Below are 52640 nucleotides of genomic sequence, written 5' to 3' on the forward strand. Positions count from 1 at the left end.
GACATAGCCAAACACAGAAAGGTATTTGAGGAGGATTCATAACAGCAGGGGGCTCTGCTGAGTATAGTAACAATATATTGTAAATAAATTAATGACTAGAGCTCACAGATATCTATGACAATACCCTGCTTTTCTTCATAGAGCAAATAGTCAGCTGTTCAACTACTCCGTAAAAACAAAAATGTTTTCCTTACTGAATGCAAACAAGACAGTTCCTAGCTAGAAAACTTATTTACCATACAGTATTTTTCATGTTATTCTAATTTTTAACATATAACTTTTGTGTTCTGAAAATCCAAAACTATTTCTTTTACATAATTTCAGAGGCTTAATCCAGCACTGAGATAAAAACAAGAAATATAGTTTTAAGGGTACAGCTACTTTCTCTCTTAACAGAGTCGAGGCACTTTGCAAGACCAAGCCTCACTTAAGATGTGTTTTACACCAATTTAAAATTGAAAATAAGAAAATTATGCAATGTCTCTATCTTATGAAAAGCTACACATGAGTTTTTAAGTACCTGATAGCTCCTTTTCTTTGCTGTTGTCACCAAAGGCTCCAGCTGAACTGAATGGCCTGAGATGTTTCCACTGCCTGGAACATCAGCTGCCTGCACATGGCAGTATTTTGGTGTGCAACTATAATTTTACAAGGAAACAAAAATTCTAAAGTAGGAGCAAGTCACACACCCAATCCACCTTAGAGTGGGAGAGAGAAGCACTCCTGAGTTGTATTTCTGCTCAGCACTCCAGGCAATTTGGAAGTATCCTACTCTGCTGTAGTGTCCCCTAGGAGAGTTGACAGCCTTGGGCTCTTGTCAGCCCCAATGTGCTGACAAAACACAGCAAACTGAGAAATTAAATTCCTAAAGTGCTGTGCAACCTTGTGTGAAAAAGGTTATAAAACACATCCTGGTTAAGTAACAACTTCCTAATTAGTCAGCTATGGTCAGCAGGGGTTTTGTTCTTTCCACAGCCAAAGTACTATCTAGAGAATTCTTAAATTATATCTAAAATACAAGATTAGGATGCATGAGAGCAAAGTTACAACTAATAGGAAGAGTTAAATTATAATATTTGCAATGTTACCATGAAAGAATTGAAGTTGTAATGGGACAGTATTCAACTGGCAAGAAGAAAGTACTGTATAAAAAAATTCACTGGTTATACAGACAAGCTTCAATCCTATTTTCTTATTCTGATTTTGGTAATTTTGATAATAACAATAGTTTATAGTATTTAATAATGTTACTGTATCACCAGTAGATTTCAGGATAGCTATAATCTGAGTCCCCTCTGAGTCTTTTCATAGGCAGAGTCGTGCCTAGCAAGTCCTTTGAGATCCCATTACTCTGAATCTGGGCAAGACCAACATTTAAGTGGCACAAATGTTGGCTTTGTTCTCCAAGTACAGCTAAATATTGAGTATTTCTCAATTACAAAGCATTTTTCAATTCACAATGTTGTTAAGCATTGATGCCTCTCGGTGTTAGGAAGCCCAGGCTTAGGCTGGCTCCTGCCTCAGGCTCAGCTGAGCACATTAATGCTTGCCTGAGAAAAAAAAGGCCACAGCCTCAGATTTTAAAAAGAAGCTTTTCTTAAAATAGCAATACTTTAAACTATCTAATAGCAGTAGCACCTACTGTTCCCTTAGAAAAGGCTTCTAACATTTTATTCTCACATATTAGGCCTTTTTTGTGGGAAACTTTATAAAAATCCACATGGTGTTCAGTTTGGTTTCTACCAATGAATATAGTTTCACCAAAAGCTTACATTATTTTCATGGAGCATCTTTTCAGTTAGTTCTTGTGAAGAGAATTCAATAGATTAATTTACACATTCCATGTGACTTTGGTTTTTGGGTAGGAGGTTGGGCTTTTTTTTCTTCCTCCTTATCATGAGATAGTGAGTTGTTAAACATTAAGGTATGAAGTCACTTAACTTTTGCAGTGGACTGCACTGAACTTTACACCAAATCTTAAAGTTTTTGTTTAGTTTGGAGAATAGTAGAAACAGTCACTTGTCTGAAGATGCTCCTTATATTCTGAACTGCTATCATGAACAGTAGTCCACAGTAAAAAAAAAAAAAAAAACCAAAAAAAACACCCTCCTTACTTGTACAACACAGAATACAGAAAACCTTTCTCTTTTTGTCTGAATAAACATAATTTTCCTAATGTGGTTTCCATTTACTTAGTGTGCTCAAAGATTCTCAAATATCATTAAAAACACTTTGGCATTTTAAGCTATTGAGAGCAGTTTTCTATGCAGAGTCTTTCTTTCAATGAAACAGCAGCAGCAGAATGAATACTCAGTTACCACATGTCATTATTGTAATCATGGGGTTTAAACTATGCAACTATTCATGGCAAAGCAGCTTGTTGAAGGTCTGTCAGAATGGAAACATGTGACAGCAGCTGTTATTCTGTTTATAGCCCTTATTTCTCCACGTCTCCATCTCCCTTTCCATGTATTTATGCATTTGCTGCTGTTCTGTATCTCTAGTTTGGAACCAGCAACATGAAATTCATTATTTTAGCTTCTCATAACTGCAAGAAAAGCAACTTGTTTCTTTATGACTAGAGGTGGAACACAACATGGACATCAAAGAACCTTGGTAAGCAGCACTGTCCACTTCAATATCTGGTTTGTCTGAAACCTGTGTTCATATGATTTGCATATTCATTTAGGAACAATTTTGCCTCAACATTGCAAGTTCATCCTACACTATTTATTTTCAGGAAAGCATCTGTATTAAAGTAACCTTTGGAGATACATTTGCCACGTGTAAAGAGAGAGATACTTTTGTCTAAAACCACTTTATGCTGCATTTACAATGGAAAGGCTTTGTTTCATCCCATTTATTTCCTGTGTGCATTTCTAAGAAATTACCCAGACTATTGAATTCCAGTTTTGCATATATTTATTCCAATGTTCTACTAAAAACATTTTGGCTGGTGCCAAGTGCATTTGCAGGTGTTGAGCCTCAATCCAAGGCTGCCCTGTGTTACACACTAACCAGCAGCCTTACCGAATTTGCAAGCAAGGTTTCGGGGCTGCTTGGATTGTCACCAGTGCAGGGACAGAGATGTCAGGGGATCTGTGCCTTTACTTGTGGGGGATCAATGGGAGCCTCGGGGGCAGTGCTGCTGGACACTTTCTGCTGGCCAGCTCTTTCTGGGGGGCGGACTGGGGGTGGAACAGCAGCATGTGGACCATGAGCAAAGGTTAACTTGTGCTCTTCCCACAGCAAAATTAGTATTTCCCAATTACAATCCAAACTGTGATTTTTAATAGTCTGCATAGCATTTCAACCTTGAGTTCTAAGGAACCATGAAATACACTTGAATTAAGATACCTGGGAAGTCTACTTGTATCAACTGAATGCAATTATTAGAATTTAAAATAATTGGAACATTTCAGGTCATCTGATAAAAGCTTACTATAAAATCCAATATGGTTTTGTGATAAATCCAACCTTGACATGTCTTACCACAGCTTGAAAAATTTTCTTCTGAACTACTTTTTATCAAACCTAAAAAAAGGGACCATGACACTGTTAATTATTGAACTGCCAGACTGAGAGAGTACTAGGCTTTCCAGATACATGACTGATGACAACTTTAAAAGTAAAGTGTCAAAACCTACAGGCTCCAAAACATGACACTTCAAAAGTTAAAAAGGCTTAAAATATGAGAAAAAAATCAGATGTGATATCCTGGAACAGCTGCGGTGGCTTCAAGTAAACAAAAATGGACTTCTTGGAACTTGAATTTCCAACGGAGCACTCCATTGGGTCATTCTGTGGGCAGAATTTTGGAGGGAGGACAAGCAGGGCCAGAAACACTCAACGTGGCCTTCACAAACTGAACAGTAAACAAGCTCTTAGTAAAATCAGTACAATGACTGGAAACAAAAAACAAATGAGTTTTCTGCACCACCTCAAGAATGTTCCTTCAGCAGAAAAAAAAAATTCCATCTCTGTTATTTTGTTAACTATGAATTGACTAAAATCCTCAAGCAGGAATTATTTTTAAATTAGCACAAAGAAAGTGCTGCAAAATATTGCACTTAGAATAAGGACTGGAGCAAATTACTAGTGAAACTAAACATTACGGCAAGTAGACGCTTGTTAGAAAGAAGAAATAGTACAGATAGAAAGAAGGCTAAAGACATAATTGTATGACATGAAATAAAATCAGACACACCAAAAACAGCTTCCTTGCTTTTCATCAGCCGAGGAAAACACCAAAACAGAACAGAACCCAAGTCTCAAACCATCTAATTTAGGCATCTAAAATTAGGAATCTGGTTTGCCATATTCTGAGTGCAAAAGAGAAAGTAAAAAGGTTCTACAAAAACAATTCACAAATAAGGCTGATTTACAGCCCAGGCTCCTACTCAGAGAGGTAACGTTAGGTCATAGGAATATTCCTGTGTGAATGATCCCTTATTCCACTCTCTGAGCACAAACAAGGGGGCTCTTCTGGGCACCCAGGATGGGTAAAAAGGGCCTTCTTCTCCCCAGGGGCAGCAAGAAGGAGAGAGCATTTACCCCCTCTCTCCTGAATTCTACTGCTGTTGTATTTCATGGCAGACCTCCAGCCATTTGCTGTGAAAGCTGAACTGAACCCGGGAGATAAAAACATTTTCATCATCTGGAAACAATGAGGAAACTGTGAAAGAGGACCGGCTTGTTCCTGCGGGAGGCAAGGATCAGGAGCAAATGCTCCCCTGGCAGAGTGACAGGGTGAGGGACGGGGCTCTGGCGCTCCTTCAGCCTCGCTGCCTGCCCGACTCCAGAGCCGCTCTCCAGCAGCCCCGCAACAGGTACCGACCCCGGCCGCACAACCAGCGCCACGCCGGGCTGCGAGCCCAGCGCAGGCTTTTCCCCACGGACAGCGGAGAGCCAGCGTGGGCAACGCTGCGCTTCTCACACCCTGACAGAGAAGCACAGCCAGACAAAGGCAGCGCTCTGTGCGCGGCCAGGCGGCAGCACCGCGGGCTCCGAGCGGCAGCCAAGCGCTCCCTAGCACCGAGGACGCTTGGCTTTGCCATTCCCTTAGGAAAATCCCCAGGACTTGCCCTGACCCCGGTTCCCCCCGCATCCCCAGCAGCGGGAGCGCGCCCCGCCCTGCAGACAATGCGGGAGCGGCCCGGGGAGGCCTCTGGGTGCGGTAGTTCTCTGCCCATCACCTGATGCCGTGGGCAGGCGCAGCCGGGACTACAGCCCCCGCCAGGCAGCGCGCCCGCAGCCCGGCTGGTGCAATCACACCTTAGCACGCCCCGGGGCCGGGGCCAGCGCCGGCTGGGAAAAGGATGGGTTTGCCCGGGACTCTTCCAGAGCACTAGCGCGGGCACTTCTGTCGGGGCTGGGGGCTGCAGCGTTATTCGGATGCAATGGTGGTTTCTATTTCTATTTCTGCTCCTGTGGTGGCATCGCAACACTGCAAGATCAGTTGTATCCATTGCAGTTAAGTTTGCGGGATCTGGATATGAGAAGATCGAGCGTGTACGTGTAACTGTGCCAGCTCTTCGGCATTTCTCCTGACCGCACCTCCTGCTAGCTTGCATCTGACTAGCGCCCGGTTCCGACTACTAAATACACCGATCCCCAGCGCTTGTATCCTTCGTCTGGTTTTGGGAGCTACCCGAACGACCATGCATCGGTTTGTCTTGGTTGCCAGGCAAGCTGCGGCAGGGCTGCGCGGCCGCGGGCCGGGGGGCTGCCGGGGCGGAAGGACGGACGTGGCTCTGCGCGGCGCCGCTTCGCTGGCGGCCGGGCGGCAGCCGCGGGGTCCCCGGCTAGAGGGGTCGGTGCGCTGGAGCAGCGCTGCCAAGGCCTCCGCCGTGAAGATCAACGAGAAGGCGAGCAGGGAGAAGATCCTGACGCTGGAGTCCATGAACCCGCAGGTGAAGGCGGTGGAATACGCGGTGCGCGGCCCCATCGTTCTGAAAGCCGGGGAGATCGAGAAGGAGCTGCGGAAGGTGAGGCAGGGGCGGCGGGGCGGGGCAGGACAGGGCAGGGCGCGCTCCCCGAGCCGCACCGGCTCTGCCCCGGGCGCTGCTCCGCCGCCGCTCCCGGCTGGGGGTGTCGCGGGGCTCGGCGGGGACGTGACATCCCGCGGGGCTGAGACGTGACCCCGTGGAAGCCTCGGGAAAGCGGGAGGCACCACGAGTGCCGCTGCGGTGCCTCCTACCAAGTTAAAAACTCTCGGAGCACGGCAGCGTTTTCCCATCCCTCTGCTGCCCCGAGCCGTGGCCGGACGCGCTCTGCGCCTCATCCCCTGCCCGGGCCGGCTCCGGCCCCGGCCCCGCTCCGCTGCGGCGCCCCTGGCCCCGCGCCCCTTCCCACGGGAGGCGGGGAGGCGCAAACAAAGGAACCCGCCGGCCGGCTGCTGTTTATCTGGTGTCACTGGCTGCCTGAGGCAGATACGGGACACCCCATAAAGCAGTGTTTACATTTCTCCCGCCACTTTGACCCTTTGCTGCAATCCCGTGTGCTTTGTGTTATACAAGGGGGTGCGTGACCAGCTTTCATCATACTGATAGAGCCTTTAAGTCCTCCATGAGGATTTTAGAGACTGCCTTGGCCGGGGCAGGGAGGCACCGGGCTCCTGACAGGTGAGCTGGCCCGGCTTTCCCAGCCGCTGCTCTGCAGCCTCACCCAGCGCTGCTCTGGGTCGTCCAAGGAGATCATCCATAATGTGCTCCTTTTTTTTAGTTCATGTAAAGTGCTTTAAACAAAAACGTGCTAGAGGAATTCTAACCATGAGATTAATTCTTCACTCTTAATGTTACCTGGTTCCCCTTGTCTTAGCATGTTTTCAGCTCACTGCAGTATATGCATCAGCTATTTATGTCTAACTCAAACATACAAACGTATTATTACTATTTGTTTTTAGAATTTCAAATTAAAACTTCAGAGTAGTGATGGAGAATTAATTTTGGAACATCTGTTTTGATTTTTGCCTTAAAACTTGTTTATAAAGGTGTCATTGTGTTTATGCAACTAGGTTCTCTAGTGGATGCATTTTCCAGAGTATAAAATCTTCCAGTGTTCTCACTGAGTATGTTTGTTTTCAAGTTAACATCACAGAGCAGGAGATATTACTTGACAAAACAAATATAAAAGGCCTTTCACAAACTCCTCCCAGCTTCTCTGCTTATTCCAGTTACCAGCTGAATCACTGGCAGAAAGAATAATCTACTGTTCACTTTTGAAAAAATATAACAGCAAATCATTGGAAATTGCTTTATTAAAAGATTTTTATGTCAGTTTTGTGTTGTGCCTACTTATGTGGCATTTTCCATTTAATTTTTTTTTTTCCTGGAACCAGTCTCATGAAATAATGTTTGCCATTGATAATGGCTACCAACATTCCTAGAGGTGACTATGCTTTAACACAACCAAGGCAAACAAACCTCCCAGCTGGAAAGGAAAGAGGACTAAATTACTGCAAAAGTTGAGACAGTGTATCTACAGACAACAGTAATCAACTTCTGTAGAAATCCTTTACTTGCTTCTACACATCTCAAGTTACTCATTCCTCTTTGCTTTTCTGAGAAAAATACTGTTATTCATTCTCTTGTTTAATCAAGCTGTCTGCTAAAGTACACAGTGTTGAGTAATACCTAGGTTCCTTATAAGTAAAGTATTGTAGGTTATCTATTTGTCTCTTTTTTGCATGTGCATGTCTGAAATTTAATTCTGTGTGCTCACACATCAATAGTACTTCTTTGTTTCCTTTTTATTAAGTTGTAAAGTTTTTTCCATCCCTCTCAACCTTAGCTCACAGGGTTAGGCCAAACACTGCCAGCAGAATTAACACTGCTGGATAAAGGGAAGAGGCTGAAGTGGTTGCCACTTCAGAGAAGAGGAAGGAGATGCCCCACATCTCTAGATCCATGGCCACTCTTCACTAATAGCAAGAATTGCCCCATAACAACTTTTCTACATCTGATGGGGAAGGAGCTTTGCATAGGCAGGAGAGCACAAGCTCCCTGGTATGAGATGGAAGCACTGCAGTGGCTGGGGGTAACAAGAACAGGCAGGGGTGAAGCAATGGCAGTAAATCTGCATTTGTCCTGTTCTGCTCAGATGCCTTTAGGTAATTTGTTTCTCAACTAAAAGCACCCTAAATGCAGCCAATTGTCTAATCAGATGCGATAAAGGCTTTCCCTGTTTCGACTTGGTTCCATTTGGATACTCTTCATACTTTTTAATACTCATACAGCTGTTATGGAGACTACAAAACAGCTACTTGAAGCTGTTTGCACAGTGTAAGCTTTCATTTTCCTTGAGATTTGTTCTGCTGTCTCAGGTCCCAAAGAGCAGCTCCTCTGTTATTCTCTCTGGCACTTGCTGCTTCTCTGTATTAACTGCAAGTGATCCCAACAGGAGCTGTAACTCCACAATGCACACAGAAATAAGAACTAAAATGTCGCTCAAGAAGTCTCTGACTGGACAACTGAAGGGATATTCCTTAAAAGAACAAATAAAAGTGGGGCATTAGCTTTAGCTCTCGTGCCTGGGACTAAGCCAATGTGAATGACAAGTAAAATACTAAATTCAAGCAGATTAAGATTGATTGCCCAATACAGGTGGGGCATGCTGTACCTGGATTTCACAAGTTTTGTTGGCTTGTGTCCTGTATTCATCTAGGTGGAAAATCAGGGGTTTGATCTGCATTAAGTCTTTCAAGATGGAAATCTTAATGCAAAATCAGTGATTTAATTACTTTCCTAAGCCTTTTTTTCCTAATTTTGAAATTGTGTCATGCTTGGAAAGTGAAAACTCTTTTTCTTTTACTCTTTGCTATTGGTAGCAATCAACTGATTCTGACTTACTAAGATGACAGAAATAACTGATTCCAACCATTTTCCTTGGTGTTTCTGGTAACTTTTTAAAGCAAGCTAGAGCACAGGCATTTTTAAATAAATGATTACACTCTAAATAGAATCAATCAAACAAGACCTTTTTTCTACCACCTTTGTATAGACTTGGTAACAAATGGCCACTGTGTCAAGTACTGACTTTAGCTACATTTCAGACTAGAAATTTGCTCCTGAATACAAATTCAATGCAGGAATAAAGCAAGCTCTGAGGAGAGCCCCTCTCTTTACCTAATCAGTAATAACAAACTAACTTAAGTTTACACAGGTAAGACACATACCTGATTTCTTGCTTTGCATTCATGTGAATTTTAACTGCCCTTGCTATGGAAAATCCCTTTATATCTGTTATTCTGACATTTCACTTATACTCTCCTTTTCTCCCCAGTTCCTGATTGGGTTTTACACAATGCCAAGTTCTGTGTTAGGTTAAGTTGCCTTACATCTCCTTGCAAAGTGTGTGCATATTAACCAGCATTTCAGGATGTGCAGGTCAGCTCAGGTGACACTGGAAGCAGGGCCTGGCCCAGTGTAAGGCACGCAAGGTCCTTCCAAACTTTCAAGCTACTGAAAGAGAATTGTAGGGTGGAAAGGGGTAGAGGGATGGTGTGCAGGGATATATTGGTAGCATGTAGGAACTTCCTTCAGATAGCACAGGTGGGCAACACATCCCAACCCTGGGCCTGGAGCCATGGGCCTTCAGTGGCATTATACAGTTTCTATACACTGAAGCCCCTATTTTCTGTTGGCTTTACAGCAAAAGGGTTGTACATTCATCTCCTGTGCCCACACTTTTTATTTGCATAACTATTGCAAATAGGTTCCTGTTTCACGTTTATTCAAGCCACTTCTTCACTACCTACATTGTTATTTAGACAATAAAACTACCAAAATCCTTCTACTTAGGTAGCTGAAATCTCAGGCAGCTTCTGCTAAAGTATTTTGATTAAAATACTGTAGAGCTATTTTTTTCCCTCACTAATTCATCAGACTTTTAAATTTAATAGAAAAAATCTGACTTAGAATCCAGCCTTAATTGTAAATGCAAGTTGACTGTGTCCCTGCGAGTTTTGGAAAGATAAAGAACAATTTAGACAATGACATGCAGAAATATAATTTAACGTGCCAAGAAAAAGATACAAGATTGACTGGTACAGCCAGTAATGAAAGATGTTAAGCTTAAATTGCCATCCTATAATTTTCTGAATTCTGAATTTTTTGAATACGTGACTATGTGCACACGAAGGAAGTATCTTTCAGGCAAGAGCATCTGACCTCATTAAGACAGAACTGTTGTTCCTCAGCTGTCTGTACATGTTGCATACATAAGTGAATCTGTAGTAAAACCCATGGTTTTTAAGAGGCCAAAAACTACTGCAGATGAAGGTGAAAGAAAACTGGTTTCAAGAGCACAATTACCAAAATCATGTGTTCATTAGCTCACCACCCACAGAATCCAGTTTTTGATATTTTCTGGTTGAATACATTAGCAAAATTTATTCTTAAATAGACCTTTTCCGATAACTCTTCAAGTTAAGAGGGTCTTAATGTCTAATCACTTCCTAATGAACATTATTTTAATTCTGTCATTTAATTCAGTTATGAAATCTAGTGGTTTATCCATAAATTTTGGATGGCAAAAATTTTGAATGCAAATCCACTTCGATCAATGTGTCAGGCAAAAGTTACCTGAGGACAAGTCCTGTTTGTAATCTCAGAATCAGATCTGCCAATTAATGGTCAGCCCCACCAATTGTCTCATGTAATATGAGGGGGCATGCAAGTAATCACTGCCATTTTAAGTCAAAATCCAGAATTTGCCTTCTCCTTCATCCCCAAAACAGCCCATGTCAGCTTGAATTACACAAGCATAATACAAACTCCAAGCCTTACTCCGTGGTAAGCATGTCAGATTTATTTTTCTGCTGTGAGCTGTTTTAATAAAAAGATTGGAATGCTAATTCAAGTCTTCAGGTCCCTATTAGTTAAGGGCCTCTGGGCAGTGCTTTCTTGGCCTCTTGAGAGGAGGAGAGAAAAAAGCAAGCAAGTAACTTGGCTACTACAGTGTAGATCTCAGCTATGCTGAAATGTTTGGGTTTGCCAGCTCTGATTGTAGAGCTTGTTTATGCAAGTCACAGCAAAAGCAGTCTCAAGGAAATAGTACAGTGTTTCATAGTGTGATATTATTGCCTGATAACCATCAAGAGGAGCCACAAAGCAGTGGCGATGAAAATGAAACAACTGGGAGCAGCCAGGAGCAGGTAAATTCTGAAATTCAGAAATAGTTAGAATACCACTGCTCTCTTCTGGGATTAAAAGCAGCTCATTTTTTTTGTGGCCTCCTCAAGGGAACTCTTTTCAATTCTTTCCTATTGCCATTACCAAATCCACACATGCTCTCTCCAGAGTGATGGTTTTCCTTTGAAATTTGCTGAAGATTTAACAAAGACAGTGTCAGGTCAGTTTGTACCCTTATTTACTCTTTCTGGGCACGGTGGTATTTTGCAGTTTGCCAGCACTCTCAGTTGGTACCTTTGTAAATGGAACCTCCAGGTACACTAAAACTCCTAAGAGACAAAGCAGCTGCTGGCAGGGCATTGCCTCATTGTAGTTCTTTGGGGTGATATGTTCTGGCATCACATTGCTTCTTTGATCAAGCAATTCTGCCAACACTTCTTGCATCATGACTCTCTCCTTGAGAAACAGCCCATCATTTCATACTGTTCTCCTTTCCTGATGGGTTTCCTGAGATTCTGGGGATGTATAGGGAAGAGGAAACTTCCCCAAACCTGTTAACTGCATAAAGATTTCTGTTGACTTTGTGCCAATGAATTCCAGTTAATGTATAAAAATGCCTTCTCCCAACTTTGTGTGATATTTAGATACAGTTGTTAGAATAATTGTGTCTGGCTTGCTTCAGGTTTCATCAGGTTTGTTAAAAGATGCATTTCCTCTAAAAAGAGCAGAGAGACAGAAGTAACAGTTGAAGGAAGTAATTTTGAAAGAGCATATTCCAAATCCTGGAAGATTCTTTTATTCCATTAAGATTCCTTAATTATCCAGAAGATTGCTACTAGAAAACAGTACGTTTTTATATTATCTCTTTTCCATGTGGAAGTGAAAGATGGCTTCTACAGTTTTAAAAAAGGGCTACTATCATGAATCTGTTTGCTAAGACTGTCAGAGGAGTGGCAGGAGCCTGGCCTTGTTCCGAGCTGAAGCTGAATCATGTTGTGAGCACAGTGTGAGGTGCCGCCAAAGGCAGGAGGCTGGAACAGAGCTTGTTTTGTAGGGCTGGGCATTTCTTCTCCTCCTTGATGTGGTTTATACCCTCTTCACAAGGCAGGACAATCAGCCTGGAACTTAGGAGTTCCTGCTTACAAGTTTGTTAGAGCTCCTGTTATGCAATCTTCCCTTTTGCAAAGTTTTGCCTGCTGGAGCACACCTTGCAGGCCTGCCTGCGCTCAGAGAGAGGGAGGCCATAAGACACTGGCAAGTGTTGGGGTGCCCCTACAGGAGAGCAAACCAACTCCAGTGCCCAGTTCCTGGTCCCCCTGTGTGTTCCTTGGCTTGCAGGGACATAAATTGTCTCAGCTCAGGTGTGTTGGTGATGTGGTTGAAGACTGCTTAGCCTTCTGCAGTGAAATAAATCGATGACCTGTTGCAGCCCTTTTCCTGCTGCTCTGCAATTTGGTATTGAGGTTATCAACATCACATTCACATTTCCTGCTTTCATACAGATCTTTCCACAGACCTTCCAAAAAGTATTTGGCATAACCCTCCCCTTGGATACCCACACCCATCACCACAGGAGAAACCTTGACACAAGTAGCAGGTGACTGATTCTGCTGTGTCTGAAGGGTCTGAGCAGAATTCTGCTTTGGACCCATCTGCAGAGTCTCAGGCACTGTCTAGACTCCCCTTGATGCTGGCTTCTGATACCCTTGCTTTGAGACTTTGACCCATTAACATTTGGCACTTGTTCTTGCCTGTTGTTGTTTTCTGATCCTTCTTTTTGAAATGGTAAGATGGGACTTTTTGTTCTAAAAAACTTTTTTAGATTTTTTTTTTAAGAATCTGTTTAGAACTTTTTGTTCTAAACTAAATCTGAACAATCTCTGATACTCCTTTATTTTCCATAGAGAGACTGGAAATCAAGTAATAGAAAAATACTAAGTGGCCATAGCAATTTTTGTATAGATTTCACTAGGAGAGGATATAGCAAGTCTTGTGAAGACAGCTGTAAAGCTGATATTAACTCGTTGTCAGGGAAGGAAAAAGTTCCAGTTATTTAAAAGCATTTCTCTTTTGAAAGACAAAAAAGACAAAAGCTCTTGTAGCTGAGACCAAGAATTACAAATTAGTCAAGAGAACCATGTGTCTTTAAGTCCATGTGGGAACTGTGTGTACCACACAGAAAATGTAGTATTCTTTCTCTAACCAGATTTTATGGTGAGAGAACTATTTGTATGGTTTGCTATTTGTTCCAGATCCATCATTTGAGAAGCAAAGGGAGTTTGTGGAGTAGGTGATGATTCTATATTTGCAGTCATGGCAAAACTACTGAGTTTGGCCCTAGTAAAGATATAAATGGCATTAGTGCTAATAAGCTCCAACATTATTTAAGATAAATGTGGCATAGACACCAAAAAGGTCTGTTACCCTTGTTTTAAAGGCTGTACCACTATAAAAACTCCATAAGTACTTTATGAAATGCCACCTTTCAGCATTTCACTAATCAAAGAAGCAGCTTTTTTAAATTGCACAGCACAATAGTATTTGTGAGCAAAAAATGTAATTAGTCTAATGTAAGGTATTTCTATTATTAGTGAGTTGGTTTGTTTTGGGTTTAATCTAATAAATTGGAGTATTTCTATTTTATGTTGCTGTGATCTCAGACTGCCTAACTTTAGGCAAAGAAAGTGTCATCCATGTTCCTTAACAGATTTGTATTACTTTGAAAATCTAGTGAAACTAATTCAATTTGCTGTAAGGACCAAATGCAACCAAAATAAGTGGGAATTTTTCTTCATTTCAAGCAAATGGAATTTGTTCTTGCTCTGCATACACTTTTCCTACTTATTTGTAATTAGAATGAAACAGTGTTGTGCAGTCAGTGGACCCCAGGTAGCTTGAAAAGAAAACATTTTTGCTGTTTGAATTACTCATAAATTACTAAACTTCAGCTTAAGATAAATGTAATATCTATCTGGCATCCCTATTTCTAATTTTTTATTTAGAGCTGAAATGCAGCTCTTAATTTAGGGACTCACTTAGGTCAACAAACATAAAAGCAAATGACTTGATGGACTCAGTGTGTCACTTTCAATTATTTTAAGTGAACTTTTTTTCTCAATTGCTGCTAAATGTAAGGCCATATAAAATTGACCCTTTGAATCAGGATCATGTAAGCCCAATTGTCTGGTCCTAATGCCATTTCTAAACACATATTTAATTTTAAAAGAAAAAAACCTCCAAAGCCTCATCCATAAATGATGGACTGGATCCATCCAGTGAGGTACTGGGGATTGTGCAGCCTTAAACCTCCAAATCTTGGCATATCTGGGAATCTGTATCCCTGGTGACTACCTGCATTATTCTTATTTCCACATCTGGCTTCTGGTCTGTCATTGAAGTCCAATACCATAGTCCATGGTGAAAACCAGAAGTTAGTTAAGGCTTGCCAGCTACAAATTCTATATCCAAATCCAGGAACTGGCTGTAAATACATGGACCAAGAAGAGGCTTTCTGAGTCCATTCCCAGAGCAAGTTGCTATGGGTAATTTTCTACAGAAAACTAATCAGTCTGATATTGCAGTTCCTTAGTCCATGTGACAATTCTGTAACTGTTAGGATGCCTCCCTACTATCTCTGAAATATACATTAGAACAACTCTAAATTTATTATTGCTTCTCTCACTTATTCTTCTTGTAATATTGGCCTTTCAGTTAATCTTTTTTGTTTAAACCACTACTGTTTTTTTTAACCAGGCAGTGCCTTGCCTTTTTTATGTCCTTATTTTATTTTGCTTTTTAAAGAGATGTGATTGCTAATCAACATTCATTAGCTTCTTTCCCTGTGTTCTCATGATGTATTCAGCTTCTCACAGGAAAAATGGCTGTCTGTTCAGATTTTGGAGACTAGGAAGCTTTTAAATATTCATGGTGATTATTTAGCACTTCTGTTTATCATGCAGAGCCTCACTATAATATATTTTGTGAAACATCTCTACATGGAAAAGTGGGGTCATCATAAAAGAAATACTTAATCTAAGTATAAAATAAATAAGCAATAAGTATCTTTTCTATTTTTACTCTCAAAAAACTAAAGGTCTCGAGGTTTCTTTTGTTGGTGGTTTCTCAAATATCCTCAAGTCTTTTTAGCTTCTTGACTGATCCATCCCTCCCTTAGGTGTCTCAAAGAAGTTGCTCTAATATTGACAATTCAAAGTGCCTTTTTTCATCCTTTCCACTTCAATATGTAGTTTCCAGCCAAGCCAGTCTCCTACTTGCAGCTAGCAGAAAAATAAAAGCCAACCTATCATTTAAAAATATGTCACTGTCAACAAAATTTCTGTAAACCATTTAAGATTTACTGGCAGTATTCTATAAGAAATGCATTAAGCTTTACATTAAACACTGTATCAGTTCTGAGATCAGACACTGTTACAGCCACGTGACAGATGCTAAAAAAGAATCTTCTACTACACCCTAACAAAACATTCTGAATGATCTCTTTCTAGGGAATCAAGAAACCTTTTACTGAAGTGATTAAAGCCAACATTGGAGATGCACATGCAATGGGACAGAGACCAATCACCTTCCTCCGTCAGGTAAGACTACTATCAAATATTAGTATTCACTTTTTTTATTAGAATGCCTTAAAGCTGTCTGATATAGGTATTAGTATAATTGATTCCCTAAATGCAATTAGACTTAAAATAGTTTTTTGTAAAGAATTTAAAATGTTCATTTCTGAGCCAAAGTCCTATTGTTTGCTTGTTGTCCTCTTTTAACACAGTAGCTTTCCTTAGTTTCCATATCATTCCCCACCCATACTTTTTCCTGCCACTTCTGTGTTATCAGTCAGCACATTCATTATCAATAATGCTCTTCAAGAAAGGAAGTGGTTCTCTTTAAAGAAAAAAACAAAAGCCTTTCTTTATCTGAGAGAATACTTTGAAATCTGCACGTAGCTGGGTTCAGCTACTTGTACTGTGTCTGATTTTGTACATTTGACCTCTGGGCAAACTAATCGGTAGGGTAACTTTTAGGAAAATTATAACAGAATTAGTATTTGTATATTATTCCTAAAACACAAATAAGGTTAAAATTAATATTATCTTATTTACTGAGCCTCCCTCACACTCTCATGTAAACTCCTCTGTCTATAATAATGTAAAATCAGAGTTCCAGGACAAACTGAAGCCTTATCAAACTGAGGGTCCAGGTGATGAGATTGTAAAATCAAGCTATGCAGCAGACTAGGGAGACCTGAACTTCTTATAAATTACTCAAATGCATTACAAAATATTCCAATGATATTAAATAAAATGGGAAATCCTTTCTCCCCATGACTGTGTGCACATATGGACAACATTGTCGTTGTCCCACAAGATGACAACAGCCTATCCATATTACACCATTTAAGCATAAAAATGAGAGAGACTGAATAAATTAAGCTGATCTCAAGAGAGACATCTCAATTATTTGTGTCTTACATTCCTTCATTAACTTAATTCTGCTGGATTGTGTTTCTACTTTTTCTATGTTCTTTATGACCACTTCTGTTTTTAATTAAATATTTCCCATTAATTCAAATCAGTAAGAACTAGAAGTTATTTTGGGGAAGGATTATTAGAACATGACACTATGACTTCAAAATTTGATTGTATTTCCCAGTTCTGCTCCATATTTAAAGTCTTGATTTCTTGTCAATAAAAGTGGGCTAGTGGAGGCTAGAGTTGCTTAGAGATAACACAGGAATAATTAACTGTGCTTCACTGTGTTTGCACTATGCTTAGCTGACCTGGAATCTTCACTGTCTGTAATACAAATAGTTAATAATTCTAGAACTGTTTTTATCAGCTTAACTTGGAACCTGTAAGATTTTTTTCTCTTCTATGAGAACAACACTTAAAAAAACCAACTGCAAACTCTTCATCAATAACATGTGTTTTAAATTAGCCAGTACTTGTGATCTTCATTTCCATGGGAAGTTAACATAATATCATCAACTTAAAATAACCACTGCAAAGTGGCCAATTGACATGTTCTTGGCACTGCAGGTAGTGGCCCTGTGTACATACCCAAACCTGTTGGACAGCCCGAGCTTTCCGGAAGACGCCAAAAAGCGCGCCAGGCGGATCTTGCAGGGCTGTGGAGGAAACAGCTTAGGTAAGGCTCTGTCCTGGTGTTGGAAACAGCAAAGGGGGTTTCAATATCTGCAGCTGATGGGGGCAGCTTTGCACTGTGACCTGCAGGTGACCAATGGTGTGAATTTTTGGTGGGACTTGTTGCAGAGGAGAGGGTGAGGGTTATACATCTATGGAGCCCTTGCCACTGTAACATCTAGGCATAACTCTAAATGGAATGCTGAGGGGGTTTAGTACTAGGAAAGTGGCAGAGAGTACTAATGAGTCTCTGTTCTGTTGGTATGACATCTCTTAATCCAGGGTTCTTTGTCTCCTGCTAAGACTGGGTGGAGGGTTTTACAGTTTTACCTTCTCCAGTTCTTTCTCTGCCAGGGAGTCCACTGTCCCTGTAATGCTGGTGTCAACAAACAATGTCTGTCCATCTCAGCTGATCCAGTGCACACTTCTGGATCTTAATTTTCAGCCCTCAGTTTGTTTTCTGGGATATCAGAAAATCAGGTACCAAGGTAATAATCCTCTGCAAAAGGAAAGCTACACTGCTGAAAGTCTTTTACCTTGATGAGATAGTTTTAACTGAAGTGTCAAAGCTCTATTTCTTCAAGGTAAAATAACTCTTGAAATAGCTACAGAGCTCTGTTCTTCAAACACTGTTCCTACAAGTGTATACATGTCATATCCACAGAAGTACAAACTTTGCATATTCATTAGAAAGGAAATGGAAGAGACAATTTATTTCTCATCTAGTGACTGTGCTGCCTACCTGTACCTGACAAGTGCCATGAGAATTTCTACTCTGCAGATACTGCTACAGCTGCTGGGTGCAGCAAAGAATCTGGAACACTTTCTTTCAAGTAGGCAAACAGTGACATTTCAGAGGACTTATTACAGTAATTGGCATATTTCTTAATCTTTGTGATTGCAGTGCCTATTTTCATTGGTACATTTTAAGCGTAGGTGCTGTGAAACTTAATAAAATAAACCAGACATAATAAAATTAAACATAAACAGTGATTGCATTAGCAGTATTTCAAACTTGACAACACAGCCTAATACAGAATGTATTTTATCTTCACCTATTTTGTACTGGTTTGTCTTTTAATGTAGACCATTAAAAGCACATTATCGAAACTGAGAAAGTCCTCTAACTCAGTGGATCCATTTCCTGTCTTACTTTGGAACAATAAATCCACATGGTACTGTTGGCACATAGGAGTTACTGGGGTTACATTTGACTTTTGACTCAGTATTTCTTTGTAGTGAGTGACAAATTTAGGGATGTGGAAGGAATTCTCAGAATGGAGTCTTGGCCCCTTGGTGCTCCCTTCCCCTTAAGGGCATGGTGGCATGGGACACCACAGCTCCATGTTGTAAAGAATTCAGTATTGCATACTATTTCAGAAATACGTTCCTTTTTTTCAGAAGATCACACATTTCCCATAATTTCTGTTAGCTCAATAGATTCTGAAATAGACCTAAACAATTGCAGTATTCAAATAAGATGATAATTCTGAATACACACTGTTAATTTCAGTGGCTAAATTGAGGTTCTGTAAATAACTAGAGTCTAAATGTTTTTAATGTTGAAATTATTTATGCCAAGAGCAACTATACCTCTAAATTTCTGTCAACTAAAACCACTGTAGATTTTACTGATGTGCTGTACTGGTTTCTACCCCCTCTCCACCCTCCCTGGCTCCAATATGGTGTGTCAGCCCCTCCTCTTGGTCTCTGGAGCTCATCAGCCTCTGCTCAGCCTCCCAAAACACACAGCCAGAGGCACAGGGACATGCAGCTGAGTGGAAGTCACCCCTATCCCTTTGTTGGTAGTCTGACAACTTACTGCTGTTCTCTTCATGGCTGAGAAGGAGAAATTGCCTTTCTTGTGAAAAAGCAAAGATGAAAAACTCGCCCAGCTGTGTTGTGTTCAAAACCTTATTTTTCAACAAATTTGTCAATCCAACACAAAGGTAGAATCACTACATATGGTCAAAGTCATTGAAGTGTTGCAGCCATATCTATACCAGCCTATTTAAAGGTATTAATTGTGAAGTTAATATGAATATGAAATTCTCTCTGGAAGTGAACTAGAATGCCCTCACTTCCAATGAACATCCATTTGGCAAACCCCTACTCATGGTTTTGAGTCTTGCTACTCCCAGGCCATGTATGAAGGCTCAGATGTGTCCTCAACTTCTCTATGTCCAGACACTCTGGGATTCTACTGACACCACTTATTTTGCATGTGGGATAACTGGAATGTCTTTCCAGGCATTTGAGACATCCTGCTATATAAAAAAATATGTACTATATACAGCTTTTTGGTTTGGGTTTATTTGTTTGCATCTCACAGTGCAAACACAGGTTCTAGTCAAAGCCATCAACTGAGTACAAGTAAGTGTAGAAGTACAGTGCAATTAAATGTTCTGTATGTCCTGAGAGTGGTAGGACTCAGCACCCAGTGGAGCACAAGACAGAAGGACAGCTTAGGTTTGTTCTCCTCCTTTAACAACATCCTCCCAGCTGTGGTCAAACACCCATGTACAGACCCAGTATAACTTCTAGTCCTGTAAAAGTGAATGTTTAGGACATCAGGGAACTTTGTGCCCTGAATCACCATTTTGTCCCCTGCAATTTTGCAGTACTTGCAAAGGCTCTCTGTCTTTTTAAATCATGCTTTCACAGAAGTCCTACCAGGCAGACTACTAGCAGATAACTGAGTGATAAGAGTTAAGTCAGGCATAATTATTCCACTCCACCCAACAAGCAAGAAGATTCTGCAGCTTCCTGACAGTGTGCTAAAATAGATGAAGACTTGTCACTTCTTTGTCCATTCCAGCTTCATAGCTTGAATTCATTCCTCACCTTGACCTAGGCTTATTTTTACTCTTTGTTTGACCTAGGCTTATTTTTACTCTTTGTTTGTTGCACAGTCTCAGCAGTGATGCACACAGTCATCTAACATCTCATTTTATTTACAGTTATTAGTTGTGCTCTGTAAATTGCACATGATATTGGAGAGATTCTAGACATTTCTGCTGAAAAGTGGTTGTGGGAGATGCTGTGGGAGAAGGATAGAAGTAGTTTAGGATTTTTTTTTATTTCAGACTGTGGGAGAAAATTATACATTATTTTCATGTTGCAAATAAAACCTTTATATCAATCATGGATTAAAAGAAATTACTTTCTATTGCACATGCTACCTCTGTTCCTTGTTCCCATTACTTAAATAGGAGTTTGTTTACATACAGGAGTGCTTCCAACATAAAGAAAGCAACTGAAAGATAGTAAAAATGCCATCCCAGTTTGCAAAATAGGCTTGAAATCACTCTTTTTACCAATCCAGTATGTTATTTTTGTATTTAAGAGATGCTTATTGTATTTGTCTACTTCCAAGTTAATTCTTTTACTCTACAAACAAACTAGCTCCCTTTCCTACTCCATGGAAAAAAAAAAAGCAAACCCATCCTGGGGATCCAAATAAATATGGCTCATATATAGAAACTACTCCATACAATACTGGCTCAGGAGTTTTGCTAGTAACAGAAAATCTGATGTACATTGCACTCAATTCTCATCTCATTCTGTATTTTTCACAGGATCCTACACTGCCAGTCAAGGTATAAATTGCATTCGTGAAGATGTGGCTTCATATATTGAAAGAAGAGATGGAGGAGTTCCTGCAGATCCAGATAACATTTACCTCACCACTGGGGCAAGCGATGGCATTTCTGTAAGTGCTAAAATGAAACCTGTCCCTTCTTGGTACAAACTTGGTACAAATACAGATAGATCCCTGTTGAACCTCTGGTCTCACAAAGTCCTGTGAATTTGATCTGGCAGACATTGAAGCCACATTCAGTGAATATCCAATCCTGTGAACAAAGCAGTGAACCCCTTTCTGTAGAGGTAATATGAAATTAACTACAGGTGCCTAAATATGAATTTAGAAAATTCAGTGCATTCAGGCCAAATAATGGTTGTTCTCGGTGGTTAAGTACACATAAAGACTGAAGATTAGAGGCTATCAGTCAGTAGAAGAGGGAAGAGGGAGTGAACCTCAGAGGTGAGAACTCTCAGCTCTTCTTCCAAGTAAGCTCTGCTAGTGAAGATCAATGCCAGTGAAAATCCCAAAGATTTATTTCTCTTTGTGTATTTTACTTTGAGAAAAACTTCAGGTTTTGGGTTCAACCAAGGCTCAAAGATGGTCCTCAGTTAAGATGGGAATACCAGTGTGTGTCAGACTGCTCCTTTACACAGACACATTGACAGTACTGCAGCAGTTTGGCTCTTAGGAAGGCAGCCTTTGACAGTGTGTTGGTGAAAGTGGTTTTTTAAAGGACATCTAGTGGCAGAGTTCAGAGTGACAGCGATCTGGCAGGAGCAGCTCTCCAGAGGCCTGCAGTCAATTGGCTTTCCAGAGTTTCTGACACTGGCAGCTTGTCAGGAATGGCAGCGCAGCACATCTGATCTGCACCATGACGATTTGATTTCGCCACTGATGTAAAGCCAGCACTACAACAAGTTTCATTCTTTGGCTCTTCTAAAGATAAAATAACTATTGTTTCACACCTCAGGGGAGAGAGGGTGTTAAGGAGTTTTTCAATATGCATTTGGTCCTGATTATATGTTTTGGATGCTTGGTATTTTTAAACTAGTGGTGGGTACAAAATTATGTTGATTATAAATCATTAGCTTAGCAGCTGAATATGTGATGAGAGGCACAGAACAGCAGATTTGGTACTAGAACCACAAAGAAACGAAAGCATACTGCTGCTGAGAGAAAAGATATTTTTGGATTTAGATGCCAATTACATGCTGATAAGGATGCTTGCTTTGATTGCACCTGTACTTCAGAATTCTCCCGTGGTTATAAAGGCAAGAAATCTCTCTGTCTTCTGCGCCTTTTGTGCTGTTTTATTTAATTCGTATGTAAAAAGCCTTCACATTACACAGCCACTGGGCACAAGAAATTGTCTGGACTGACTTTAGCACAAACATTACCTTTTGCGTGGATCTTCTGGGCATAAGCTACATATGACTTTATTTCCATCCCAAGACATGCAGACTTTGGTCTATTCTGTTACTTGAAAATGAAAATGTAATTGCTCCTGATGTAAAACAACAGATTCTCCAAGGGAGAATCTGCACAGGCCCCAGTTCTAATTTCTAGTTTTATTTATTGGTCTTTTGTGGCTAATGAGATAAAATTAATGGAAAGCAATAAGCAAGAACTAGCTAAAGCTTCTTTGCTTACAATAGGGCACAGCAAAAAAATAATGATCTTGATATTCCAGTTTCCAACTTGCCCTTTAGCCTTGTGCTCAGAATGTTTTTCCTAAATTTTCCAGTTGATCAGGCATGATCTTTGGAAGTTCTGACATGAGAGGATTCCATTAAGCTTAGACCATCCTCACTCAGACAGTAACAACTTGAAATAACTCTTTTTGAGTATTTGCTTGTAGGAGAGAAATCCACCTTAACTCCACACTTTTTTAGGAAGTTTAATAACTTATTCCAGAGAATATTATTAATTCTGATGCGTCACTTTTTATTTTTTTAATTCCTGCTTTTTCCCCAGGCAATTTTAAAGATCCTGATCTCAGGAGGTGGCAAATCCCGAACAGGAGTGATGATTCCTATACCCCAGTATCCCTTATACTCAGCAGCCATCTCTGAACTGGATGCTATCCAGGTGAACTACTACTTGGATGAAGAAAATTGCTGGGCTCTAAATGTGAACGAACTTTGCCGTGCCTTGAATGAAGCTAAGGCATATTGCAATCCAAAAGTCCTCTGCATCATCAACCCTGGAAATCCCACAGGTCTGCAGGAATTTTGTTTAATGAAGGGGTTTTGAGACCATTTTCTTTCCTTTTTCATTCGACATTGCAGGCAAATCCTAAGTACATATCAAATACATCAAGCTGAATTCCAGAGGTCACTGCTTTAAGTAGGACAGTGTGCTTTACTTTTAGAAACACATTTTCAGTGTCCTGGAACTCCAGAAAGGAGGGAGCAGATTCACTTCACTGGATCCCATTTGAAGCCTCTGCTTCCACTGAAGTTTTCCAGACTTGTGGAATGACTTTCAGTCACTTTTGGTCTTTAGAAAAGATCTTGCCTCTGGCATGACCTGTAGCCTCTTGGCTTCTGAGAGGCAATGACTGTAATAACTCAGAGCTCAGTGGCAAGCCTCCCTCAGAATTTAGCTTTTCGAGTAATTGAGGTTGATTGGTGAGAGGCTAGCTCCCTTCTAACCATCATGCATGGGAGTATTTACAATGATTAGCTATCATCACAAAGAGTACTCTTAATAAGTCCTTGCTTGAGATGGACTAAGTTACCTTGTACCATAATGCTTCCAAAAATGCTCCTTAATTTCATACTTAGTCAACTGAATTCTAAAGGTCAATAGCACTTCTCTAAAGAAGAGGGATATCTTCTTGAAAAGTTGGTAATCTAAGTAGGTGTGGGTGAAAAGATTTGTATGTGTACACTCCACTAACTTTCTTCTTGCTTTAAAAATCAAACTACAGGACAGGTGCAAAACAGAAAGTGCATTGAAGATGTGATACACTTTGCTTGGGAAGAAAAACTTTTTCTTCTGGCTGATGAGGTAAAGAAATAATGTGTTCTCTCAAAAGCACTGCTAAGAGTACTCATATGAGGTATAATTTTGCTCCATGTGTGGTAGTGGTATTTTTAAGTACAGGGAACAGACTCTCTGTTATCATATTAAGACATGAAGAGACATACAAGATTCTTATTGTCAAAGGTTCAATATAACAGGTGGCTTGATCTGGGTTTGAACTAGAGAGAAAGTGTAGGGGACACAAGGAAGAACTTTGCTGGAACAGACCTAAAAACCTACATGGTGCTCAGAGCACTTCAAATGGAAGAAACAGAAGGAAAATCAATTTAAACATACAAGTGAAGGTTAAGTAATCCAAAGAAGCTCACTGTTCTCCAAAGGCCCAGCCTTTAAGTGGGGTGGCATCGGATAAAAAGTATCATTACAGTAACTATACTTAACAAAGAGCCTTGTGTCTTCTAACAGCTTTGAAGTTTTGAGTGTGAGGACTGTTTCTCCAGTCCAGATCTGCCTCTAAAAGGCCGTGTTTTATCCTTAGTTGGGGGAACAGAGCACATTAATGTCTTCTGACTGTTCAGGTTTACCAGGACAATGTGTACTCTGAAGGATGCCAGTTTCATTCTTTCAAAAAGATTCTGTATGAGATGGGACCCGAGTACTATAACAATGTTGAGCTGGCCTCTTTTCACTCCACCTCTAAGGGATACATGGGCGAGTAAGTCTGATTTAGTTTTTTTTTATTTCATCTTCCTCATTAATCTGGTGGGACAGCGCTTTCATATTACTGACCTGAAGGTAATCCACCATAATTAATCCTCTATTAATTTTAATTAAAGACTATTAAGAAAAGAAAAACAAGCACAGAGTAATGGATTAACTCAGTGGTTTTTAAAGTACCAAATAATTAGCGTATTCAGACACCTAATGCCTCAGTCCCACAAAGGTGAAATCCTACAGTCCCAATCTGGACCTGTGATAGAAGAAAATTGGCCTCCAGCATTCAAGGGAACAGCTCAATAATCACTGGGATATCACAAATGTTTGGGTTTGGTTGTTTTGGGGAGGAGGACATGGAAGAAAAAGAATTCTTGATTAACTGTATGCTGCTACAGCCATATGCTCTTGTTCTGAAGATAAAAGATCCGTGTTAATTGTTAACTTGCCTACCAGGGAAGCTGCATGTCCCCCTTTATCTCTGTATGGGATACTAGGACTTAATGACATGTCAGGCAGCTCCATCTTAAACCATTATCAGTGTGGCAGCTGTTTCAACAAGCTGTATCTTTCCTATTGTGATATTCTCATCTGTTGTATTTCCACTTCTGCAGTCATTTTCATTGTTTTGTTGTATTTATAGACTTGAAGTTAACCAATCTCTTCTGTTCACTTTGTCACAGATGTGGCTACAGAGGAGGTTACATGGAGGTCATAAACTTGCACCCAGAAATCAAAGGACAGCTCGTTAAGCTGCTTTCTGTTCGTCTTTGTCCTCCAGTCTCAGGACAAGCAGCCATGGATATTGTGGTGAATCCTCCAGTACCTGGAGAAGAATCTTATGCACAGTTTATAAAGGTCAGCAATAACATGCTGTGTTCTTTTGTGCATTTGCCAAACCTATCCTAAGTATTGAGAACTCAAATTTTGTACAGAGACCAAAGAGTCTTCTTTCGTTTCTCCTTGGAAAATCTGGTATAAACACCAATTTACAGAACTATGCAGTATATTGAAAATTAACTCAGTATGACATTTAAAAATACTAGGTAGGCATTATCAAATCAGCTTTCTTGCTGATAAATTCAACATTTTTCCTGTGTTTAATATGACAAAAGGTTTACTAAATAGGATTTGATGTTACTAAAATCTAAACAGACATATAAGTTTAAATAAAGTTATAAAATCAATCTTCTTCTTAAATATCCAGTGTCTCTATATACTGAACAACATGAAAATCAGTATTGAAGTATATATATAATTCCTCACTTGTAAAAGTGAAGCTGAGTCTGGCTTAAGATATTACATTATCAAGTCAAATCAAAGGTTCAAATAAGATTGTCTCTTAAAAATGCCAGGAGTGGATGCTGAGGAAGGAGACTGTAAGAACATGGCACACAGATAGAGAGTTCTGCAGGTTATTGTCTGTCTGCAACACTATAAGTGTACCCTGCTAAAACCTTTTTGCATTGCTGTTTTTAAGAGCCCAACTGGAATTTGGAACGTGGTCTGCTCTAACAGCTCAGCACAGCCGTACCAGTGTTTCATTTAGGGAAGGCCTTTTGAAACATTATCATTTCTCCTGGTGTTTTTATTGCCACTTGAAATGTGTCCAACTGAACACCTTCCTTTTAAACAGGAGAAGGAATCTGTTTTGAACAATCTTGCCAAAAAAGCCAAACTAACAGAAGACATGTTTAACAAGATCCCAGGAGTTCACTGTAACCCCCTTCAAGGAGCTATGTACGCTTTCCCTCGGATCTTTATTCCTTCCAAAGCCATTGAGGAAGCAAAGGTCAGTCAGTCATTCTTACCCCAATCCATTTTAACCTCCTCTCACCTGTGCCTGCCACTTCTAAAGATGAGCTTTGATTCCGGAGATGGAGTACAAAAGTAGTATTTCATGGGCTGTGTATGATCTTTAATTTAACACGGCCTTTATTTGAAGAGAGGAAAACAGAGCAGATCATTTCATCCCAGTGCTAAGGCTCCCAGGTTGAGTGTCCCCAAGGACATTGGTGTTTAAATCACACAAGGAGCTGACCCTGTGCAGTTCCAAATTGCTGCCCATGCCTGGGTTAAGCAGACCAGCATGTGTGAGTGGCAGTGTGCTACTGACCCTACAAGAGAAGCCCCATTAAGCCCCATTCACCAGGAATGGGAAAGAGAGCTGGAGGTTTCCTTACAGATTTCACCCTTTTGCTTTTGGGACAGTAACCTATGTTAATAAATTATAAGTCTTTCTGTTCCTAAGTAGAGCTCTGAAACCTAATTAGTAATATTCATTTTGTAAAGAGAATTTTATTAGCACAGCTGAGAACAAAAATAGGGCTGTTTTCCAGCTGCTTTTTTGATTAGGTATATAACCTGCACATATTTAAGAACGTCTCATAGTTATTAATCAGGGGACTTCCTAGGGAGCAGATTATTCTGGGGGGAAAAAAATAGTAACTGCCAACAGAACTGGAACACACAGTTCTCAAATTAATTTAATCTTATCAAATGTCAGTGCCTTAGATTTTTCCAAGTACAACTTTCAGACTTCTGAGAAAAGTTACAAGCAAGTCAAGGGGAATAACAAAATTACCTAAACCCTTTCTTTTGAAGTGAGTTTTTGTGTAAGTTCTTCAGCCCTGTTCTTCCATGAAGTACTGTTACTTAATTCAGTGTGAACTGCCCCATTAAATAATTAAATTCTATATATTAGGAATATTTTGACTTCAATAATTCCAAGGCATCCATTCCCTTAGGCTCATAAAATGGCACCTGATATGTTCTATTGCATGAAACTTCTGGAAGAGACTGGAATATGCGTTGTACCTGGAAGTGGATTTGGCCAGAGAGAAGGGACCTACCATTTCAGGTACAGTTTCTGTTTGTTTAAAAGCAAATTAGCAGCAGTAAACAAAGTATCATCCCAGTTCTATCTCTTCTGATTAAATACAAGGATTTTTATTTAAGTTTGTCTCAGTTTCCACTGGACAGTTTCTGTGAACTGACAGCAAGGTCAAAGACCTGGTCTGCTAGATGAGATATATAAGTTTTCATGGTGTTTTCACAGCTTGCTGGCATAATTTTATTCTATTTTTACATACTGGCATTGGAAATGACTTCTCCAGGAATACAAACAATAATAATAGTTTAGACTTTAATTTTAAAGTTGGTTCTGGAATTACACAAATTGCCCTGAATTCTTTTGGGGGGAGGAGGGGGTTAAACTGTGTTTCCATATGGCGAAACTACATTAAAAATAAAGTATCTTCCCTATAAATCTGTTCCTTAAACACTCTGTATAACTTTACCAAAACAAGATGATGAACTAAATATTCTAATACCAAAACTGTTGCTTTTGCTTCGAATAAACAGAACTTTGCTCCAGCCAAACCACTGATAGCTAGAATTTATCATGGAATTTAGTCTTCATCACCCTCTGCTGTGCTGTTTCTGTGTGTGAAACAACACAGCAGAGGGTATCTTTAGCCTTGGCAGTTGTGCAGCACAGCCAGCTGGGTCAGATCCCTGGGTACATACAGCTCCAGGAAAAACCTAGAGTCCATTCCTGCACCAGTGTGGGAAAGCCGTTGTGTTCTGTGGGTCCTGCAAACAGCCTGGCATCCACACCCTGTGAGATTTTCAGGGTATGCAGAAGAAGGGAAAAGGGGGACTAAAACCTGCAGAATTGGATGTTGGATTGTTTTAATGCTTCTGGACTCAGTTTTCAATTAAAGAAAAAATGTACATTTACTCATAACTGACAACTCTTAAAGCTCAAAAAACTGGGTATAATTAGGCATAAATGCCCAACGGTGGAAACTGAGTTGGTGTTATTTCTTACTGCTAGTCTTCTACAGCACTCAACAGAAAATAACAGTTCTTGAATTCCTGTATTCTAACCAGTAGAAACAAATTGCTCTAGTTTAATAGATGTTAAACTTAACATGTTAGTTGCTGTGCCTTGAAATTAATCAAGATCTGTGCAAAGATCACAGTTTAGTTGGTTCTGAAGATAATATGGATCTTTTTTTTATTTTTATTTCTTTAAATATTATTTTTCAGAATGACCATTCTTCCTCCAGTAGAGAAGCTGAAGATCCTACTGGAGAAAGTGAAAGATTTCCACATAAAGTTTCTTGAGAAATATGCATGAAACTACTGTGGCTTTTCCCCCCTCATCCCCTCTCCTTCAAGGCGAATGCAGACAATGAACAATGATGTGCTGAGAATGTGCTGTTTATCTAATTTAACTAAATTCAAAATAGATAGAACCAGACTCAGATACTGCTACAACTTACTGGACTATTAAAGTTATGTCTAGTGTAGAAGACATTGTTACACCAAGTTTTTTTTTAAGGGGAAGGGGAAGAATGTAAGAAATCGTGAGAAGAAAGAGTCAGTAAATGCTTTTGTGCCTTGATTGAAAGTTACATTTGTGAACTTTTGACTCAATAGGTTGAGGAAGGGAATTGCTCATTAAAATTACTACTGTCATGTGGGTTTTTTTACAAAACAGAAATGCCAAGTTCAATTGTTTAGATAGGAATTTGTTTCACATCTTAAAATTCTACTAAACAAAAATCAAACCTCCTACATTATAGGTATTGCTTGATTTAATTTTTGTTGTTTTCATTGTTAAGTGTGAATTGTTCTCCAAACCTGATCAATCATAGAGGGACAGCGTGCTTATTTAAAAAAATCTTTAGAAGATGTGTGCAGATACCTTTGAAATTCTGCTGAAAAGAAATCCTGCCTGAAATCCATTTCCTGAAATGGAATATACAGTTTTGATCAGAGGAATGAACGTGGTGTCTGCCTGAACCATATTTTTATGAAACTGAAACATAATAAGGAATACAATCTTCTTCTTCCTGTGCTATTTAACACATGATCCCAGGATCCCAGCATAAGAACACTGAACACTTCCTGCTATAACAACTCCAGGAGTCTCCTATTAACTCACATCTTTTATACACATGGAACAAAGTTAGTGTCTCAAAGCAGATGTGAGTACAGTCAATCCTTTCAAGCAGGGTAAAACACAGCCCTTTCAGAACCGCTCTGTCTGTGGGGAGCATTTGTTTGCAAACATCACACAGCCCCTCGAGCTGGCCAAAATCCAGCTGGAACTTGCAAAGACTGACACGTTATTACCAGGAGAAATGTGGGGCTGATTTCTAACGAAGAGGAAGGTATTTAAAGGAAAAAGTCTTGTACCAAGCATAAAGGATAATGATAGTACAGCTGACACTTAAATCTTCCACAGCCCTGCTGCTGTCTGAACGATCCTGAGTGTTTCTCAAAGCCCAGCTGAACAAGGTGGCTATCTAGGAGTCCAGCTGAGTGACTCCACTAATCCCTGCCAGTTTCCCTGCAAAACAAAGGACAGCTTCTGTTTCGCTAGAGCTGGAAGCTGGACACCTTCTGCTAGCTCTGATAAAGGGCTAAAGGAACAGAGCTTTCAGTATTCAGATGTGACAGCATTAGCATTTGTCAGGCTTAGGCTCATCTGTTACAGTTTATTCATCAAGAATATCACATTGAATCTAGCCATTTATTATTTAGAAGTAAAGTCATTTTCATGTCTTCTGGCACTTTGTGAGGCTGCTGTTGTAGCTGGTCCAACACCCTGTGCTGATCCAGCTTACTAAAGCCAAGGGCTAGAGAAACAGCATCCAGATAAACCTGTGCCAATTTCTCATGTGAGGAAGAGGGGATGCTGCCAGTAATTGTCCTTGCCACAGCAGTCCCTGTCTATGACCCAGCACTAGCAGTGGTTGAACTTCTCACAGCTCCTTACTGAGGCCTGTGAGAAGAATTTATTCCTCTCAATCACCTGCCAGGGGTCACAGGTTATGGATGAAAATGGCATGGCTGCTACGCAAAGCTACAGTGGAGGATTGGAGAAAAAATGACATTTTTCTCCTCAGAGCTTCTGGGAGAGCACAGTGAGAGCACTTAAGCTGCTACCATCCATTGAAAAACAACCTGCCAGCACTCACCACTTGGCATCCTTAATATGCACTAATAAATAAAAGAAACCCAGGAAGCAAAATCATGGGAGGAGGTCAGAATAATGATGTGAAGATAAGACAAACAGCACTTTCCTACCCTAGGAGTGTGTCCAAATCAGATCTGGTTTTGGACTCTTAATGCAGTGTAGATTGAAACTAAGATCTAACAATGGGAGTTAGAATATTTTTTATATTTTTGTAACTACAGCTTTTTCATGGGGTAGTATTTGTAATCTAATAAGTCAATAGATTTTATATTTGCCTTGCATTTGCACCTGATACTTCTGGAAAAAAATGTAAAGGTTTACAAGTTTATAATGATAATTTACAGGTGTGAAAGGCTTTTTGTTTTAAGTCGGGGCAGTAATTCTTACACTTTTGAATCAAAATATAATGGCATAAACTGAGTTTTTTCTAAACATTCTATTATGGTGCCTTTTCTGTTTCTGACATTATAAGGGATAACAATATATTCTTGATGCATCTCATATGGAAGGGTGGTGATTTCTATTGTCCATCCACAATATTTGTATGTATTGTGATAAGGTTAGTGTGCATTTTTGTGGAACAATCCTGTAAACCTAAGACAAAAAGGCTTGTTTTCCATGTCTTTGAAATATTTCATTAATAACAGACAATTCTTCTTTTCAAATGCATGCTTCTAGGTTTGATCTTCCTCCAGGTGCTCCTTATAACTTCAGATGTATGAGACTTCCAAATAATAAAGCACATGTTAAAAAAATTGTAATATTTCTCTATTTTCTATGTCACTGGAGCAACACCAGCTGGATTGCACTATGACACATTTAATCCCATGTTCAAACCAATATTTACTAATATTTAATACCCATGTTCCAGATCATTAATTTCTGCATCACTCCAACTTATTACCACAAAACTATTCCCTACAAGTGCAGGAATGTAAATAGAGATGGTCTTAGGCAAGTTTATGCTCATAATTAATTCTATAAGTAAGGAGTTGTAACCAGGAGTCAAGCAAGCCAGACTTCTTTCTTCACAGAGAGGATCAGCCAGGCAGCTGAGGCTGATAACTGTGTCCTGAAAGCTTTGGTGAGGTGTTGTCAGTTCCCTTTTTAAAAAACTTCTTACATGGCTTGTAGGAGATTAAATTTACAGAGCAACACTATCTGGACTTTTTGCAGTGACACCTCAGAATTACTTTAGTGGTGTTTGTTTGATAATTTCAAAGAAAACAAAATGTAGGGAAACTAGTCCTGCTTCTGTAAACATACATGGATATGCCAGAACTACTAAAAGCAGGAAATTATTTTCTTTATATCAGGATTTTGAGTGTTTTCTGGAACAGAAACACTTACCTTTTTGTCTGGAAGAGTTTTTTTGGGTGATGTGGGAAGTGGAGTATGTTGTTTGTTTTATAAACAAGAACATGGTCTGATATAAAATGCTTATATTATGAATTGTCAATCAGATTTTTTACAGCTCTTTATGAGTGACTTAGTCTGTCCCATCTGGCTCAGGAGATATGCCAGATGCATATGATACAGAAAAAGCTACTCATTTCAGAGAGCTTGCAGCATCCATATAAGCAATGTGTTTTAGTGTTTTAAAGCATTATCTAAATGGCTTTTTGCACACAGTCCCTTGCTCCAATTTGTATGAAAACCAAGATACTCATACCTCTGGGATTTTTTTTTTTTTAAATTTAGATACATGCAAGATAAGTTTCTTCAATGAATTCTATTTTTAATGATATGGATTTGAACATTTTTATATATTCAATTCTTGATGTAGCCATGCCTTTCTAATTCCCTGTTACGACGTGTTTATTAATTCCTGTCTTCACCTGATCAGAATTTGCACAAGCTGTGACCATTTGCACTGGACAGAGCAGGTTATTCCCTTGGTTAGCTCTGAAAGCCTGCATGCTCTGCACACTGAACAGCGGTATTTCAGCTCAACCCAAAGCTGAGCTCTGAGACAGGGAGACTCCGAGGGAGCACGGAGGCTTCCCAGCAGCACAGGCACCGCCTGGCCAGCCCTGGGCACCCCGGCCCCGGTGACAGCCCCGGGATGGAAACGCTCACCTGCTCCAGGCAGCTCCAAACTGGGAACAAAACAGCAATTCACGTGTGTCCAGCTCCTGCCAGGGCGTAAGGATCATTAAATTGTACAATCATGGAATATTGAGGGGTTGGAATGGACCTTAAAGGTCAGCTTGTAATTATTGTCTCTTCAGACTTTAAATACATTTCCTAAGTGCACACGTAACAGTACTTTCCAGACTAGTCACCAACTAATTCTATACCCTGTGTTACACAGATCAATCTACTTGAACAGGAGTGCTCAGCGAGCCTCTGCTGGGTAACAGCACTGCTGATCTGCTTAAAATACAGGGCAGGCAAAGCAAACCTTTTCATGAAAGCCATCAGGTTCCCAGGTTTTCTCCCGCAGCCCCGGGCACACCTCTGCCCGCATCCCGAGCACAGGGCCGCGCACTCTCACCGAGCACATCTTCCCTTTTCATCCCCCCCGCCTGGGCACGGACAGCTCCCACACGTTGCTCAAGGCTTTATCCAGCCTGGCCTTGAGCACTGCCAGGGTTGTGGCATCCACAACCTCCCTGGAGCCCAGTGTCTTACCACCCTCAGAGTAAATAATTCCTCTCGATTATCTAACCTCAGTTTCCCCCCTTTCAATCTGTACCCGTTCCTCCTCGTCCTGTCACAGGTGGCAGCGCCTGAGGCACCTCCGAGACGGGGCAGTCCCACCCCGCTCCCCTCAGGCGTTCGCGCCATTCAGGCAGAGCCCGGGACCGCGGGCTCGGCTCTTCGTCCCCCGTCCCTCGTCCCCCGTCCCCCGTCCCCCGTCCCCCGCCCCGGGGCGTGTCCGGCCGGCCCCGCTCCGGCGGCTGCGGGCAGGGCAGGCGCGGCTGTCGGCCATGGCCCCGGGGAAGGGCCCGTGCCGGCGGCGCAGCAGCGACTCGGGCGTGGAGCCGGACCGCGGGGCGCTGCCCCGGGACAGGGAGCAGCGCACCGCGCTCTCCCAGAAGAAGAGGGACCAGCGCATCGCGCTCTTCCTCAGCGACTTCGACCAGCAGGGTAGGGCCGGGGCTGCCCGGGCTGGGAGGGAACGGCGGCCCGGGCCGGCAGCGCCCCGGCCGGGGTCGCGCCCTCGGGCAGGGCCGCTGCCCCGCGCCCCAGGTTGGCGGCTGATGGAGGCTCCAGGCGCTCCGACTCCCCGCTCCATTTCTGCGGATAAATAATCGCTGTTTTAACTTTCTTTATAGCGCGGTCTTGCAGTGCTTATACTTGGAAACATGTAACACGCACGGCAATAAAAGCGCGTTTTGTTTTAAAGCCAAGGAGCACATCCAGGAGATGAAGAAAGAGCTGGATTCGTTTTTGCAGACAGCGGAGAAGGCGTTTGCCGTGGAGCTGCTGACGATGCCGGCTGCCGTCAGGAAGATGAAAAGGAAAGATGTGCTCGGTGAGAGTGCGCGGCCCTGTGCTCGGGATGCGGGCAGAGGTGTGCCCGGGGCTGCGGGAGAAAACCTGGGAACCTGATGGCTTTCATGAAAAAGTTTGCTTTGCCTGCCCTGTATTTTAAGCAGATCAGCAGTGCTGTTACCCAGCAGAGGCTCGCTGAGCACTCCTGTTCAAGTAGATTGATCTGTGTAACACAGGGTATAGAATTAGTGACTAATCTGGAAAGTACTGTTACGTGTGCACTTAGGTAATCTTACTTAAAGTCTGAAGAGACAAGAAATAATTACAAAACCAGTGTTTTCTGTGTGTAAAACCAACCATTTTTGTTCATCTGAATCTGTTCATCCTTAGCCACTGAGATTACTTTCTCTTTGTCAGTTTGAACTCTCCTGAGCCATTCTAATCTAATCATATACCTGTGATGATAAGCAAACAAGTTTAATTTTAACTCCCATTGATGCAGAAGTTTAAGATGTGTACGCTCAGCATCAGATGTATATTCTGGTGAGAACTGATGTATCTGGAATCTACCTTGCAGCTGGAAATTGTAGGGGCCATACAGAGATCAAACCTGAACTTCTTGAAGAACTTGAGTTTACTGTAAGCCTGATTATGTATTTTGGTGTCCTTCTGGAGAATCTCCTGCCTAAGACCATTAGCTGTCTGCAGTGCAATGTGTGCATGTGGTGGTTCTTTGAATGTGGGGGATACTCTGTGACTACACTCAAGATTCTTTCAAGGATTAAACACTGAAATGGCCTCAGATTTTCATTGTTGTTTTGTAGGAGTGACTGTCCTACAAGACTGGAATCTTGTTCAAATGTAACACATATGCTGACCTAAGGATACTGTAATCCTGAACTACTAGTTTGGCTTCTGAGCCCATAAGAATCTGAAGATAAAAGTTATGCCAGTAATAGTGTCTAAATAAGTTATCATTTCTTGAGTTACAGATTTGCAAGGACGGGAGGAAGTGGCTCTTGCTGCTGCAGTGGTAAGTGTGTGTTTTCAAATCTTATCATATTTTACTGAATAGATTTCTTCTCTCCCTGCTGTAAATACTTCAGACAAATTATTTTGTTTGGCTGTGTGTTTAAATAGAAGATGATATGAAAAGACTAGGCAGCCAGCCACGGTGCAGTTATGAACATTACCTAAAGTTTTAGGGTCACCTGCTGGCAGAAACTCAGATGTTTCCAAAAAAAACCAACTGATGTTTTGCCAGTCCCACTTTCTGTCAGTTGCTTTCATGCCCTTTTAGTTCACTGCCTTTTGTAATATAATATGCATCTACTAGGAAAAATCTGACGACCTTCCCTTGTTGGATAAACATTTTTTTTTAGACTGACTGCTCTGTAGAAGACATACCAAATCCCAAACTGGTGAGGACCAACAGCAAAAAAGGCAGGTCAACTCATTAACATATATCCTGTGATTCTTGCTTTTTTTTTTTTTTTTTTTTTTTTTAACTGGTTTGAACTGAGTATTTGTAAAATGAATGTTAAGCCTGAAGAATACAAGAGTGAAAAGTGCATAACAGACCCCCTAGCATTCAGTGTGGAGGATCATGAGCTGTGTTGCTGTAGAGGTACTTTAAAGAATGAGATAAGAGCTTCTGTCCTTTGTATTTCTCGGGGGAAATGGTGAGAAGAGACAGATTTAAGGTTTTACAGTACAGCAGGAGAGCTAGGAAAGTCACTCCTCTTTTCTTTGATTTTCCTTAATTCTGCCCATTAAGCTTTGTAAGAAAAATACCATTTTTCTTCATATCCCCAAATATCAATAAGGAGGATACTACCACTGGGGTGTAATTCTGTTTTGTCTGTGGGCTGAGGGATTATCTGGGGTCTTTTAGCTGTCCTGTGTGTCCCAGTGCCTGTGATGAACACACAGAGTTTGCTTTGGCCTGTGTCCCAAGTGAATGACATAAACAGCAGAAGGGCCAAAGCTGTCCACAGGGGAAAATAGGCTTCAAACACGAGGCTGAAGTGGTGTTTTGTGCTCTTCATGAGATCTTTATTTTCCTTGTCTTCTAATACATTTATAGTTAAGGTAACTACAATTGTTGAATATGAAGATACCAAGCACAGTTCTGCAAAGAAAATAACTAAAAAAGTAAGTTTATTCTGTTTTTATTCAAAAAACATAAGGACTTAATCAGTTTTGAGCGGCCACAAGCCCCGCTAGATCCATGACAAGGCAGGCCAGTACTCTGCTGTCTGTTGGAAAAGTCAGTTATTTTAAATATAACATCTTTGAAATTAAGCAAGGCTAACTGTAAATTATTTTCATAATGAAATATGATGTCTGCACTTCTAATGACTAATTCACACTAGCTGGCAAGTACTGGCATAGTCATTCTCTCTTGACTTGCAAGTAAGTCTTGATGGTTTGAGGAACCATATTTTGTTGAAACTTTATTTTTTAAATCAACCTCATGTTTAATTCATGCTTTTCTATAACTGAGTAGTGCGTTCTTGTCTCTAAACCAAATAATGTGTTTTAGTTTTGCCACCTCAGTCTGTCTGGGCAGTGTAGCTCCTCAGCCAGACACTGATGTAGCAAGATGACAACAAATACAAAAAAGATTCTTCAGTAGGAATAAGTATGTTTTGTCATTATGAAACTGTTTTTACAATGTATATTTGGTATTTAATATATATAAAAGGCAGCACATGGGGATTAGCTACCCTTTTTCAACAAGAAATTTTTACAGTATTGTTTCCTGCAAATACCTATAATTTTGCTTTCAAATGCCATCTCTTTTAACTGCAGTTTTATATATAAATTTTTAGATTTCCAAAACCAGGTCACTGGTTTCACTGGCCTCTGGTTTAAGTGGCAAACTGAACTCTCATCCTAGGTAAGACTGATCTTTGATAGCTTATTTAACTCACCTGAATTTTTGAGTGCCGAACACAATTATTTTCAAATATAGTAGCTGAGATTTGAGCCCAATGGAAATACATCTGATAAGGATTCTTCCATAACCTAAGATGCACTGTGGTGATGTGAACCTGAACAAAAAAGCACCTGTAGCAGATGAAGGCATAATGGTGCACAGTTCTGAACTTAGGGGAGCAGTACAGATTCTCAAACAATACTAATGGAAGAGAGCATGTAAGGAAAGCATCTTTGGTCTGCTGGTACTACTGAATTGTTCTGTAATAAACACCTAATGTGGGTATTGCAGCCCTCCCTTGCTCAGTAACATAAATTATTATTGTGTTCTTGTACGGTTTTAGATCCCACTATGTCACGTTTACCTCAGGAGAGCTTTTTCACACTAGATCCCTGTCACGGGGCACTTCAGATTCTCCACTTCTGTCTACTTTCATCCTAGCTAAAACTTTACAGTAGAAGTAGATGAGGAGGAAATAAATAAAAATAGTAAACCAACAAAATAAAACCCTCAACAAAACACAAAGCCAATAACTACTTTTTTTAGTGTTTACTGCTAGTGTAGCTTGCAGAAGGATGCCAAGTCTCTTTGTTTTCATTGCAGTGCCACAAATCTCAAAGCCACTCCAAATGTAGCTAAAAGGTAAGTGGTTTTCAGTATGCTTTTAATAAATAATTTTGTTCAATACCAAGACACTATATATTATTATCAGTCTAGATGTAGCAGATCTTTGTGGTCTGCCACTAAATGTGACAGCAGGGGTGCCAAACAAGTTACACCTCCTGCTTTGAGTGTGGGTGTTAACTCACATTATCATGGAGGCACAGGATTTGATGGCCTAAGTCAGTTTAAAAAAAAAAAGTATTTAGAGTATAAATGCTATTCTCACTCACTGTTTACAGACTTACATCTCAAACTTGTTCTCAGAGCCCAGCCTTGATTAAAATGTCACCAATACTTTGTTAAAAGAAAAATAAACCAATCCTCACAAACCCCTCAATGAAATACACTGATAATCAGTTATTGGCATCTTGAATAGTCAAGATTTTTAGTTAGCATCATTCTGCATACACTACACTTTTGGCAAAAGCTGAAGTGAGGGGGTGAGCAACTTAAATGGGCCCTGAAACCAGTAAGTGGTTCAGTTTCACCTTGGCCTGCTAGAAATATCAGAGGCTTGTTTCTATGCAAACACACCCAAATCTTACATTTTTAAAGTAAAATAATAACTGTCGTAAAATGAAAACTTAGGAATTCTGCATGGCATATGGTACACCCTGTGTCTCTGAGAGGGAGCAGCTTTGGTATTTATTGATATGTCCCTCTGTAGTAGACAGATACAGCACATGTCTTATCTTAAGCCCTGAGCCACGAAGTTTCCTCTTTCCAAAACGGTAAACATTCACTGCTGATATTGGAGAGTGGATATTCTTATTACTGAGTAGCCAAAATGTCATCTTGTGTCACAGGCTTACAAGGTTACTGCAGTGGCAGGGTCGTAACATTACCCAGCAGTGCCTGTAAGTGCTGCTCATGCTTAGATTTCGGTAGTCTCCTGGCAGAACTGGAAAAATTTAAACATGCCTGCCTCTCTCCTAGGTGTATTTCCTACTACTGGCATTTGCTTCATGCTTGAAAATTTCCAGCAGAGCATAGAAAGTTAACCTCTGAGTAACACTTTCTTTGTATTCTAGTGCTGGATTACAACAGACTGTCTCAAGAACTTTACCTGCAAGTGGAAGAGTTCAAGGCATGTTAAAAAGAAGTAAATCGGTACCCCAACACAAAAGTGTTCCATTTGTCAATATCCCCCTGGCTGATGGACAGGTATCTTTTTTTTTTTTAAACAAACATTTTCAACTTACAGTAGTTGATCAGTGCAAATAGTCTGATAGTGATAGCTCTTGTTTTCCTCAATGAGATGCTGCTAAACAGAAGGAAAAATGGTTGCCAAAGTTTTGCAATGTACAGGGGAACACATAAGTTTCAGAGAAGCTGGGCATGCAAGAAAAATCTTTTAACCTTATAATTGCTTCTCTTCGCAGACACTCTGTACAGCTGGTGGAGACCTCCGTAATATTGATGTGCAGCTCCTAAATCAGGATACAGTACAGCACATCCATAATCTGGTGGTAAGCTTGAACTAGGAGACTTAACAGATCTGTGTATTCAGACACCTGGTCCCAGGGTTTCATGTCAGATCCTGTCATGAATGCAAATTCCAACTCTTTGGAGTTTAAGCCTAAACTGGTTGGCATCAGTTGGAGGGAGGGGAGAACTGCTGCACAAGGAGCACGTGTATAAGTAACTACACTTAAATAAGCACGTGCAGTTTGGTGACAGGCTGGAGGGGCACAAGAGCATAAACTCTTCCTTCTGCAGTGCTCTGGTGGCTGTCCTGCCATGTGAGCAAACTGCCATTCTCTTATCTCTCATTCACAAAGCTACAGCTCAGTCTTGAGTCTTCTTACAATCCATTATTCTGTCTCCCTTGCTGAGTTAAGTCAGCTGTTAGGTCTCTGCTGCAGTTGAACAGGAACTGCCTTAATGGTTGTGAAGCAAAATTAAGTGGAACAGAACTTCATAGCACATACTGCCCAACCCTCCTGAAGATGAGGGTACCTGGGCTATTGTTGGAAATCTATCCAGACATATTAACCAGTTTGCAGTTGTGCAGGTATAGAGACCAGTGCAGCTGAGCCTAGCTAAAGGTCTGGGAGCTGTTCTGTGGTTTCTGTTACGGCTCTGCCTCTGTAGGCAGACAGTGGGGAGTCAGCGCTCACTGCTTGCTTTAAGAGTAGAGACTTTTCGTCCAAGTTCTTTTGGGTTGCTTGAGCTAAAATGAATTTTCCCCCCCTCAGAGTGAGCTGACTGTACTGTGTGGAAAGGTAACACCTAAACCAAGTTAATGGAACTGTCTTGTGACCACAGAACATTGGTGACTGCTCTTGCCTGCTGCCTCCAAACTGTTGAAATCACGTCTATTATGTCTTAATAAAGCTTTATACTGCCCAGTAAATATTTTTATAAGCTTTTATATCATGTGATGTGTCTTAGAAATTCCTGTTATGCAGGATACCAAAGCAGAAGAAAATGCTACTTTTTCTTTATAAAAGGCTTAGGTTGGATTTTAACTAAGTTCACAGCAAAATGAACAGTAAGAGACTGCATGTAGGAAATAAGTTTCTCTAATATCAACTCACAAACTGAAATACAAGGCACTAAATTTTTGAACAGACTTAAGACACTTTAATAACTTTAGATATGTGCTAGCATATATGAATCTAACACGGGAATAAAATTTATTTCCACTCTTGTGTGTGACATGTGCAAGATGACAGGTAAAATTAGAATTTGTTATCAGGTGCTGCTGGCAGGAGCCCAAATTAATGCCAGCTGAGGACTGAAGCAGAACTACCCTACAGTGATCAGTTCTTCCTCCACCCCTTCACTTCAGCTATCTGAAAAGTTACTGTGAATCCCTTCCTCTCTTCCCCTTCAAAACAAGAATCTGAATGGGGATTAAAGGTTTAGAGCATTACTCTGTTTTGCAAGGACTTACAAGCAGAAGACAGGCATTGTAATTATTTAAGCATTGCAGGTTACAAGGACTAACTCCTTTGTGACATCAGTCAGGACAAAGGATCAGCATGTAACCATGGCTTCACAAAAAAGCAACCCCAAGTGTTAATAAATGAAAATAAAAGACTCACTAGAGAATGCCACATCATAAGTCAGTACTGAAATACAGATCAAACAGTATTTATTTTTGCTTCATTTTTAGAGTCTATAACAAGGATGTTCAGCAACATTCAAATGCCAATGCCTACCCAAGCACATTGAAATCCTTGGAGTTTGTCCCTCCAACCTCATCAATAAAGTGTCAACAACTATCAGAAAAATAACTAAACAAGTCACACTTCAGATTTGTAAAGAAAAGTAGAGCTTCAACTTTCTCACTTAAACAGGAGAGAAACTTTGCTATAGAGGCAGCTTACCAACCCAACACTGTTCATGCACAACAGTTCCTTAGTTAAGGTCACATTTTTGCTTTGCTCTGGCATTTTTGCCAATTAATAGTAAATAGAACTGCAGCTGGAGATTTTTATATCTTCATACTTAAACCAAAGTGCAAACTACTAGAAAAGTAACAAAACCATCTACATTTCTTATGTTTCCAGGTTAAACAATTCTTTTTTTAACCTGGAAACATTTCTCTAGGAAGTGAGGCTGAATCAGACCTTGAACAGAATTCAAAGGCTAAGAGAAAGACACCATTATTTCAAAATTTAATCATTCCCCATTTAAGGGGTTTGTTTTCTTTAGACTGAATTCAGATATCCTTGTGTAATCTTCACACAAAGGGGACATGGCTGCAGCCTTCCCTGTGCCCATTTAGTCATCTCTCATTTCACTAAGAGACTTGAATCTGGCACGCAATTGTTATCTCACCTTCACCTAGTCTTAAGGCAGCTTCAGCCTCCCTGTTTATAAAATATCTATCACCTACATAGTCTCTTCATACACAGACTAGTTAAAGCCACTGGAAAAGTAAGAGTTTCAAGGCAAAAGAAATATATTATACACCAACTGCTTTTATTTCATTTCAGAAACCGTTCACAAGATGGTAGAAAAAAAAACTTACAACCACTTCTAATTTAGTCTTTCATTGTTCCCAGTCAGCTCTAAACCCATTATGTGCAAAGCCCAATTACCATGCATCTAGATGATAGATACAGGCTATGAAATTCTTGATTCTACTTGTAGCAGCTTATGCAGGTGCAGCCAAATACCAAGCCTCAGGACAAATTGTACACAAACTTTACAATGTAGAATTTGAATTTAAAATATGAAACTTAAAATCTACACAAAACTGGTAAAAATCAAGCACAGATACGAGGACAAACTTAAAACCCATGTGAAAAGGAGTCTTGTCTTCCTTTCAAGTGCTTTATTCTGCTACACAGTCAAAATGAAGATGTAAGCTTGTGGTTAGTTTAAATTACACTCTGTAGATACTATAGACCAATTTAAAAGTTACACATACAGCAATAGATGTCCATTGGTTCATCTGGATTACTTATACAATCCAGCTGGATTGTTGAAAACAAGTCAGGCAAAATTTGAAAGAAAATCCTTGTGCAACTTTTTAGACAAATGTTTACTGGTGGGCACACTGTACCCCAGGTCCATGATGGCTGCTTTCTTCATCAGAACTATCATTATAAGCTTCACGTCTCTGGCCACCACCTGAACCACGAGTGGTATCAAATTCTTGAAGATCTACCTCTTCTGCATCACCAATTACATTGGGAAATTCTGGTCTAGCTGGCAGAAGATCTTCAAGTTCCTGCCCCAAAAAAAGAAATGCATTCAGTATTGCATCTAGAAGACCTAAATAAAGTGACTGGTTTCCCATAACTAAGTTTATGCTGATGAAAGCCCTGAACAGCAAAGTCATTTAGAAGTATTTGTATCAATTAGAAGACACCACTTCAAGAAAACCAACAGCTCTGCATATCATCAACCAAAAGTGCAATCAGTAAATACAGGTGCACTCCATAAACTTATCACACAGCAACAGAAAGATTCTCCTCCTGCCCTCTCTGTGTACCATCTGCACAGTGCTTAATACAGCTTCACATTTCAAGGGGTATTTCCAAGTATCACATGGCCCATAAAAAAGGTTAAAAGAACTTCACTTGTATCTGAATTTAAGCACTGAGAGTAAGCCCATGAAGTACAACATAGGCTCTTTTGTACACTCTGTCAAGCAAAACACCACATTTATGCTTGAACAACTACTTACTGAAAGCTTCTCTGGGCTAATCCAGTTATTTTCAGGAAACTGAACATCAAATTTAATATAGAGATCCCCTTTCTCGAAAGGATTGCGATACTGTGGCATTCCTTCACCTCTGACTACACGAACACAACCTGGAATTCAAAGAGAAGCACAGTAATCAGCAAAGTGCTATTGCAGAGTCATTCTCTCTCCATACAGCTCTGTTTTCCCAGCCTAGGTTCAGTTAACAGAAGAACAAGGGTGGGATTAAGTGCTGAAGAATCACAAAAGCATAATCAAAGAAATCCTTCTCAGGTCAAGCCTACCTGGTTCAATTACTTTTCCAGGAGGATATTTAACCACAATCTGACGTCCATCAAGGTGCTTAAATGTGAACTGAAATCCACACAGTGCTTCAACAAGTCCAATCTTGTGTGTCATATGCAAGTCATTCACATCCCGCTGGAACATCTGGGAAACAAAGGAGATATCCTTTCTAGTACTAGAATCACAACTCCACCAGACTCATTATTGAGAGTTCATTATTATTTATCCTTCAAATTCAATGTCAGAACAAAAGCCTTTCTATGAAGTGAACCTGATTCTATTAATTCAGATGCTTGGTATGTTTGTACCTGACCAAGTGTCATCTAAAATAAGCCAAGGTAAGATTCAAATGAAACCAGGCCTGTACAGCAGCCCCAACATCTTCCACATGATCAACCTATAAACAAAACTGACAACAGTTTGACACAGTTTCACCTGCACTGGAGTATATAAACCACATCTTTGTTTTTCAACTCTTGACCTACAGCAGGACTTCAATCACTTAGTCCACAGCTGTCAGAAGAGATCTTTAGGCCACATAACTCAGGATTCTTAACCAGAGTAAATCTTAAAATTTGTCCACCGGCAGACCCATGGGTCTCAAGAGAAATTTTAAGAACAAAGGCTATCTAGTTTTACTGACTAGGACAGACTGGCAGATTAGCAGTCTGTTACCTAATTAGCAGATAACCAACATTACATCCTTAATATATGACTGTAGTTTAAAGTTGTACCCCATGCTACTCTGTCACAACAGAAAACTACTCCTCGAGTGAAACACATGAACTATTCCTTATTTCATTCTAGCTATTGGAATTAAAGAAGGAGCAGTCACCTCAACTCTGCCCCACATGAGTTTTAACAGGAGAAGATAAATTGCAGTATTTACTTCCAATGTGCAGTTTATATAGTCCAGAATACACTAAACATAAGTCTTACCGAACTAATATAAAATAATGTTTATTTTGTTAAGTGAATCAGCAACATCACTGATTTGTGTCATTTCCAGAACCACAGCAGCACACACAGAAAGTACCATCTGGGAGTTCCCTGCCATGTCACAAGACATGGAAAAAAGCCACACATAGAATTCTGTATAGTGTCACGAGCAAAGCAGATTAAAGTTAACATCCTGAATGGCTCTTCACTGCATCTGCTGCACTGAAGTCAATTGGCGCTTATATGAGAAACTACCTCTTGCTGGCATTAGGAGGCACCACAAAGCTGCCTGTCCCCTGGCTAAGACCTTGCCCAGTTTTTTCTGGCTCAGGATGAAAGCTGTGTTACACATATAAATCTATTAAAAGCTATTCCCCATCTCTCCCAGAGCTGCAACTGTATCAATTACTTTAAATGAATGGTCATCCATATAACTTAAATATTAACAACTGGAATAAAAGGCATTTAAAAGATAAACTCAAAAGCATTACCTCATTCTCCTTCTCTTGGAGTAAAAGAACAATATCGCCTGGTTCCACGCCGGGAGCCTGATCTGCTTCTCCACTGAATGTAATTCTTTGCCCATGTTTCATGCCTTTATCTACATGGACTTCAAGTATTTTTACCTCTTTGATCACCTTCTTCCCTTCACATTTTTTACAGCGGTCTTTTTCATTAATTACTTCACCTAAATAAAGACAGATTTTGAGTTCAGAGATTTTGACACAGTCACATCCAATTCCTAGGAAAAACTATTTGAAAGCAAGCCGAAGAATTTCTGCAACACAAGTAGTGACTGCAATGTTGCTTTATGAATTCCTCGCAAGAGGAAATCCAGGCTTCATTTACTCTAGCTGAGACACGGGGAAGGAAGAAAAATAAAAAAGTTCCCTGACTGCCTCATCTCCCAGAATATCCCCACAAGATAGTCCTAAGTAAATGCCAGGAGATCTATAGATGCTTGCATACAAAAATGGGGAAGAGAGCCTGTCACATCAGATTCACCCCTACAAAGGTAATTACTGTTTCCAGCAAACTGAAGGGTGACAATCCAAAATGGCTTCTATGTTCTGTTCTACCTCACCTTTGTTTTTCCAGTGAGCTCTTGTCTCTATACACAGTAACCAAAGAACTAGGGCACATGGACTGTAAGATTTCAGTACTAAGTGCCACGAGCAGATGCAAAGGGCTTAAAATATTAAGCTTCTCACCTTAAACCACCTTTCTGTGAAAGAAAGCATAACAATATGATGAAGTTGAAACTACAAAATATGTAGGTTAGGCATATGAACTGTTAAAGACAACATCATTTATTAAATGTTTTGACAAGTCACAAACTACAACTCTTTGTAGCTTGAGTGTTGTGACAAGTAAAATCATTCACAAGGTGATGTTATTACTCTGCCAACTGCAGAATACATAAAAAGAAATCATGTGAAGTGCTGAACTTGCTACCCCTAAACAGGCAAAGATATCATCTTAATCTGAAGAAGTTAAAAATTCAACTTGAGGTTCCCATTTTAACCTACGACTGTCCTTGGATATCAGGAGGTGCAAAAAGACAAATAGCTCCTAAAACAGCAACATCTCAGGTTTTTACTTTAACAGAAGAGTAACAGCAGTAAGTAATATTCACATCTAAGTGTTCTTAAAGGTAATCAATCCCTACTGCTTGAACTTCTAGGCTGCTTTTCAGTACATTAAACACTGTAAATGTCGCTGCTGTTCTGAGTGAAATCATTTCTCCATGCTGCCACCAGAGTGAGATGCAGCTGACTGGGTAAGGGCAGAAGTGTCCTGGATAAGTTCCTCCTGAGATTTGAGCGGGAGGCTGGGTGCAAGCAAGCACATTTAGTAACAGAACAGAGCCTGGCCTACCTTCTCCATTGCAGTCGGAGCACACGGACTGCATCTGCTGCACCATCCCCGGGGCCAGCTGCCGGATCATGATGCGCACGCCCCGGCCCCGGCAGGCGTTGCACTTCTGAACGGAGCCAGCCTTCCCTCCCTGCCTGCAGCACAAAGCACCAGTTGCATGAAAAGGAAGTTCTTAAAAAGAACCCAGAAACCCCCTCCAGCAGTAGGTTAGCATGCCTACATGCCCAAATGCACTACCAATTACAGTTAGGTTCTCTGCTCTCCCACCCTTCCCCCACACAAAGCCCTTGAATAGTTCCAGCTCCATCAACAGCATCATTCAAGTTCAACAATTTGCTGGTCTGAAAGCAGGCTCCAGTAAGTCAAATACTGATAAAGATCTGACACAGGAGATCCTTCATTACACTGTCTGCCGACAAAGCAACCAGAGAACTCAAAAATACAAACATACTTACCCGTTACATGCACTACAAAGGACATTCTTGCTAAGTTGTAGTTTAGTTGTCTTTCCATTATAGAGATCTTCTAAAGAGACTCTATAAAATAAAGTATTTCTCCTGGGTTATCATTTAACAACTTAATTTCCCATGCAATTAAAATACTTGCCCAGGGCAAATAAAAAAATAAAAACAACCTAACTAGTTATTCCTAACAAGACTAAATCTGCTATCAAAATAAGATTTTAAGCACCATTTTGGCTTCCCCAAAGAGTTACTGAAAAAAATTTCATACATATCAATATACACTTGTAAATATGAACATAGTTTAAGAGAAAAGCTGTAATTTAATCAGAATAAACCAGATAGGATTGGTTATGTTTCTCAATAGGAAACAAGGTTATCTAGAATTTTGTGCTATTATACAGTCATAATTAATTAGTAATTTTAATTCTACCGAGCAGGTGAGAAACAAGCCTCTGTAAACACTCCAAACAATTATGTTGTCTATTGCATAAACACATAAGAACACATATAGAGTACTTACTAGTGTATTGGGTTTTCTACACAAGAGAGTTTACTGGGGAGGGGTTAGCATGTCCCCAAGGCCACTTAACTTTTTAGTGTTTCTCCTAAAAGGGCTTGTTAGTGGATAGAAATTTCAACTCAGTGTATTGAGTTATACTGAGAACAGGTTGCCTGGCACCAGTATTTACAAAAAACAATAAAATCAAAGCTCATTAATAATACACCATAGAGTATTAGCTACTAAACAAGCAAGCATGTGAAGCTAAATAGACTTCACCAAGCACAGTTTGCCAGCCACAGGAAAGATGTTGCTTAACTGAAGTTCTTAGAAGAGACCTGCTCAGCAGGCAAAAAGCCAGCCATGACTGCAAGAAGAGATCTCTAAAATACAGATGTGATATTCAAGAATAGTTTTTAATAAATAAACAAAACCAAAACCAAAGCCACCACACACACTTTTCCATTAATTATAAGGTTCAACCATAGTTCCAGCTGGCACTGCCCTATGAATTCAAGTCTTTCCAGAGCACCTCCACAGACCAGAATCTGCCTGGTGAGTAATACTTGGCTGTTGAAGGCTTTTCCAGATTAGAACTACCAAACATAATTAAGGAGCAAAACAAAGAAAATAAAGCTAACAAAGTACATAATTCAAATAACCTGGCAGAGTATGTGGTAGTTTCTAGATTAACCAACCAAGGAAAGTAACTCCAGATGACTGGCCCCTGCTCAACATACAACATGCAGCTCTGAAGAGTAGTGTGCACACTTCAGAGGATCTCAGCTGAGAAGTGTATCAAGAACAGAAACCAGCAGTTTCTATGGTCAGGAAAGCTTCAAAGTACAAGCTACAAAGCACAAAGTTCAAGGTACTCACTTGAGTGGATGCACCATATCTTCTCCTCTTCTTCTACCATTGCGACTTCTACTCTGGCCACCCATGAAATTGAACAATCCACCACCAAAGATATGGGAGAAAATATCGTCCATGCCACTGCTTCCACTCCCTTCCCGGAGCCCCTGCTCTCCATATCTATCATACAGCTCACGTTTCTCAGGATTTGACAATACTTCATAGGCAAAGCTTATTTCTTTGAACTAGAAAAGGAAACAGAGGCAAAACAATGCATGATAATTTAGAACTTCAAGGCAGCATTTTATAAGTTTCTCCCCCTGCATGAAGACCTATCAATTAAGGTACACAATGAAATACTTTTCCATCCTCATTTTAACATAGCAATACTTTAGACTTGGTTTTGTTACATCCTACCATAAAATAAGACATTTTACTGCAAAACTTGGTTGGCTTTGTTCTTTACTAGCATAATACAGATTTATTACAAATAAAAAAAATCCAACTGAAAAAAATCCCAAGTACACAATATTGCAGAAGTCAAAAGGCAGGATACCCAACAGTTACATACTAAAAGCAAAGACTTCAAGATGCTGGGCCCTTAAAATACACAAACAATTAAGTAGCTTACTGAAAGGCATATTAATATATTTAGCATCTTTTCACAGTCATCTCTGCTCACCTCTAAGCAGCCATCAAACTTCAATTTGGTTAAAGAGAACCAGCTGAGTCAACTTAATTGATGATTTTTAAATTACTTTTAGCATAACAAATCTAATTCAATCTTCCCACATAAGCAATTTGTTTTATGCTGCAGCAGGTTTAAGAATCTCCACACATATGTTTTTCTATGTTGGAAAAACTTGAAAAATTTACAATCTTTTTCAAATTCCTACACAGATGCCAATGCCAGCTGACATTATGTCAGCAAATGAGAAGCAATTTTTCCCTCAGCATTACCTTCTCAACCAATTTGAGCCAACTGCTGCATTTTGTCATGAGGTACACTGGCACATTTTGACATGGGGGAGAAGTTGACCAGACAATACTCCCTTTCACAGTATTGATTAACAACTTAAACAGCAAGCCCCCAACACCTGTATTCAGTTCCTTAGGTGCTACTATAAAAGCAAGCATAAGGTATTTAAAAAAAAAAAAAAAAGATGAGTCTTTCTTACTTTGTCCCCTGCATTTGGATTCTTATCAGGATGGTATTCCTTGGCCAGTTTTCTGTATGCCTAGTTGAAAGAAGCAGAAAATTATTTAAAATTGCCATTAATCAGTTCTTTTCTAAGAAACTCAAATAATGTCCCCAGAAAGAAAGAAAATCCTAATAAAGCAAAGTGGAAATATTGTAGTGTTTCAAAGTCATTAATACATTGATATGACCTAAAAAAATTGTAACATTGCTACATGCATACATTAACCAGACTTGCATTCACACACAGCTGTGGCACACAATAGCTAGAACTAGTTTTCCCGCTTATCTTCATTAACTTAGAGGGAGAATCCCATTTGACTTTCATTAAAATGACTTACTCTTTAGAACCCACTCAAACCCTACACACCACAAGAGCAAATTTGAACCCGTTTGTCTTTGCCCTCAACCACAGCAGTACAGCAACAACAAAATGGCTGCCTCAGCTTCCCATTCAACCCTACAACCACTCCTCACAACAATAATTTTCCTTCTTCCCTACCTGTCACTAATGGAAGAGTTCACCTCACCTTAAGCTCAGCATATGAGTTACATCTACAGAAATGTACACAGCACTGCTTTTATTTAAGTTAATTGTTGTAAATCAGTAGGAGTACAGCCAAATCCCCAGAAGGGACTTTCCAAACTGCTTTTTTTCTGACCAGCACTTTGACACTCTGGACCATCACTGGTTCTTCAGCAGCCCTTCATCTGTTCTGTTTATTCTCGAGAGAATCGAAGCAAGCAACACAGCAGGCAGAGACTTCTCCCACTGGAGCTAATGACAGTGAAAACTTCAACCCTTCCTCTACTCCACCTCAACACCCCTCAGAAGCAATCAGGGGACAGATATTAACAAGTTACATTGTATATAGTTTTTTATTTTTGAAATTGCACCTACTGAAAGAACTACAGTGATGCAACAGCAAAAAATTGAAGTATTAATTCTTGGAGAGGATTATTCAAACACTTTATTTCTGAGTAACTGAGCACCTAAACTAACTCTCTAGAAATACAATGTTAAAGAGTTTTACGCACAAAGCTTTACAGAAATCACAACTTCTCAAGTAACGAATTTCCCTTTTTTATATCCATACAGTTATTTCTCATTACTGATTTTACCTTGAAACACTCTGTTTTTATTTCCCTAGTTCTTTATCATGTCTTGGTTGCATGCAGTGTACAATGTTGATGTTACAAGCCTAATATTCTAAAGCACAATAAGTGTAAAAAGCAAAACTCATGCATCTTACTGGACAAATCACCCATCAGGAACAAAGTGTAATGTTCCACAGACCTGTGCATTCTATGCTATAATGGATGTTCCCCATATATTTTAAGTACTACAACCAAGAAAAAAACCAAAACACCACTAACCAATAACCTAAGTAACATTATCTAATCAGGAAAAAAGGAGCTTGTAATGGTGATCTTTAAAAAGAGAAAGCCCCACCCATCTTTTCCTAGAGCAACTCTTACAATTAGCCATGGCCCTAAAAGAAGACATCACTATTGTATCTGAACCAAATCCATAATCAAAGTCTACACTGGGAATATATATAACTTCAGTAAAAGTTAATTTAGCCACTGTAAAAGCCTGTTCTCTCAGCCCCTTGAGACCAAGATTTATTTTCAGTTTTTCTATACTGCTATACATGTTAAAATAGCAGATTTCAATGGACCAATGAAACCTCTCAATGACAATAAGATATACAGGAACTCCTTGGTGTTGCAGACAGTTGGAAAATTTACATTCCATGATTAGTCTAATATGTGGTAATTAATACTGGGCGGTGCAGGCTATCCCAGCAGAAAACTGCTCTGATTTGCATTCTTAGAGGACACACATAGCTTTAAGCGAGCTTTGTAATAAAATAAAATATTCTGGTGGACAGTGCTGTATACGAAACACAACCTTCTCACCGCCTGCCCTCCATCTCCAGCACAATTTCAACACTGCAATTGCCTATCCCTGCACAAATTAGGCTGCCGCGTGCATGACGGGTAAGGCGCAGTTGTTGGTGCCAGCACCACCCACCCGCGGAAGCCTCTGCTAGTGAACCGTCTGGTTCATTCTCCTCCCTCACGTGTAAACGGTCATTAAGGCCTCCACACACAAAAAAAAAAAAAAAAGAAAAAAAAAAAAAAAAAGAAAAAAAAGGTGCTTTATACACTGCAAGATTGCTATAGCGATGACCCGGCTCCAAGTTTTCACCTCCCCTCTTTGTTTACCTCGCCTTGCCGCTTTCGGCCTGGGAGGAAGCGCATCTATGAGCGAAACCGAGTCCTCCCAAGGCCTGCACGTGGGGCAGACAATGGCACCGGCGAGGATCGACCCGCAGGGATTCCCAGCCCCAAAAAGCCCCGGCGGCCGCGCACGGCGCGGTGCCGCGGGGGCGGGACGAGCCGCGTCCCGCCCGCGCCCGGAGCCCACGCGGGACGCGCCGGGACAGGAGGCAGCGAGCGCGGCCGGGCCCCGCCGCCGCCTCCTCCGCCGGGCCCGTGCCCTGCCCGCGGCCTCCTCCGGCCGCTCGGCCCCGGGCGCGGCCTACCGGGCACCGCGCCGCAGCCTCGGCCCCGCCGCCCGCGGGCCGCCCCCGCGCCCCGTTCGGCCCCGCTGCCCTCGCCGCCCGCCCGCGGGGCCCTGCCCGGCCGGGCCCACCTCCCCCCGCCGCCCGGCCTCCGCCCCTCCGCCGCACCTTCTTGAGTTCATTGTCGGAGGCGCCGGGCGGCACGCCCAGGATGTCGTAGAGCTTCGTGTCGGCCACGTTGGCCATGGCGGGGCGGCGGCGGGACCGAGCGGGGCCGGGCGGGCCGAGGGCGGCGCGGGCAGGGCCGAGACCGGCGGCAGGACACGGACACGGACCGGCCGCGACGTCACCGCGCACGCGCTGCGTCACCGCGCCGCGCCGCGCGAGGCGCGCGGCCCCGCCCCCGCGGCGCCGCTGACCCAGTTCCGGCGCGGCGCGGCAGGGGGCGCTGCCGGGCGGGAGCGGGGCGGGAGCGCCGTCCTCCGCCCCCCGCCTGTCCCTGCGCAGGGTCTGCGGGCCTGCAGAAACCTCCGGCATCGTGCGGTCCAAGCATGACTGAACCCTTCCATGTCAACCAGACTGAGTGCCCGTCCAGTCTTTTCTTAAACACCCCCGGGGACGGTGACTCCAACACCTCCCTGGGCAGCACGTTCCAATATCTAACCACTCCTTCTGTGAAAAAATTACTACCTTATGTCCAACCTGACCGTCTCTCAGTGCAGCTTAAGACTATTCTCTCATCCTGTCACTTACTGCCTGGGAAAAGAGCCCGAGCCCCACCTGGCTGCACCCTCCTTTCAGCGAGTTGTTGAGTGTTAAGTTCACTCCCGAGCTTCCTTTCTCCAGGCTGAGCCCCCCAGCTCCCTCAGCTGCTCCTCATCAGACCTGTACCCCAGATTCTTCCCCAGCTCCATTTTCTCTTCTCTGGACTCGCTTCAGCCCCTCAATGTCCTTCCAGAATCGAGTGGCCCAGACCTGGACACAACCCTTGAGGTTTGGCCTCACCAGTGCCCAGTGCGCTGGGACAATCCCTGTCCTGCTCCTGCTGGCCACACTACTCCTGATACAGGCCAGGGGCCATTGGCATTCCTGGCCACCTGGGCACAGCTGGCTCACGGTCATCCTTTGTTGATAAGCACCTCCAGGTCCTTTTACACCAAACACTCCCCAGCCACTCTGCCCCAGCCTGGAGTGCTGCAAACTATTATTGTGGCC

The 52640-nt window shown here is 41.0% G+C and overlaps 3 protein-coding genes across 5 annotated transcripts; 2 read left to right on the forward strand and 1 right to left on the reverse strand.

The window, feature by feature from the left end:
- Window positions 1-5522: 5522 nt before the first annotated feature.
- On the forward strand, window positions 5523-31328 carry GPT2 (glutamic--pyruvic transaminase 2). The gene is made up of 11 exons (XM_021540357.4): window positions 5523-5987; window positions 15638-15727; window positions 17183-17291; window positions 20866-20999; window positions 22848-23091; window positions 23806-23885; window positions 24440-24576; window positions 25259-25433; window positions 26212-26367; window positions 27323-27435; window positions 28629-31328. The coding sequence occupies exons 1-11, from the start codon at window positions 5661-5663 to the stop codon at window positions 28717-28719; spliced, it is 1656 nt and encodes a 551-aa protein (XP_021396032.3). The 5' UTR covers window positions 5523-5660; the 3' UTR covers window positions 28720-31328.
- A 1519-nt stretch (window positions 31329-32847) lies between these two features.
- On the forward strand, window positions 32848-39968 carry LOC110475871 (borealin-2). 2 transcript variants are annotated; one of them, XM_085589558.1, is made up of 10 exons: window positions 32848-33660; window positions 33849-34048; window positions 35001-35041; window positions 35391-35451; window positions 36095-36162; window positions 36843-36910; window positions 37553-37591; window positions 38644-38776; window positions 38995-39081; window positions 39811-39968. In XM_085589558.1, exons 1-10 carry the CDS (start codon window positions 32978-32980, stop codon window positions 39856-39858), a joined length of 1428 nt encoding a protein of 475 aa, XP_085445684.1. In that variant the 5' UTR covers window positions 32848-32977; the 3' UTR covers window positions 39859-39968. The 2 variants fall into 2 exon arrangements, with proteins under 2 accessions (XP_085445684.1, XP_021396020.2); XM_021540345.3 differs by having other exon boundaries at window positions 33488-33660; window positions 33920-34048.
- Window positions 39969-40683: 715 nt separating this feature from the next.
- DNAJA2 (DnaJ heat shock protein family (Hsp40) member A2) lies at window positions 40684-51773 on the reverse strand. 2 transcript variants are annotated; one of them, XM_021540332.3, is made up of 9 exons: window positions 51594-51773; window positions 48875-48934; window positions 47721-47941; window positions 46334-46414; window positions 45879-46012; window positions 44492-44688; window positions 43061-43205; window positions 42759-42886; window positions 40684-42299 (listed from the first exon to the last, which is right to left on the reverse strand). In XM_021540332.3, exons 1-9 carry the CDS (start codon window positions 51669-51671, stop codon window positions 42111-42113), a joined length of 1233 nt encoding a protein of 410 aa, XP_021396007.1. In that variant the 5' UTR covers window positions 51672-51773; the 3' UTR covers window positions 40684-42110. The 2 variants fall into 2 exon arrangements, with proteins under 2 accessions (XP_021396007.1, XP_085445683.1); XM_085589557.1 differs by lacking the exon at window positions 51594-51773 and adding an exon at window positions 51127-51292.
- Between the last annotated feature and the right edge of the window lie 867 nt (window positions 51774-52640).

The sequence above is a fragment of the Lonchura striata genome, chromosome 11 (assembly GCF_050655825.1).
Source record: "Lonchura striata isolate lonStrDom1 chromosome 11, ASM5065582v1, whole genome shotgun sequence".
Classification (NCBI taxonomy): domain Eukaryota; kingdom Metazoa; phylum Chordata; class Aves; order Passeriformes; family Estrildidae; genus Lonchura; species Lonchura striata.

Bases quoted from the DNA above. Each gene is read 5' to 3' on its own strand.
- DNAJA2 (XM_021540332.3), bottom strand. From the start codon at position 51,671: ATGGCCAACGTGGCCGACACGAAGCTCTACGACATCCTGGGCGTGCCG. The intron at 44,689-45,878 runs GTAGGCCAGGCT...GTCTTTATTTAG, and splicing joins CTCCGACTGCAATGGAGAAG to GTGAAGTAATTAATGAAAAA. The intron at 43,206-44,491 runs GTAATGCTTTTG...TTTGTTTCCCAG, and splicing joins TCCAAGAGAAGGAGAATGAG to ATGTTCCAGCGGGATGTGAA.
- LOC110475871 (XM_085589558.1), top strand. From the start codon at position 32,978: ATGAAAGCCATCAGGTTCCCAGGTTTTCTCCCGCAGCCCCGGGCACAC. The intron at 36,911-37,552 runs GTAAGACTGATC...TTTTCATTGCAG, and splicing joins AAACTGAACTCTCATCCTAG to TGCCACAAATCTCAAAGCCA. The intron at 37,592-38,643 runs GTAAGTGGTTTT...TTTGTATTCTAG, and splicing joins ACTCCAAATGTAGCTAAAAG to TGCTGGATTACAACAGACTG.
- GPT2 (XM_021540357.4), top strand. From the start codon at position 5,661: ATGCATCGGTTTGTCTTGGTTGCCAGGCAAGCTGCGGCAGGGCTGCGC. The intron at 23,092-23,805 runs GTCTGCAGGAAT...ATCAAACTACAG, and splicing joins CAACCCTGGAAATCCCACAG to GACAGGTGCAAAACAGAAAG. The intron at 27,436-28,628 runs GTACAGTTTCTG...ATTATTTTTCAG, and splicing joins GAAGGGACCTACCATTTCAG to AATGACCATTCTTCCTCCAG.